Raw genomic sequence first — 60,948 nt, forward strand, 5'->3', positions numbered from 1 at the left:
GAAAGTTACGCAAAATTTACCGTAATGCTTCTAAATTGTCACGAGTATATAATGGAATGTTACTTTTTCGTTACGGTGTTTTAATCTACACCATGAAAACTGATTTGTTCAAAGTGCATAGTTTTCCTTTCCTCTTCGTCTACTCGGTTTTGACCTTTTTTAGCAACTCGGCGGGTGTTTCTAAAAAAAACAGAGGACGCTTACCCTTACGGTGCACCTTGTCCATGCTCCCATGTTTTAGTGGAGTCCAAGTAGCTCATAAACTTTTGTTGCTTTGTACACACTGTTTTTGTTATTTTATGTTCTTTGTTGTGTGTGGCTGTGTTTCATGTCTGGTCTTTGTCTCTGTTACGAATGATTTCCGCAAGTATCTTGATTACTCTTTCATCTAAGCTTATTCGTATGAGTAAGATATCAGTATTCATATTTAATGCAAGGGAATCAAGAGAACCAGGATTCAAACAGTAATCAAAAAGATCATAATCCGATAATGACTTATCAAGGAAAATAGGCACACAAACAAATAAAATGAAATACTTATAGAAAGTAAAATAATATGCACATAGAAACAAAAGTAAATTAGTTCATCGACCAGGTGCACTGAGAGGGTAAGCGTCCCTTTCTTTTACGTGAGTTGCTAGTAACTATATATATGCACAAAGTGCTCGTAATAACTACTAGCTTTCCATTAAGTAACCATTTAAATACGACCAAATGAAATCGTTAACATCACCTAACCACTCTTTATAATTTGTGTACATGATTTTTGGACGTAGTAAACGGGATGATATTCATGAGAACTCGTAAGAGAAATCCATCTGTGTGAATTGAGTATAATGCTTTACAGATAGGCATTGGCTCATTGTGTGCGTCCATATCTTCTGACTAAGTCATGTTCAATGTCCCGAATGATATTGTCTTCTTCGATCTTCATCGTGGTATTACTTTGTTATCATAAAGAAGAGAGTGACGGTTATCGTGTCCATGTTTCGCTTTTCACATCTTAGTCTTTGTTATTATTTATTTTGCCCGTTTTATATATCTGTCGTATACTCATTGATATCATCTAAGGTATTGTTTCAAATTTATATATATATAACGTTTATATCTTTTATTTTTATATCTATCCTCTTTTTCGTATAATGCAATATTGTGTTGAGTTTTTAATCCTTATTTCAAACACTTGTTATGTGGTTTTCGGTTTCATCGTCAGGAAAAGTGACTTACTTTCACCTGACGTGGTTGTCATCGCTGCAGTAGTATATCCCGGTTGTCATCTTGTCTTAAGTAAAAATTGCTAATGAATCTAATTTATATGATAATTTAAGTGATATAACAAAACACTACAGAGTTTCAGGGTTAATTTAAAAACAGTCTATTTTTATGATGGATGAGGTGATACATGTATAGCATTCCTCGGATTCGATTTATATCAAATGTGTGTCAAGTAAACGTATCGTTTGCTAATGGTAAGAACAGCCGTGATTCTTGTATTATTTTACGAACAACTTACGGAGTCTCTGCCAAGTGGAAAGAAATAAGAGTGATTGTTTTTTATATATGAATTTTTTTTGTCGTGTTATTATTTGTGTATTTATAAAATTGGTGTTTGTTGACTATGGACTTGGAATATACCATTCTCTATTTCATATATTTTATACCGTAACGTAACACTATATCTAATTGTTGCGGTGATCTCCATTTGGATCATATATAGCCTTTAATATGCAGTAGGTCACAAGGTCAAAACATGAACACAAATTGATTTAATCTTTTCAAACTAAGTGTATTCGCCATTAGTATGTAATAAATTTTGTTTTCTCATAAAAAAAAGTTTTGAGCTTTTTTACTCACACTTACTAACTGCGTTGCTCTTGAAAAGAAGAAAGCTAACTAATTTATTATTAATTTCCTTAAATCCACATGAATTTAACCTGTCATAATATAAATGATTAGCATGCATAAGTACCAGTGCACATAGCCTATATTTCTAGTCATGTCATTTGGTTTTCTGAATGTTTTTTTTTTAAATATTGTGATGTTTCTTGTTTTGTTTTGTTTATTTTTTGGGGGAAAGGGGGTGTCGTAGTTTGAACAATAGACATCGCTTGACCTGTGAAGCACTTAGTTACACTTAAATAATTCCATATTATGAAATATTTACAAGGATACGTTCAACAAAAAGTGAAACGTTTGGACCCTTGTTCATTCTCAAATTTAATTCATTGTAAAATCCTATACTGCATTTCAGAAATGGGTTGTTGGGATGTGGGATTACGTCATATGTGTTAACATTGTAACCTTCTTATTTGAATGTTTTACCCGTCATCTTATTTCATTTTATTTTGAAGAACACGAATAGCTGACAAAAAAATATATCACACTATCGCTAATGAATTTACAGTTGGGATTCACTATAGGCTAAATAGAATTATGCTAAAGACATAACTTTTAAACAAAATATTCTTGTTTTGACTTTTCTTCTTTTTTTTCTTTTTTTTTCTTTTTTCTTTTTCTTTTTCTTTTTTTTTTTTTTTTTTTTTTCTTTTTTTTTCTTCTTTTTTTTGGTACTCAGAGTTTTTCTATCGTGAATAGTAACAATGCCATTTTATTTTTATTCCATTGTAGCATATATACAAGTCCACATATCTTAAGTGAACTTCAAGTTTTCAGTGAATAATAATTAACTAACCGTTTCCACTTTGAAAAAAAATCCCATGATGTCTATTATCAGCTGGCTTAACTTTACTTCTCCCTCAGGCCACAAGTTCTATTTATATTCTTAATTAATCAGAGTAAAAGAGGCTTTCGGAATAAAAATCAAGGTGATTCTTCGAGCCCGTTCAAACGTAAATGTTTAGAAATGTCAATCTAGGTTAACCAACGCTTTTTACAAAACTTTAGGGTTATTTTTTTTCTCAGATCAAAACCTGTGCTCACATATTCGTTCTGGTCATTAAACTTTTTTTCTAAAAAATACCCCCAAGAAAGAATAAACCGACATTTTTTGTTTACAAGTAGCTAATTATGTAGTGTGAACTTATCGACGACCTATGTCCAGGAATGGATGACAGGATTTTAATCAAGTAAATCAATTATATAGTATTTTTTCTAAATACGGACTCGGGGTAATACGTCGGTGTGGATGCCATATCTAACCACTTTCGTTTAAAAACTCAACTAAATCTTTTGAAACATTTCTGTTAATTCAAAGCAACAGTTATCATTCCAATTTGAAGCTTTTTTATTTGTTATTTATAGTGTATAATACGAAAACTTCCTTGAAGCAGCTTAACCGCTTGAATTACAAGAATTTTTTTTCAGATTTATATGTAAATGTGATGCACTAATCTTAAGACAAACTCAATATCGCCTTTGTAATACAATTCTAATAGGCTAAAGGGTATTTACCAGCCTAAAAGTACTATGAACTTTTGATATAATCAGACATTACACTTACTAATAAAATGCTTACCTTGTTTATTGACTTAAATCCTCGACATATTAGTTAAGGAAAATTAAAATAATAAAAAAAAGATTGGTACGATTGACATGCAAGTCCAATAAAGGTAATAATAAACATTACCGACCACATAATCATAAAACAGGAAGGGACGTGAACAGTGCATAATCTCCAAAATCAAGAATAAACTGACTATATGAAATTCTCTGCTTTTTTCCTGACTTGATACAGGCATCTATAAGTGAAATTGAGGATTAAACCGTTCATTGTCCTTTAACATGAAATAAGTTTAATATTGCAATGCCTTAAACACATTAGGATTTAACTTTTCGATTGACTGTGAAATATATATTTATTCAAACTATGGTTTTCGTCACATATCTGTAATTCACACCATATCGGATGAATCTACAAATGTATACGTTGCTTACCCTACCGGTGCAACTGGTCCATGCCACAAGACTTAGAGGAGTTCATGCTGCTCAATACTTTTTTCCTATATGAGTGTTATATTGTTTTTCTATGTTCTTTGTTGTGTGTGTCTATTTGTCTATTCGTTATCCCTGGATGATGTTTTTGAACCCTATTCGAATCCTGGTTCCCTTGATTTTCCTTTTTCTGACACAATTCATTGTCTATCCCAAGGCGATATTCTCACGACACAGATTTAATCTGTCTTCGCTAAAATATCGAAATTTAAAAAAACGTTTATTTTTTATTTATTTTTTTTCATGAGAAAAGCCATCATATGTTGTGATAGTGTCACATTACATTTTCAAAACTATTTATGTAGTGCGTGTAGTAGGTGATATAATTCATTTCAAAATGAAGAAGCAGTACCAGATGCTGTTGCTTCCTCAATTATAAATCCTCTTTACAGCGTATGATAAATAAACTGTTCTTGAATTTTCTTCAGAAAAAGACAGCAACTGCCAAACAAGATCAAAGAAAATCAAATATGTATAAATGTCTGATATTTACCAGTACAATGTATAATTGGAACATGTATTAATTTTACATACGTGATCCTGAAAATGTCTTATGCTAATTACGATTTTGTGGAGGATTGCTTTTTACTTCATTTACATCATTTGATCAAAGACATCAAGTGTTTGAATATCGTACGAGCTTGGTATAATTTACCTGTATGACGAATTCACAATTTCTTTATGTATATCAATATCATTTATTGTCAATGTGTAAATGCTTTGATCGTACTTTCTGATTTGTACATAGTGTGCGTTTTAAAGAAACGCATTTCAAATAACCAAAAAAAAATGTTTTCTTTTTGCGCTCGTTGCAGTTTTAATAACTGCCTTAAAATTGATGTTGATAGCATACTTTTGAGTCTTGATTAAAAACAAAATAGCCACAGAACTTGCTTTCGAGATAATAAAAACGAACATTTGTGGGAAAGGTAAGCACGCATACGTCTCGGAAAAAAAGAAAATTTAACCAGGACCAAAATATTAACAGTATGTTATCAACATTGTGCGCAATAAAAAAAGTTCTTTTCAGATAAATTAATTGCAATATAATTTAAAATAATAATTTAATTGACGTTATTGGAAAAGTCGTGGATATTAGTAGTATTTCCAAAAAGAAAGAATTTTTAGATATGAATTATTTGCAAGGTTTCTTGGATATGATTTGATATGTTTTATATTCCCCGAGCCAAAATAAACTACGCAGCTCGTTTTGCATTCTACCACTACCAAACAAATCAAACAAATATTTGAAAGAAAGTTTAATCATTCAAATTAATGTGTTATTTTTGTAAGTGATAAGAAGACAAAGAAGTGGCTCTAACATATGACCCCTTAAATATACATACAACGTAAATACAATGTTTCACAAATCTATTTAATTCTCTTCGTCTCCGGTGAGACATAAGGCTGCAATTGTTTCCCCCCACCTGGGTCTGATGTTTCACAAATAGGTACATAGAACTTAGAACAACAAACATTTAAAACAAAGTTCAATAGCATATATCGGGAAGTGGAAGGGATTGGATGGATATGAATAATTGCTTATTTCCAATCAGTATAAAACATACTGATCTCCGATAAGATACAAGGTTATTTTAAAAATAACAAAGTAGAAGTAAATATATTTTCTTTATGTTATTGTTGTCAATATAAAACGTCAATGCTCGTTTGTGATCACGCATCTTTATTATAATGAGCTGTTCTAGAAAAGCCAGGGAAAAACAATGTAAGTGTAAGTAAAATCAGAAGAAGCTGAAAACCCACTGATCTGACAATATTATTTTATCCAAAGATGTTTTCTCAATTTGAAAAGACCATTATTTGATCTCTCCATCACTGGATTTGCTCAGAAATTTTGCAGTAAATGTTAATGTTTTTGACAGAGATCTTCCGTTGATTATTTATTGGTAAAATTATAACTCAATTTAACAAAGTGATATGGACAATTTTGTCTTTTAGCCTTGATTCTGAGGGTGCAAATATTCAAATTACACTTTCAAAATGATGGGTTTTAAATAAAATGTTTCACCCACTATCTGATTCTCACAAAGACTGATACTTAATTATATGAAATATGTAGGAAGGTGGGACATCATATGTAGATTGGCATGAAGAAATATGGTTACTGTTGGAGGATTCCAAAGTGAGATGATCCAAATTAAGAGTTTTACATGATAAAACCTTCTAAGAAAACCTTCTAAGAACAACTCCTCCTGAACCGCTCAAGGGATTTTGATGATATTTTATAGGAAGGTTTGGTATCAAATGCAGATGTGCATGAAGGATTTTGATTATTGTCGATAAATCCAAAGGCTGACAATACAAATTAATGGTTTTAAATTATAGGTATCATATATCGATGTGCTTGAACTCGTATAATTATTCTTGAATGCCGCCAAAGGGAGATAATCCAACAATCGTCTCACATTTCAGTCCATTTGAAGCGGGGATATTCTCTTTGTGAGCTTGTTCAAAGTATTTCTAGTTTTTCTTTGTTTCATTTAGTTATGAATTTTCAATTGTAAATTGTACCAACATTCTTACATTTGTAAATATATGTTTATTGCAATACTTTGTAATATAATGTTTTTTCCATACCATTGTTATTTGCTTTGAGAGAATTAAAAAATGAATTGTATTGAATTGAACAAATACCAAAAAGAAGCAATCAGGGGGCACCAATAAGCTTACAAATCACAATTTTAGTGATAAACAATCTCAAATTTTGACCAATCAGATTGCTTAAAATTGAATACTTGAGAACACTATGAAGGATTAAGGAAACTTTCAATTTAAGGTTTCTTATGAAACCACAATAAAGAACTAACAGGTAGTAACACCTACTATAGTAGCATGTTAAACAATATTGATACACGATTTCAATGCGAGAATCTCTGCACACAATTTAGGACCGTTACATTTATTTTCGTTTCAGATTGCTAGCTTTTAAATATATTTCTACAATAACCATATTGTTTTAAAGAATGGTGAAGCAGATTAAAATATGTTAGCAAAGTATTGGATACAACAAAAATTCATTTAAAAGCATAAGCTATTGATTTATCACTTTTATTCTCCTTAATGAATAACATAAAATGGGTTTTAATCTATTCAAAGTAAATCTAGCTCTGTGTTTCTTAGTACGGTATCAAATTGAATAAAATTACCTTCATTACAGACCAAAATAGTTTGCAATTATATGATATTCTTATGTGGTCGTTTCTTGATTAATAAGTTAATACGAGGCAAGTCGAAAATTTCAAAAGCAACAACGTAAATTAAGTTTACTCATGAATACCTGTCTTGTTTCCATGGAAATAAGAAAGTCGTTCAGCGAATACAGCTGACATTCAAACTTGCTAATATTTTATGAATAAGAAGTGTATTTTCAGTTCGTGATTATTACATTTTGATGGTTCTTTTTGTATTTCAGTGAATAGTATAGTTAACCTTAGGCAATCGAGATGGCATTTTCATGATTAAATGCCCATTGCCTGTAATGGAATGTCTTTTGTAGTGTAGGACAATCCACAACAAATGTAACTTTAATTTTAAATCCATTTCAAATTCATCAGGTAATTAAAGCAGGACCAACTCTATCTATTGAGGTTAACTGTATTACTCGCTGTAACCGATTTCTGTTTTCATTTACTTCTAGAACAGAGTTTTGTTGCTATAAGATTGAGGTCTTCACTACAGAAGTTTAATATTTTTGGATCGTAACGGTGTATCCGTATGTACCATGAAAACTGATTGGTTTAAGGTGTCATAGTTTCCCTTTCCCCTTTTCGCCTACACCGAACTTGTCTTTTTATGAGCAGAAACATAGCTAGAAAAAAACAGAGGTCGCTTATCCTACCGGTGCAACTTGTCTATGCTCCCAGGTTTTGTTGCTTTGTACGCATTATTTTGTGTTATTTTGTCCTTTGTTGTGTGTGTCTGTTTTGCATGTCCGGTCTTTGTCCCTGGATTTCATCCATTTGATTTTTGCCAGAATCTTGGTTCCCTTTATTACTCTTCCGTGAAATTCCCCCGATCTTGTATAGCAACCAAAGGTTTACAAAAAGGGCAAGCAGAAAAAATGAGATTCTCAGGAAGTTTAAATGTAAGTTATTACATGTCGTTTCAGTTCTTACAGCTGATGACATATTCTGTATGCTCGAACTTACCCCGATTGTCCATAAACGCTATAGATATACATGTATGTCAAACATTATTTTTATTTCTACATAGTGAAACTTGCCTTTGGCGAACTAATATAACTATATTATAGTATAGAAGGAAACTAGATTGTGACATGTTTAAATAAATGAATATAATAAATTGCCATATTCATTTAATTTACAATTTTTAGCAGATTTTCTTTCCCTTTGAAAAAAAGGGGCGTACGCCGATTACGCCCTAACCAGGACCCGCCCCTTGTTTGAGAAAGGATTTCGTATTATTCAGGATTCGATTTAGATATGTTTTACTATGCATAGTGTAATATAAAATGTTTTAGCGGTTTCGTTTATCATGCTGCCTTCGTTTTACGTTTCAACAAACGTTCCAGCTATAAGCAATGATTGGAATTTAGTGCACAAAATGTGCCCATGAGTAGGGGTGGTGGTCTTATTTTTTTTATAGCCAAGGGAAAAACTTAAGTATGAATGTCCATATGGCGGGTCTGTTGTATATTGAATCTGTGGTCATTTGAAACGAGATGCTACCAATTGAAATATTTACGGATTTATCACAATTCTCTCCCTAATTTGTTTTGATTTTAAACGTTACAAAGTTATACTTCGAGGCAAGACCAAATAAAATAGAGTCATCAAGGATATGCCAGAGGTTATCATAATTAAGTCACACAGGACACGTGTTTCGGACCTAAAGTCTCATCAGCAACGTTTATCAAAGGTATAGTCAAATCAGTTAAACACAGTCGCAATCGAGGAGAATTAAAATTTCAACAAAAATACGCTGACTTGGGGAAAATCAAATTTCATATCTGAAACATATTAAAAATAGAAATAACTCTAAATTGTCCATCACCGACCATATAAATTATATTTATAGTGGAAGTGTACCCCCACCCCCAAACCCTAACTAACTATTCAAAAAAGGTTAAGACTATGTACATGTACATACATGTAAATTTTAATTTTTTATGTGCATATGCGCCAGTACGCCCACCGCTAACAATGAAAGGGATAATCCCAATTGCATCGTCAAATCGTTTGTTCGTTTGGGGTGGGGGGGGTTGAACTAAGACTGTCCATGCTAGGGGAGTAATTTGACTTCGTGTGTTTAATCTTGTTTAATAGTAAAATGAAGTCATCAAGCTGAAGGATATCGAGGTTAACACAATTTAGTCACGTAGGACACGTGTTTCGAACCTAAAGTTCGCAGCAGTAAATTGCTATTGAAATTTGTGGACAGCTGTGTTCGACTGTTGGAATTGAGAAACAATCATTAAAAAACTGTATACTTTCAACGGTGAAAGAAAATCTAGTGCATATTGTCCTATTGTCCTTAGTTCATTCATATGCGTTTTTTGCTATCTATAGGATGTCATTTTTGATAAATTCAAATGGAATAAAATCTTGACTTTCAGAGATATTGGTGGTATTAAGAGAAAACTCTCCCTTGTGGTTAAAGAAGCATCCGTGGTTAAGGTATTCCGTCTCTCAAGATGTCCGGGTGCCTCGGTAGGGTAAGCGTCCTCTGCTTTTCTAGAAACATCCACCGAGTTGCTCATAAAAAGTCAAGTCCAGGGTAGACGAAAGGGGAAAGGAAAACTATGTTACATTGAACAAATCAGTTTTCATGGCGCAGATGGATATACCGTAACGATACACGAGTTCATGATGGCGACCATAAAACTTTCGTAGTGATGACGTCAATCTTGTAGCAACATAACCCTCCTCCAGAAGTCTATTTGTTAGAATTCTAGCGCGTTACAAAAAGTCTGCGTAGTCTCGGCAAGCTCTGGCATAACGTATGAGTTGGATATGAACACTCCAGACGCAGGTGCTGAAGGGGTGTTGCCACAGATGAAAGGAAAATTGACAATTTTGAATAAAAAGTCATTATGTTTGTCGTAAAGTTTGGTCAATAGTTTTCCTTTACCATCGATTTCTAAGTGTAGATCAAGATATGAGGCTGACCTCACAGTGTCTGTAGTATCCTTTATTTCAAGTTCTTTGGGGTAGATGCGATGTATCAAATCCCCAAAACTAGGATTGTTTAAAGATAATACGCTATCTATATAGCGGAAACTCATATTAAAGGATTTAGCTAAACGATATTCTTTCTTTCGGATCAGATCAGCTATAAAGTCAGTCTCATAAGAGTGAAGGAAAAGGTCAGCAAGTAAGTAGAGGAGTACAATGTATTCCCATTGGAATGACGACCGTTTGTTGAAAAACGCGTCCCTTACACTGGACAAATATGTTGTCGATTAAATATTCCACCATTTTGTAAACATCTTCTTCTGTTTATTTGGAAGATGATTTGGAATTATTTCGTACAAAGTATGAGGAATGACGTTTTTTGACTTCCTTTTTCGATAGTCTAGGTTTTGAGTACTTCTTGTATGCGTTTAGTTTTTGGATTAAGATCTTTCTATGCATTTGATTCTAATGCGGCTGATTGGAGGTTAATCTTTGAAACATGCGTACAAGATATCCAAATTTGCATTATTAATATGATTGTTATTTTAAATTTGTTTTTGCAATGTGAAGGGTGCCGCTGGTGGAGCAAGACATGCTTACCCTTCCAGAACATTTGATTATTTACCTGTTTTTTATGGTAGTTTAGATTACAAGTATTTTAGGTTCTTTGTGTGTTTTGGCTTATTTTCCTTTAGATATCTAAAGTTTTTATATGTATTATGTTCTCTACTTTAAATATAGAGATACGTCTTCGATAAAAGTTCAACGAATTAAGTATTTCTGCCATTATTGTTTTATTGTTTGTGTAAAATCTAGCAAGTTATATGACCCGTTCTATGTCATCAACATGTAGGGTGTAAAAATAAGCAAGAAATAATTTCGTTTTAACATCTCTAGTTGTGTCTGGTCATGATGGAATCCAACTACAAAAAATGAACACGTTAAAGCCTCTGTTTTATTAAATATGTTCAACAACAATTTATATTGATATTATAGTGTTATTATTTCCAGTCTTAATTGTCTCGCAGAACAATAGGTGAGAACAACAGCTCTTTATCCTATCTTGTCACAATGAAAATTTCTGTATAAACTCCGCTAAAATTCTATTGATTCTATATCCTCGCGCGTGTGACGTCATATTTGTCGTCTGGTGCGAATTACATGCGGCCATATTACCTGATACAGGTGAAAAGTTTGACGACACTATTCTGGAAGGTGCGCTTTTGCCCTGATGTTTTCTATATTGCTTAATATGTGCAGCTGAGCAGACGACTTGAAGTGAACGTTATTTCAAGACGTTCAGCTCAATAATTATAACGAGGTAAGCAGTAATTGATATTTCTAAGCAAATATCTCAAGCAAAATCAATCACGATTAATGTAATGAGATTTTCCTGGATAGTCACTGTTTATTGGTAAATATTTGTACGCTTGATACCTCGTTAGTTTTCTTTGGATTTGTACGTATGATGTCACTAGAACAGTTCTGAAAGTGTTATCTGGTAAATATCTGATACTTAGTCTAATCGCTTGTTTAAATTGAGCTTTTTATTGAAATTTGACTCAATAAAAATCGATTACCTAATTCTCAGAGAATTTAAATAAATGTTTTCAATCTCAGAGCTTTCTTCGAGCACACTACTTAGTAGATGTCGGATATTCTTTGTTTACGTCAAAAACAGGTAAATATTCAATATTTCAGGGGAAACTTTATAATTTTCATAAATGCTTTTTTATCTTTTAAGTTTCGTTAAAAAACTATACAAGTCCCTAATACATTTTAAACCGTTTAATTTAAAATTTTAAGATTTGGTTTTTTATTTGTGGGAAGGGGGGCTTGAATAAATAAAAGTTATATTTTGATTACTTTAATTTGTCTTGAAATGCACTAATGACAGGTTATTTTGAGTTCTCTCCATTTTGAAATTATTTTTTTAAGTGCAGTAGTTGTTTCTATAAAACTCGCCGCTATCACTGGCCTACAGTTAGGTCTAGTCCAATGGGATTTATTTTATGATTTTGTGGGTGTTTTCCGTTTTCTGCTCTGCTGTTATTGTTTGAACTCGCGTTGTGTTAAATTTATGTTCATTACATTTATATTCAATTTTCACTTTATTTTATTATTATTTTTTTTTATTATTTTTTTAATGTGAGGGTTACCACGTCATTCACTGAAGACCTGTGGGTGACATTGAGCTGACATTTTTCATCCCGGCTGGGTTGTTGTCTCTTTTACATATTCACTATATCAAATCTTCTTATATCATTATTATGATTTTTATTATTATCATTATTTTTTTTTATTAATTGTTGTATTTTGTTTTACCTTTTTGTTTGTCTTGTTTTGTGTTTAATTTTGCAATTTCTTTTTGCTATTTTTGTATGATTTTCGAAAACATGATTTCATTTCAATTTAATTGCACTGAAACATATGTAAACCATACTGGTCCAAAACGTATGTTTTAAAACATATGAAAATATATAATGTTTTTCATGTGCAAGTCATACATTTTGAAACTATCAAACTCGAAATGCCGAGCACATGTTAAAAAAGTAAATATATTTAAGGTCAATTGAATTGTTCTTTCAAAATCAATGATGAATATCTCACCAAGTTGTCTGCTGATAAACGCGTTAAAACTTCATGTGATAATTTTATATATTATATTACAAGCGTCATTGGTATACAGTTTCATGTTTTTAATTGATATGTTTCAAAACAAATACGACTTCAAATAAATGAAAAACGGTAATAAAAACCCAATAAGGTTAATATAATAACCAACAAGAACAATGGCAGTGCAAAAATCTGACTGTATCGTAATCGTGTTCTTCCTTGGCTTGTTGTTAATAAGAATGATTTCTGTTTAGTTTACTGTTATATTCTGCCATTTGAGGAGTTGTTGATGTACAACTTAAATATAATCATCAACTTTTGTTTCAGATGAAATATAATGTCTACAAGAAACTCATGTGCAAAACACTGCATACAAAATCATTTTGAGCCTTCTAGACCATATTCCATACCAAAACGTTCGGACATATCGTACTGTGTAACCAGTCAGGAGGATACAGTTACATCAAAACCAACACCGGAAGAACGTAGAGTCGACTTTGCAACAAAGCGATCTAAATCTTTCAAAAGTTTATTTCTGAACAACAAAAACTCAGATCCAAACAGCAACAACATTGAAAAACCGTCGCAACCAAGCACAAAGTCTAAATTTAGTAGTTTAGTAACCAAACATATTTTGCCTATCAAGTTTCTGAGCTCTTTAAAACAGGATCCAAAGAAAAACTTTCCTCCAAACGTTTCATGTCCAGACCTTAACAGGCCATACACCCCTGTCGATTCATCAGTTCGACCGAAAAGTGCCAATTATCTTTCGGAGATCAAATTACAAAACAAAGTTCCAAGACCTTCGGAACAATCATCGAGTCAAGTATCTCCTAATCTTCTCAGCCCGGCACCAAAATCACCAAAAAACGAATTTCTGTTCACTACTTCGTTCACACATTCCTTGCCAAAGGAAAAATGTAAGAGTGTGCAGGAACTAGAAAACAATCTGACTGTGTTTAAACAAGCATTAAAGAGGAGTTACTCCGACCAACCAAACATAGGAAAATCACATTCTCCATCTCTTCCACTTCGAGCTGAGAGACCAAGAAGTAGCAATCTATCTCTACATAATAGACCTAGAAGTAACCTTTCTCTACATATTTCAGCGTGTTTACAGTCTAAAATGTACAGAAACGAGTTCGTTTCTCAGTTGTTGGACTATTTGTACATTGGTAGTGTGGAATCGGCCTATAATGAACCGTTGCTCTGCAAGTTGAAAATAGACTCGCTCGTTGACATGAGTAATATGTCTGCCTCGCAAGTACCTTCGGGTAAAAAGCTTCATTGTCCTTGTCTCTGTGGAAATGAAGCCCGTCACTTCCGGTCCAGATTGGTTATTCGTATTGACGATAAAGAAACAGAGGATATTGAACAATATTTTGATGAAATTAATAAATTTATTGATAGTTCAAAGCGTTGTGGAAGGCGTGTTCTGATATTCAGTTATCACGGAAACTCGCGTGCACCGGTCGCTGCCATCCAATATATGATGAGCCAGGAAGAATTTCTTCTCAGGCAAGCGTATAATCTGGTAAAAAATCAGAGGCCATCAGTCGAAATAAATCAAGGATTTCAGAATACTCTGGAAGCACTAGAGCAAAGAGTTTTTCCGGACGCTAAGCCGTCTGTTTCCTTTGGAAATGACTATTTAAACATCGCTGATCCACAAGCTATCAAATGTGCTTGGATTGATTGTGATACATGACCTAGAAAGATGTTTGTATTATCGTCCGTATAGTGTTTACCTTTTATAAAACAAGAACATTTTTCAACAGAGAAATCAAATTGTTGATATTTTGAGAATTATAGGTATTCGATCGTATAACAGAGCTTCGATAATTATTAAATATTGAAGACTGTAGATAGTAATGATTTAAAGATAGACTGCTATCAACACATTTTGTTTTAGATGAATACTTAACAATGTTTCTATATGTAACTTGTTTAATATCTATATACACTGTACGTTTTATCTGAACGAAGAGTGTGTCGTACAGACGTCGGACACCAACCTGAGAGATTTGTCAGAGATTATGAAGGCGCTATAGTGACTAAAAATCATTGAAATGTAATATTGTATTTGTATACTACTTCATATTATCTATTTCCTATTAAATATTTTCCTACGTAAGATTTCAAAATTGTTAAAGATATTTCAATATACACATATATCAGAAAATCCGACATGATTTGATAGTGCTATCTTGTCATTATGACACGTTTTAAAGTAAGAATCAAATCATGCACATATCTATACCGGATATTCTGCAGATTGTTACCATCCTTAACACCTTTTCAGCAAAGGCAAAGTTTACTTTTAAAAGGTTCTTCAATCAGATAAGTCTTTACTTTACTAGTTTTTTTATCTACTGTTTCATATTGCGCGACAAAGCATTTTTGTGATGCTTTTAGTGGTTTCTTTTTTTTCATTAAATATAATTATATAAGGAAAACCATCTGTAGAGTATTTGCGTTTTGTGCTAAATGCGTTTATTCAAAGTTTAACACTTTGTAGCAAGTAATGTGCAAGTGGGATAGAAAGGGAATATACATGTATATAGTGAAACGCAACTAATGCATCATTATAAGAATCTTCATAAAAATAGTAATACTTAAAAAGATATGTAGCAAAGATTTCTAGAGATAGGGGTATTATCATAATTCATGGTTGAAATTTTCAAACAATTGGTCCTCAAAATTTTTATTTGTTCCCGTAGATACTAAGGTTGGATGGATATTCATGGTTTTATGTGCATTATAGTGTTCGTGTATCGTGACAATTTTTATTGATTTTCTATTGCTTTTATCTTAAACAGGAAGTACATGTTTGACCATGTTTGAGATTCATGTTATAATGTTCAACGGATATTCGTGTTGTCATTTACAACGTAGTTAATTAGCACGACAACATAACGATGATATTGCAATTAATCGTTGCTGTTGAATTACTATCATCATACAAATATATACGTCTTTTTACAGTGTAGAAAGCCTAACTCTGTAATTATAAGTGTGATCGATACCATTAGCAAATTCTAACGATTATCGCTTACTTTAGTGATTTGCTCGTTCTCATATTTCTTTCTCGAGTGGTCTTTAGGTTTACGAGGCATTTGTGATCATTTGACAGAAAGGTAGACCTAAATTTAGTGTTTTTTAGTGTTTTTAACAGTTTGTTTTGATTTTGCGGAAGAACCTCAATATATGCTTTTAAAATGTCATTTTTGAAGTTTGAGGCATAAATAAGGAAGTTGTCACTCAGTGCCCAGTCCTCCATTGCTAATTATAGGTCATACATGTATGTAAGTTACTATAAAATTGTTCATGGCGAGTCATTTAGGAAATTGGAATAAGTAGGTGCACAAACACCAATTGCTTGACAATTGCGATTAAAGTGTTATGAAAAGGAATTTCACCAATACATATTAACAATACTTTCATTAGAGGTTATTAACAGCTATACGTGTTTACAAAAACAAAGTCTAGCATGGAAAATATTACCAAATGTTGAATTTAAATCAGAAAGTTTAACCTAGGTAAGTGTGCGACTTCAAAAACAAACATAACTATGGTTCAATGATGTAAATTTTCAACTGAAATTTTAACTCCGACTGCTGCTCAAAAAGAAAACAAAAATGCTCTCAACAAAAAAATCCTAAGCCTCTGGAGAAGAAAATGGTCTGTGCCTAAGAAAATTGCATGTAGTATTGCTGTTAGAAATAGCCAAATGCTAAATTTTATTTCATGTCTTAGTCAGTTTTTCGCAGACAAAATGGAGCGAGTAAACATGTCTGGATTCTATTTGATATGTAGGCGTTTTTGTTTGATGATATAATAATATGGCTGACTATAGTCACGATCTAGTTGTGTAATGTTCAGAACTGTTAAGTGCTTTGTACTTGATTAAAAATAAAAAATGGCTTCACATGTATAGCAATATCCAATTTCAAGAGGGAGGACGACTTGGTCAGGAAAAAAGAAAGAGTACAGTAAAATGGCATCTTGACACCATCGAAAAACCAGATGCACTGGTAGGGTTTACGAGAAAGGTGACAATTTTAAAACGACTCTCTCAACAGAAATGCATTCGAAAACTAGTATTTAGTAAGTTGAAAGCCGATATTATAAATGGCAACATCAAAACCGGAAAGTTGGAAACAACAACAATGATCCTGTTTTGATACAAGTCAATTTACTATAGGAAAATGATGACTGTGGCATGTATTGTCAAGCTTCATGGCACCTGCGAAATTTCTTGTGTTACTAATTTGACCTGGTTCAACTTTTAACTTAAATTTAATTTTAAACCTACTTCGAACATAATTGTTCACTCAATAAACATATCAATCTATGAAATATACCACTACAAATCGGACATGTTAGAACAAAAAGATGCAAATGATCCTTACATGGTATTCTATACCTAGTAATATTACTAACTACTTAGACAGGTTTAGAAGAAATCTTAGAGGAAAGATCAATAGAATCAAATACCATATTGTGACCAAATACGATATATAAAAAGACCAAAACTAATAGAATTTTAATATGTTTTTATACCACAGTCGGTATAGTTCCGCTTTTTACCCTTTGACCTTAAGGACGCTCCTTTATGGAAACAGAAGTCACCTAATCACAATTCTGTTTCCAAACTGGCCAAATACTGTTAACTTAGTTGCGTTCGAAAAAAACTGTATCGAAAATTTCAAATTGCGTCCGAAAAAAAACTATCGAAAATTTGAAATGGCGTGTCGTGTTATTTTCTTGAAAGAAATGTAGCAACTTAAAGTAAAAAGATTTTTTTAAAGATAGAACTTGTTATTTTATAATATACATAGGTTGGAATTTGTGATAAGATGTCATCATTAAATACATATTAGTCAAGTATCAAACTTAAAAGAGTAATCAAGGGAACCAATGTTATAGCCGTAATCAAAAGAATGTAATCCAGGGACAAAGACCAGACATGGAAAACAGACATACACAACAAAGAACATAAAGTAACTAAAATCATACATACAAAGTAACAAAAGCAAATGAGCAACTCGGACTCCACTAAAAACTGGGAGCATGGACCAGGTGCACCGGTAGGGTAAGCGTCAAATCATATTACAGTGAAACCAATCTAAAGAAATTATCTTTGGTCTAAAAGCGTTATTTAGTTTAGGAAGCTGTTCGATTTACACAGGATCAGTATGTTGAGTAAATTGATATGAATGGACTTTGGACATTGGTTTGGACAAGGCTGTTCGATTAACACAAGATCAGTATGTTAAATACAACTGATATGAATGGACTTTGGACATCTGGTTTGGACAGGTCGTCAGTTTATCCAGGGTTCGGTTCAGACATGTTTCACTGTATTTATACCATTACATTAATATCAATTATTTTAGTCTAAATGAAAATCTAGCTATTTGTTCAAATTTTGCGTAGAAATAAGTTTGTGTGACAAAAAAAATTGAACTCCCGTGCTGAACAAATTGTCCTATCTATCCCATACATATAAGATGAACATGCAGATGAACATGCGGTCAAAGACGCTTTCTGTTATCCCATTATGTGATTAAATGTTTCTTCAATATGTAGGAAATCACATTTGCTCTTGGTTACCTCAAAGAAAATCAAGTACGTTAGGATATTTTCGTTGTTCTTTGATAACGATAATGACTTTGTCTTCGATCTTGATGATGATATTAGCTTCTCATTCATTGTTTCTCGCCAGTAGTGATTTTTGTCTCTCATGTATCGAAATGTCCATCTTTTATTCGAATTCCAAAAACAACCTACATCTTTAAACATAAATAATGACTTAGTTCGAGGCCAGCAAAACAATGGCAACTGCTTCAGCTTTGACTTAATATATCAATGTCAAATCGTTTTAATATTTTCAGTAAACACATGTATTAGACATCAAATGCCACATCCATGTCATATCATATGTAAGGAAGCTGTATTACCAATGGTAACTTGCACTGCATACGATGTACGACTCATATAGAATACTGTAGGATTGAATTTTTTTCCCCAGAATTGATATCGATGCGTAAAATCGGAGCATTCACTGGCAAAACAAGCCTAAAGGACTTTTATGTCAGGTTTGGTAGTGAATGGCCCGATTTTACACATTCAAAAATTCGGGAGGATCAGTGTTTAATCCTTGCATGGACAGTAATAGTATAAAAAATACATGGATGAAGCTTAGCATCGGGAGTAAAACGTGAGATTCAGTGCCGAGCATTCATTTTTTCTTTTTTTAGCCGAATTCGTAGATCGTCTTTATTTCTAGTCAATATACAGTAATAATTTTCAACGACATTTATTACATTTCTACCCCACTGCACTAGTGGCACCTGATAGGGACGCTACGACAAACGGATAAGGAAAGAAGGCAGGCCTAAAGTTTTGTATTATTACACTGCGTATTTTTTAGTTTCCATTTAAACATGACGCATATTCTGTAATAATGCACGCTTACCACACGTGATATTGCACGGCTGATGTCAGCTTTTTATTTTCACAGTAAAATTATTTTCTGTGACAAAATTATCAGAATCAGAGTCAATATCAATTGGTTAAATATATATTTGTATGTATTTGCTTAAATTTTCTCACTTTAAAGAAAAGACATCCTAAAACCAATGCATATAAAAAAAAATGGCTATACGTACTTTACTCGATCACTTAAATGTATGCCAATATATTTGTTTTAAAAGTTGGTAATCGTCAATTATTCTATGCCACTGATTTTGGCTTACTTTCAACATCCGAAATGACACTAATGCAGTTTGCTTTAAAATCGGGTGACTTCCGCTAAAATCTTGGTTCTCTTAATATGATTACTCTTTCGTAACTGTGATGACCCGAACGTTTTCAATCAAAGCACCTGCTTACTAGGAACCAGATTAAACAACTTGCAATATAGTCCATTGTAACGAGTTCCTGTTTCTGAATCGGAAACAGGGTAATGTTCAATGCTAACCGATCATTTCATCTTTTAATATAAACTTCACGTTCCCATACAAGCAAAAAAAATGCGTAGAACACATGTGTATGATATTTCAGAGGTATATTTTGATCTCGTATGAAGCTAGAACTTCGAAGCTAGGATGGTATTAACATGGCAACGATCGGCAGCTCAGTATGGAGTAGTAATACATGTATATAATTACGCAGCCATATATCATATGCGAATGTAAAGTACTGAAATTGCGAGTGCAGCTATAGTTAACTTTTAGATATATCGGATTTTTAAAAGAATAATATTTAAGTGGCACTCCACATAGAAACCATGCAAAATGTGATTCATGATTGGAAAGCACACATATTTTTTATTTTTAATATTTTGTTTAAAATGTCACAGTAAACAGAAAATAACGTGGTTTTTCATATAACCCATGCTCTTATGAATTATATAGAATGTACTGTAGAATTCAAAATCAAGGGATATACCTCTGTAAATGACATTAAATACAATAGAAACTATTGGATTTTCCATGTGGATTACCTCCTAAGAGCAGATGGATCGGAATGAATAATGATACATTTACAAATGCAGTTTGTTAATGGAGAACAGAGAATGTTAAGGATCGTGAACCACTAATTATGTATTTTCTAGTTTGCTGTTGCTTTTTTAACAACAGAATCAAAACTACAACTTTTACAATACAACCAATAGTGTCTGTCAAAATCATTACTATTTACAAAGAATATGGAATAGTATGTCACTGATTTTGGTGAGTAGTTTGTCAGAAAATGCAAGAGGCAACAAAGCAACACTTTGTCTAGCGGCATTTTATCTTGGATATGAAAGTATTTTATCAAGATTTCTATCATTAGGCATAAAAATGTACAATTGTCAATGTATATCTGATTGAGGATTAACATTTTAAAAGATGTTGTATCTCATATAATTTATTTTTTATTTTGTAACGATGTAAACCATTCCCATATAAATCAAATGAACAAAAATAATAGCAACAAAAAACGACCGGATAATACGCTCCCGAAGGGTGCGTTTATGGTTGCATTATCAACTTGGTTCTGTATACTTATGCCAAGAAAAGGCATCAATATCCGGTTTGTACTTTCATTTTCAGGAGCTGAAAAACAGCATAATGGCAGCTTCATTTGCGTATACTTGTATATATGTGAATGAGAGCCAAACCAGTCTCGGTAAATATTAGCTAGTTTCGATAATTAAATACAAATCGAATCATAGCTATTCCAAGTCATAGGGTTGGCCATAATATTCTGAAGTATGGCGTCCAGATGTTTATGAAAATTACGTAATCAATATTACCCATAATTCTCGGGTCATAAATACTGTGAAACGAAAACGAAAACGAAACGAAACGAAAATAATCGATAAAAGAAAGAATCAAAACGATACAATTCTGTCAAATGAATCAGGTAGTAATAAAAACATAATTAAACGATACAAATCGAAACAGAATGAATTGAAACTAAATTGAATAAACGAAATCTTATAAGACGTTTCTCAAATTATAAGAACCATAATGTTTGCCAGTGCCGGACAATTCGTACAGTCCACGACAACCAATAATTCTGTGTGATTGCCGGACATTTCGGCCAATACACATATCAGACCATGACAATCAATATAATGCTTTAGAACATATATCATTACAAAATTTATCATATTTGAAGGTTATAAGTATAATATATCAAATCAGAGCTGACAAAAATTATCAAAGTTGTTTTTAATTAATGATTCTTCGGGAGCATTAAAAGGTTTCACCTTCGTCATATTACCTACAATTTACGTGAAGCAGGTGGTTAAGATTTTTTTTTCAATTGTGAGCCGTTTACGTAACTAAGCATGTAACTACAGAAGACAAGACAATATTATACATATGTTACATGTTATACATTACACATATGTTACATGTTATATATTATACATATGTTACATGCTATATATTATACATATGTACATTAGCAGTCGACATAATTCAACACTGATAAACATGTAATGAAAAAAAGAAAACAAAAAAGAATCTTTAAAAAAATACAAAAGCTCATCTAATTTAAGATTTTAGAACGATAATAGCTGATAAAAGAAAATAATAAATAAATCTAAGTTCCCGTTTCTAGGGAATTGTTAAAATTGTTTGTGACTTGGATCTTTTAATTCCTGTAGCTTCAAAATTAAAACGATCCATTGTATTCTGTATTTCTTTTAAAATATGCCGTCTGGTAATTGGTTAGATTTTTTTTATAGCGTTACTTTAATATTCTCTGATATAAGTTGGGCCAAAAAGTCTACACGATGTCCTCAACATTTCCTTCGGTCATTTTATATTTTCTTTCGACTCTCTTATTATTTTTAACAACTATCAACCACTTTAAAGTACAGTAATGACAATTCAAATATTGAGTTACATGTAATACTTACTCTCACGCTATTATGACATATAGTCAATGTCCGTATCGTGAGATTGACTATATAATAGTAGCAAGGTTATGAGCAACATGGTCCACTGTTGCATCATCAGTAAATAGTCTAAACTAACATGCATCAGATAAAAAATTTACAAAATTAGAAATAAAAGAGGACTTAAAACAGAATGCAGCTTTTGTAACCGGTGTTCAAGGAGGTAGACCTTAGGTAATGGACGCAACTCCTACATATCATTGGAATGTTTGTGTTCAGCATTTTTATCAATCTCATGTAAACATTAAAATAACTTGGATTGATTACATTCTGTTTCAAATGAAAGCTTGAAAGATTTTGGTGAAGTTGAATAAGTATGATACAATAAACATATCACTGATTCTAGGAGTTAAGTCCCTTAACTTGTGTCTACCTCATTAAATACACTAGAAATGAAATGTCCTCGTTTACCTGTTGATTTCTCTATTTCAGAATGTTCTTAAACCAAAAATGAAGTTTGCTTTTGATATCTTTGAAATATAAGAATCAGACGTATCAAATTTTCAAAGAAAATACTAGAAGGTACTCTCAAAGTCCAAACCTCGACATTTCAACAGGGGTTTAAAAAGGCTTCAGTGTCGGTGTATGCCTGTGGAAGTAGATCGGATGTATTGTCGCCAAAACAAAACACATACAATTTCGAAAAAATAAACTCTGCATGTCAGGATGGCACTTAGTTGCAACAACAATATTCGGGTTGGGAAAAAAGAAACCTTTATAGATATTCAACAAATCCTGTATTCAGGTGAAATATATGGCAAGCTAAAGTGGACAAAAATCAATATTTTGTAATATTAGAAAATGATTTTTTTAATATTACAAAGTCATTTTTTTCATATTAGAAGATTTTTTAATATAAAAAATTCATTTTCTAATATTACAAATTCCTGATTTTGTGATATTATAAAATATCACACATTTTGTAATATTACAAATTGAATTTGTAATATTACAAATTGAATTTGTAATATTACAAATTGAATTTGTAATATTGGAAAATGAATTTGTAATATTAGAAAATCAGTCACATTTTTTTAATATTACAAAATGATTTTCTAATATTAAAAAATCGCAACTGAATACCGCAAATCCATTTTCTAATATTAGAAAATCAATTTGTTATATTAAAAAACTCTTTTTTTTAATATTTGAAATTCAATTGAATTTTTAATATTAAAAAGTATTTTGTGATATTAGAAATCTAATTTGTAATATTAGAAAATGAATTTGTAATATTAAAAAATCATTTTTTTAATATTAAAAAATCATTTTTTAATATTAGAAAACACTTATTTTCTAATATTACAAATTCATTTTCTAATATTACAAAATTTATTTCCTAATATTATGAATTCATTTTCTAATATTAAAACTTCATTTTCTAATATTACAAATTCCTGATTTAGTAATATCATAAAATATCACACATATTGTAATATTACAAATTGAATTTGTAATATTAGAAACGAATTTGTAATATTAAACAATGAATTTGTAATATTAGAAAATCAGTCACATTTTATAATATTACTAAATGATTTTCTAATATTAATGAATATGACAAATCCATTTTCTAATATTAGAAAATCAATTTCTAATATTCAAAAATAGTTTTTTAATATTAAAAAAGTGGGGTTTTTTTATATAAGAAATCTAATTTGTAATATTAGAAAATGAATTTGTAATATTAGAAAATGAATTTGTAATATCAAAAAATCATTTTTTTAATATTAGAAAATGTCCACTTTGGCTTGCCATAGAAATAGTCCATGATCTGCAATTATCTTCGCATCCTCATATTTTAATTATTTATTAAATAGAAGTTATATTATTAACATTTGGAACTTGTATCTGAAATATAAGAGTCATGAATAAATACATACAGAGCCAATAACCAAAATAATGTTTATTAATATTTCGTTCAAATCTTATGATTTATGTCATTTGTTTATAATACGTTGTTTGGGTATTGGAACATATGGGTACCATTTTGTGAAAACTGCGATTTCACACATTGGCTATCACTGAGAAGTATGCTCTAAAAGGCATTATTTTGACAGACATTTTTCTACTTTTCAACAATATAGGTTAACTTATAAACCAATATTAGTAAAGTATTAATGACATCCCGTGTGATCTTTTGATAAATATTGTTGACGGTCCTTTATGTCGTCTGCTCACCATTAAAGTGCAATACTTGAATTTACTACATTAGATATGTTCACGATCATTTCTCTCGCTTGACAGTGTGACGAAGTGCACATGACTTGAATTCACTTCTCAAAATATTTTTTCTACCAATATACAACAGAGCATGACATTAACATTGTCAACTTGATCCATTAATGCTTTCATTTTAAAAATGTGGACAATCATGACCATTTATGCTGTAATTTTCTGAATGTTTCCTCTTGCTGCTGAATGTTAATTTCTCCAACTGTATTATTTTTATGCTTTGAGCAGTTTGTGAACATTTCTAGAACTGATTATGAATCCAATACATGAAGAACCACTCTTTTACGGCATGTGTAACTCGAATAGTACATATGTTGTAACAGTCCGTTAATTGTTCATTGGTTATTATGATCACGTTATGCAAAGGATATTCCACGTACATGAGGCCTTGTTACTTTTTTTAAATATATTGAGTGAGTGAGGGTTTTTTTAACATTCTTGACTACCCTGTCGGGTCTCGCACGGACGGTTAAATATATTTCGGTTGGTGTTTTTTTACGGTCTTGACTATCCTTGTGGATCTCGCAGGACCGCCTTTGTAGGGATTGTGTAAGTAGATGTCTGTTAGTAGTTGGAGGTGGCGGTGTCCAGCTTTCGTGATACTTGACCGAAGAACTCAGAGTATGTCCTACTAGCGGCTGGGCTGCTCTCTTGACGCTCTGGACTATTCCCAGACCCCACGTGAGTCCGAGAGCGTTTACACACTGTTTGGGAGTACGTCAATGTGAAGAGTGTTAAATATATAGACGCTATATTTCTATTTCATTCGGAACACCTCAGTCTTTCTAGTTACACAAAAGAAAAACCTCGGAGGCACTAGGTGGATGGATCTGTCCAGAATTTGACCGATCCGATTCTAAAATTATAGTTAAACTGGTTGATTTTTTTACCATTACTTTTATCTTAGCTCCTTGCTTCGCGCCAAAATCCTTGAAAAGTTGTTGTTCTTTGTTTCTAGTGCTTATGAGGCTGACTTTATAGCTGATCTGATCAGAAAGAAAGAATATCGTTTGGCTAGATCCTTCAATCTCAGTTTCCGCTATATAGATGACGTATTATCTTTAAACAATCCTAATTTCGGAGATTTGATACATCGCATCTACCCAAAAGAACTTGAGATAAAGGATACTACAAACACTGTGAAGTCAGTCTCATATCTTGACGTACACTTGAAATCGATGGTAAAGGAAAACTGTTGACCAAACTTTACGACAAACGTGATGACTTTTCATTCAGAATTGTCAACTTTCCTTTCATCTGTGGCAACATCCCTTCGGCTCCTGCATATGGAGTGTTCATATCACAACTCATACGTTATGCCAGAGCTTGCCGAAACTACGCAGACTTTTTGTATCGCGCTAGAACTCTAATAAATAGGCTTCTGTAACAAGGTTATGTTGCTATAAGATTGAAGTCATCATTACAGAAGTTTTATGGTCGTTATCATGAACTCGTGGATCGTTATGGTGTATCCATCAGCACCATGAGAACTGATTTATTCAACGGGTCATAGTTTTCCTTCCCTCGTTTGTCTACCCCGGACTTGACTTTTTATGAGCAACTCGGCGGGTGTTTCTAGAAAAGCAGAGGACGCTTACCCTACCGGTGCCCCTGGTCCATGCTCCCAGTTTTTAGTGGAGTCCGAGTTGCTCATTTACTTTTGTTACTTTGTATGTATGATTTTAGTTACTTTATGTTCTTTGTTGTGTATATCTGTTTTCCATGTCTGGTCTTTGTCCCTGGATTACATTCTTTTGATTACCGCTATAACCTTGGTTCCCTTGATTACTCGATCCAACTAAAATTTTTAGCGCCACCTGGTGGATAGAACTAGTTTGATTCGCGTATGAGTACAAATTCCGGCGATTTTTTCAAGAAGTTCTCCTTTCTGCATCCGAGGTTATTTTTTAATGTAGAGGAAATGGCCGAGAAATACGTAGTTCCGATTGATTCAATTTATATGTATATTAACATTATACGTCTAAATTTAGATCCGGATATAAACCGTTCCGCAATTACTCTCAGCCAATCATGTCGAAAGCACCGCAAACGAAGCTGAAGAAAAAAGAAAATACGTTATCTACATATGTAATACATAAATTAAGGACTTACTTCGTCCTCGGTTTATAAAATCTAAACACGTCCATGTATAACGTATTTGTTAAAAGTCCTTAATTGATAATATAAATAATTATGGTCTATACATACACGATATCGGTGAATCCGGGCTCAGACATTAATGACTTGGTTGAAAGCTAAAGTTTACCGTTAAGTCTTAATATGATTCAAAACATTTTTTTCATATTTTCTAATTGAAACCTATACATGTTTATTCTTTATAGTTTGTTTTAATTAAATATGCCTATGTAATAAAATGTTGACCTTGCTCCACCCATTACATTTTACCGTTATCTTTATAGAATTTCATCAATGTTTAAGTCTATAATGTTACCCGCTGTTGTATCGGCAATGAAACCATGTTATGCCAGTTTTTTTTATTTTGTTTTTGTTTTTGTGTTTTGTTTGTTTTGTTTTTTGTTCTTGTTCTTGTTTTTGTTTTTTGATTTTTGTTTTTGTTTTTGTTTTTGTTTTTGTTTTTGTTTTTGTTTTTGTTTTTTGGAGGGGTGGGGGTGCTGATAGAACTGGTATCTGAGTTAATTTAAAAAAAACACATAGTATTAATATGTATAATATTTTAATCAACTCCACGAATCAGACGGAAGTAATGGTTCCGGAGAAAGGATGGGTGGTCGAAAGCATACGTTCCCCAAGTGCATGTGTTTATTTATTTATTCATTTTTAGTAGAGAATTAACATTAAAAAAAGCACGGCAGTTTACAGCAGAGATGAACAATCAACGTGTCATCAAAAAGTATACATGATGACGACTCTAAAGCTTTTAAATGAAGACTTATGTTCTTCATACACACAATTGTCAGGTGCGTAGCTGAGGCCAAATTGAAGTGTAGGCAAAATTACGGCAGGGGGTCTGGGGGCGAAGCCCTGGTAGGGGGTCCATGGGGGCGAACCCCCCCCCCCCGAAGCTCCGCGGAGATAGCGTTTTAGAGCATCATTTATGCCTCTCCTGGATGTATTTTATCTATAAAAAAAATTTAAAAATTGGCAAAATTAAGTGCAGGCAAAAGCTTTTTTGCCTAACGACAGCTACGCCCCTTATTGTAAATGTATATTTATTTATTTTTCATATTGTCTGTCATTGATCGCTAACGCAGTGGAAAAGGTCACGTGAGGGGCATTTGGGGCGGATCCCGACACCTTGAAATGGAGGTTGCCAGCCGGAATTCCTCAGAAAAAGGTGGGGCTAGGATATCATTTGCATTTTTTTGGGTCAATTTTACACATAAAAATGATAAATTTTCCAATAAAAATGGGGGCCAACCCCCTGCATCTCCTCTGAATCTGCCACTGCACAACATTGGCCCAAACAGACCGAATAGAATGGTCAATTAATATTTCAGTCGTATTAACTGTTAAGCTATAGCTAATTAACGTAATTAATGTAATTTTCCTCTTTCGTAAAAATAGTAATCTTGGATTAATAATTAAATGTAAACCAACAAATCTTTCAACGTGATGATATGTAACTATATATTTGAAAACAGAGAATAAATGACGGAAAATTGGAAAAAAAATACGTCAACAATAAGCTCACTGAAAAAAATATGTAACACTAAACCATGACTTCCATATATAAGCTGATATTTAGAACGAGTTAATGTTATAAATATTGCCATATCATGTTCAGAAAATGACAGCAAATTGACCCAATATCTAACGCGGTTACATGTATTCAATGAGTCAGTGCAATATCGTACAAAAGAATTGAGCACAGTCAAACTTTTTTAAGTCGAATACAAATTAAATCTGGAATATTTGTATTCTGTTAGTTAAATAATTTACCAAACCTTACTTTTTACCAAATAAAAACATTTTAATACTCTTCATTTCAGAGTAGTTGGGTGACTGGGTGTGATAGTTATTAGTTTCAATTGGCCTTGCTATTTCACGATAAATTATACATATATGACACGCGAAATTAACTCAAACCCCGTTATCTATCGGTTAACACCGTTACCTATGAGGTAACACTGTTATCTACGGAATAAGCCCGTTATTTAGGCTAAAAACCACTAATTCCACTTCCCATAGGCTTCTATGCTAATTTCACAATATTCAATGGCTTCTCTGGACTTTACCTTAACTTTAACCTGCAGAGGACTATATATCAGCATGATTCTACATATGTCAGCTCACAATCCTCAGAATGGCATGTGGGGTTAGCAGACTTGCAGTGCAGTACTGGTCACCGGAAGTGAAGTGTCTATAAATAGCATGGGAAATCCCAGTGTTTTCACAAGATAGGGGTATATTTAGAAATCATTATGGAGATTAGGCTTCACATCACAAGAAGCAAACTGCACCTATAAAATGTACAGAAATGTTTTTCCTTTCAGAAACTGTTTAAATTTTTAAAATAAGATGAGAACTTTTTTCACAGCACTATGAGGAACAGGGGTAATTTCTGTTTAGGACTATTTCTGCATACGTTCCAAATGCTCTTTGGTTGAATTGGTGGTCTGTAACCTAAAGAGTCACTTTCTGTCTTAGAAAAAATATATAGCTAAACAAGTATCTTCCTTTACACATACTGAATGCATTTGCAAAGTTTCAGTGAAATGTGACAAGCACTTTTTTAAATATTTGATTTTTAAATATAGGGTAACCAAGTTGTGCGAGCAAAAAAGTGACAATATTCTACCATACTTAAATGCATTAAATATTTGCAAAGAACTTTTTCTGACTTTTCAAATAAAAAGTATCAATCACAACTTGTTTTTTTAACAATATTAATAAAGAGATAGCCTTTAAAAGTAGTCATTTTCTGAAAAATTGGTCTATTTTTAAAAATTTATGTCTGACATGCCTCCCCCTTTTTCTTGATCACATGTCAAAAACCCTAAATCTTTAAATTTTCGCAAAAGGTGATATCTTTGGCTTTAAATTTGTAAATACAGTGTTTTCACAATAAAACATGACAAGTAAAGGGCACCTAAAGCAAAAAAAGTACTCAAAAATGCATTTTCCATGTTGCCATAGGGAAATGCTTACATGTCCTTAACCGCAGTAATGAAAGTGAGTTTTTCCTCATTTCTAATCAAATTTTTGCTCAAATTTACACAAAACTTGATTTCAAGTGCTGATTACCACCATATTTAAGTAAATATAGCCCTCAAAGTTAAATATTTGATATTTTTACTAAGTTTTCTACACTTTTCACAAGATAGGACATAAAATTCAGCCAAAAAGACCAATTTCCCATAATTTGGACCTATAACTTAAAAAAATGCATATTTTGAAGGATTTTTGTAGTGTATTCCTCTCATAGCAAAGTTTACAAGATCTTCAAGTAGTTTAAAGCTATTCCAAGAAACTTATCATTTTGCCATGGCCTCAGCTTAAGGCTAAAAACCACTAATTCCACTTCCCATAGGCTTCTATGCTAATTTCACAATATTCAATGGCTTCTCTGGACTTTACCTTAACTTTAACCTGCAGAGGACTATATATCAGCATGATTCTACATATGTCAGCTCACAATCCTCAGAATGGCATGTGGGGTTAGCAGACTTGCAGTGCAGTACTGGTCACCGGAAGTGAAGTGTCTATAAATAGCATGGGAAATCCCAGTGTTTTCACAAGATAGGGGTATATTTAGAAATCATTATGGAGATTAGGCTTCACATCACAAGAAGCAAACTGCACCTATAAAATGTACAGAAATGTTTTTCCTTTCAGAAACTGTTTAAATTTTTTAAATGAGAAGAGAACTTTTTTCACAGCACTATGAGGAACAGGGGTAATTTCTGCGTAGGACTATTTTTGCGTACGTTCCAAATGCTCTTTGGTTGAATTGGTGGTCTGTAACCTTTACGGGATAACCCCGTTATCTATGGGTTCACAGAAAATCCTACCAAAACAAATCAAATACAGAAAAAAAACGTGAAAAGCACGAACTAAAACAAAGTTTTATGAAAAAAATGCAGCAAAATTTCTTAATCATAAATTTATTTGATTCATTTTAACAAAAATAAAAACAATTACAAAATGTAACATGTTCGCCTTTTAATTAGCAAAGCTTAACATGGATACATTAAGTGTATACACATAGTACTGGGAAACATTGTAGAAATATCTGATATTTACTGATGAAGCACTTCTGACACTGAACATAGTTATAAGTTTTAGAATGTTTAATCTGATACAATAATACATAACAAACATTTGTGATAGTTGAAAAGTAGAAGAAAAAAAATCTTTTAATCAGCTGTCCCCCAACTAAAGAAAATAATTACCTCATATTTTTTAATTCATAACATATATACATGTATTACAAAGCAAAACCACATGTATTAATAATAGAAGAAACATATTATTGCAAGGACATAATCTTATTTAGACCTACAGTGATTAAGTATTTATGTATATATTCATTATTTCTGCAGATTTGGCACCTGTGGGTCTACAATGGTGTAGGCATAACCTATTTCAAAAGTGATAATTTTATTTAACAAAACTAGCTATTTTTGTTAAAGAGTAATCAAGAAAAACAAGATTCTAGCAAAAATCAAAAGAATGTAATCTGGGAACAAAGACCAGACATGGAAAACCGACAAACACAACAAAGAAAATGAAGTAATTAAAATAATACATACAAAACCACAAAAGTAAATGAGCAAGTCAGACTCCACTAAAAAGCTAGAGTTTTAACTATATTCAATTTGTCCTTAGTGAGCAAGAGCCATCTAAAACATTCCAATATGAAAATGTAATTGTACTACATTAAGTCCTTAACAAATATATAGATTGGTAACATTTTATTGCCATGTTTAGAAATTAATACTAGTAGAGGGACCAAAAAAACAAGACTAAGTGTACATTCTCCTTTAGTTTCTTTCTTAATCAATGAATCATACTAATGGTCCAGAATATGCTCTCCCTTTATCTTGGGGAAATAAAGGAATAGAAAATGCTATTGCCTGTGACTGTAGTAATCTAATAAATATAAACAATTTGGTATCCATCTAAGAATATTGAAGAACCTCTAAAACAGAAAAAAAAATACAAAAAAGTTACATTTGAAGTCCCATCATCCAATACTGCATGGTATAGATTAAATATAAACACATTTAAGTATTAGGTAGTTATTGTGATGGGCACTTGCCAGACATTTATTTTTGCTGATTTCAAGAGCAAGAAAAAACTGCGAATATAAATAACCCCAAATACATCCCTTCATTCTGAAATACATGATAAACTGAGATAAATAGTAGCACTATCAAATTAATAGCCTGCAATTCAAAAATGAGTATCCATGAAAATACAGTTTATAGTATACCCATAAAAACAAACCTCTTTAATGATCATTTCAATGTTGGAATCAACTGAGTAAAATAATGAAAACATTGTCAATAAGTATTTGCGAAAATTGATGTTAACAGTTTGGAGTAACTGCACTGCAAAGAAGCATTACGGAAGCAGAGAACTTAGTCAAAAAGCAGTCTTTCTTTTTATTCTACTGAACAATTTTAAAAGTTGAACATGGTGGTTTTCTCCACACCCAGGACCAGCATGAGTGAAAAATTATCGTCAGACAAGTGGGTTTTCAGCATACATGTTAGTTGCCTCCAAGTTAAGGCAAACAATTTAACATCCAGTTATACAGCATTTTATATGTGATGAAAAACTAAGACATGGAAATGACTATGAATTAACTGCCAATTTCATTACCATGCTTGTAACACAACATTTACTGTCATATGCGATTCATATTGAATGTGAATATAGAATTAAATCTATTGAAACTATGGTCCAAATATTCTAAGTTCTAATATTGCTCACTTTTATGGGCTTGGTGCCATCCTCTTACCCACCTACCACATTGATTTCTTTCAGTATTTCTGCTACTCTAAACAACCTTAATACTGTTTCATAGAAATACTATGAGTAAACACAAGTGCTGTAATGAATTCAAAACAAATATTTATACAGGTATGGTTCATATACTCTTCAATTTGTAATTAACAGAAAATCCTTGTAATACATTGTATTTGATTTTTAAAAATTACTGCCATTTGATGTGTCAGTCACAAATTTACCTAGAAGAAAATCCTATTGGCATTTGTTAAAGCCAACTTAATATAAATCACTTTACTTTCCACCACCAAAGCAAAATTGGTTGGTGGGAAATTTGTTTTAATATTCTGTAGGGAAATCACTAATTATCCTTAAAACTATTCTACTACTGAATTTTCTCATTTGATAGATATATTATACAATGTCACTTTGCATTGTATTTCAGTGTAAGTATATTCTAATAACTGCCCAAAAACTGGTCTTATGTAATGAAATCAGTGGATCATGTGTTTGGCTACAAAAAAAATACAGTAATTCAAGTTTGGTTGCCAATAGATAAAATTTGAAAATTGTAATTTAAATAAAAAATGGGCCAGTTCTATTATAGCGTATATTCTTATACAGTACCATTAAGTAAAGAACTTATTTCAAAAATGCTCTTACAACTATATATGTTATAAAAGTGAAGAATTTACATAATTTTTATTTCATTAGTACATCTTATTGATTTGAATATAACGAATGTATACAAATGATCATATTTTGTAATATTTTAAAAAATGGACTTTTTACAGTGAAGCACAGGTTCACCAGTTGAATCAAATGAATAAAAGTAAAGGTGATAAGCCAAAATTTTTGTCAACATTTTTAAATTATCTAAAATCTTTCAGAAAGTCACATTTATGTGAAAAAACCTTCAGAGTTTTATGTCAGGTTGGGAAAGAAATAAAATTATTCAAAAGAGATAAGAAATTTATTTCCTGCCAAATTTTTCACTAAAGATCACTATACAACCTGTCAACAATGTATTCTCTACCAATCTGTTTCAGGACTTTGAATAGTCTTTAAATCAGAAGTTGGACATACAAGAGAAAGAAGTTGCTTTGGTAAGGACAAAATTTGGCCTCTAAAACAAAAAGAAAATTTTATGTTCTTTCTGCAGCTCTTTAATGTGTTTTATAGCTGATTTGACTGGTTTATAATAATAATTTTGAAAATATATGGTTATATACAGCAAACTTGGCTGAGATTGGGAAAATCTGTTAAAAAGGCTGAAAACATCAAATTTTGTGCAGTTTTTCACTCTTTTAACAGTGGCCACATGTGTTGACATTCGTGCTTCAAATATTTTGTGTATAATTGTAAGTTATAACTTGTGTAAAAATATCTTGAGTCAACAAATGTGAGGCCATTCCCATTCCATACAAAAACATTTTTAAAAGTTGCAGATATGTTAAAAGTTATAGGATTTTGTAAAAAATGACATAATGCATACTGTTATTTTTGAAATAATGTCATAAATCTCGTCAAAAACATCTTATACTCAGTGTTAGCAACCATTTTACTACACTACTACTACTACTACCAAGGAATCAGTTTTAATCAGATTTTCAAAATACCCAAACTACAGGGCCAAAAGGGGTCCTTACTGAACTTTCTCCTTTAAATTAAGATGATTTTAGGCATTGCCTAAGAGGGACAAAGCTATTTGTACCCAATTAAAGACCTTGTTATGGGTGATGTCTTTACCAAAAGGAATACACAAGACTCCCATGGTACATGCTATGAGTGTGTTTGAAATTTAAACAATCCCTTCTTATATACATGTACATACATCATTCCTTTAAGATGTAAATATGGACAAAAAGATTTTGAACCATTTATTTTGTAGAACATTAACATATACAGGATGTCACTGATATAAAAGAAGACAAAAATATCAACTTAACACCTTTTACACAATTTTCAGTAGAACCATCACTTCAGTAATAAGTTGAGCAAATAATAACAACAAATGAAAATCACAACAAAGAATGCTTTGCATTCTGGCACTAACATAAAGATTTGCATAGAAAAAATCATAATGGCCACCTTTTGAGTAAAATTACAGAGTTGAAAGAAACAATAACCACAAAAACAATATAGGAATGATTTTTAGGTTACAACTGGTGATGGTTTACTTACATTTCAAATTTACTATTGAAATACTACATGATCTACATACAAAAAGATTGTATATTATGGATGTGTGACAGCAATGTGGTTAGACAACCTATAATTAAGCAAAGTCATAAACTAGGATTTTTCTTAAGAGTCCAATCCATATATCCATTAAATAAATATACATGTAGTTCATTGCATCTCTATATGGCATATAATGCCACATCAAAGAAAGTGATGAAAAACAAATTAAGTGAGTGTGAAATCAATGTCATACTCCTAATAATAACATCTAAGAAGATAACATCTCATATCACAAAAGTTGGAAATGGTAGCCTGCACGCCAGCCTGAGACTGGCTATTTTATGGCAGGGCTGGCTAATTATAACAAAAATTTATGTAACTATAGAGTAAATATATTGAAAAATGGTATTTAGGACTGGCTAGAATTTGAGTGAGTTTCCTACCCTGATATCACTTTAATTTTCTACCGTTCTAGGAGATTAAATAGCTGATGTAAATTGAAAATAGGTATAGAAGTTCAAGCAAAATTACTTGCAAACAATTTCTTACCTTAAAGCTTGCCACTAAGGCCAAAGTAAATAAATTGTGTGTTTCCTATTTTATAGGGAAAAAAATAGGTAGGGTTAGTAGATAAAACATATTTGTAGAGAATGATCATTCAATAAATAATTTGTGGAGGAGGTAGATTTGTACTCATTTTAACATGGGTACTGCATTTATATTTGATTATTTAACACATACTTTAAATCATTATAAAGTTGCCCCAGATCTGAATGGAAATTTTGAGATCGATGAGAAAAAATTCTGAATTTTTCATTTTTTTTCCTTTCCTTAATTTTTAAGGTCAGAAACAGAAACTGAACAAACAATTTATTATTTTAGCCTAATGGAGAAAAGAAGGAAACGGTTAATAATCAGAAATGAGAAGTAAAAACCTTAGAAAAAGACACTTTTAAGTTAATGTCTGCTAATATAGCTAAACACAATGCATGTCTAGTGTACCACAGTTTGTATCACAAACAAAACTGTACAATCTTTAAAATCTATCAAAGCCTCTAATAACCTCCAACATTAAACAGTGGAATTAGCTATACATGTACATGAACAACTTAAAGAAATGACAACATAAACAAATAACGCAAGTTTATAGATAAATATCTTTTGTACAATTTTAGAGTTGTACAATTTTCCAGATAATATTCTTAAACTGACAGAAATGTGAAAAAATACAAGAAACAAATCTAAAATAAAAATCAATATGCATAAATGATATGAACTTTGACCTTTCTCTATACAAGAAGACAGACAACTCTATACAAAACATTAATACTTCATGATCATTAATTACTGTGAAAGTACTTTTATTCATAGGTACTAATTTTCTTGGTTTAGAGAAAAATTGTTAGTTTATAGTTTCTTGAGGTAGTGGATTTGATAAACCTTAAAAATGAATGGGAAATTTCCAGTATGCTGGGAACCTGTTTCCATGGTTTACAAAACCCACAATAATCAAGAAAATGTATACCCCACTAACAATGGTATGCTCACAGTATGTTGAAAAGTCTGTGTAGTTATTCTACTAGAAAACAGAAATATTTTTGTAAGATTATGGTCAGACATTTTTAAAATTTAATGGTATAATACCATAAAATTTCCATATTTACAACAATTTATACTTTTTTTCATCAACTACTTTCTATATATCATTTAAACCTGTACATGTGAAACCTATACATGACCTACTTTTAAGCAAAACATATAATTCACCCAAAAACATGTATATTTGTTTCCTGGACATTTTTATTTATGAAAAAAAAATATCCCACTGATTAAAAACAACAAATGGGAAGCTTAGCACATACAATATTTACACAGCACTTGTCAGTGAGAAAGTATTATGCAAAATAAATCACAGATTGTATGCACAAGCCACAGAGCAGCTTCATAACAGGTGGTGATGATAAACAAGTTGTAATTATACAAAACTCCACCTTCCAACTCACAAAGAAAAATAGATTTTCATATGGCATTTTAAAAGGTAGTTACAGTAAAATAGTTACACCTTGATAAACAAATCAAGTATTCAAAAACATATCTACTTCCCTTCAACTCAATTTTCAAAAATATATGCATCCCTTAAAAAAAATGCTTTGTTTAATCAAAATATTTTAATTGGCACTTAAGGAAAGAGCACTTTAACATATGACACACTTACATGGTTCCATCAATATGAATATATTTCAGTATAATTATGATTTTATACAAAATCTTAGTCAATAACAGTTCATACTGAATAATGTATCTGTTAAGTACTTCTCCTTCTAAGAATCGGGCAAAATGTATATAAGGTGTGGCACATGAAGGAAAAAATGGGTTTTTTTGCATTAACCAATTCATTATACCTGGTAATGGTAACCACCAGAAATAACCACCAGAGTGTTTGAAAAATTTGTCTTTTTAAGATATTGATAGGTCAAATTTAGTTAAAATGTACTAAGGAAAAATGGCGAGAAAAATTTCCTGTACTCTTTCCCTATATCAGCAGTCAAAAAATATCAACATCATAGATGCTTCAGGATAAACTTAAATAGCTTTTATGTTGTTTTCTAGATGTACTGAATATATTTTAGGCAAAAATGACTAAATTGGGGGAAATGATGTGCCACTCATCGCCTGATTCTTACACAGAATGGTACCTAAAAGTTTAATATTTGTATATTCAAATACTTCCAAGAATAAATTAAAAAGATAAAAAAGGCTGTAAACATTGTATAGAAATAATTACAACAGAGACAGTGTAAAGAAATACCACAACATTAACAAAATTGTATGTGTATACGCTGAGATTTTTACAATAAAAATAGAGCACTAGTGGAACATTAAAAGATAACCCAATATATATCAGAGAAAAAATGGGTATGGCAAAATGTTCTAAATTGCCTAACTTGAAAACTGCACTTTGGATTTTGAAGAAAATTAAAATTAACTTGTAGTTCATGGACTAGAAAACTTTGCAAAGTTTCATAAATATTCATTAAACCATTCTCAAGTTATCATCTGGAAACCATCAAGGGATGGACAGACAATACAAGGATAGACATGCAACTTTTCGGAGGGTATCACACAATATCATGCACTCCATATGGGGTATTAATATGATTGGCATACCTTCTCATCTTACCTTTCCAGCAGCATTAAACACTAATTAACAATGATACAAAAATCAATACATGTAATTAAATATTAAGTCTATTTCCACTTGAAATAAGACTCAGTGTTTTTTTATTCAAATCCAAAAAAGTTTTTCAGTTTAATCTTTATGTTAATACTTTTTTCCTATTATGGCACAACATAAGCTAACAACACATTTCAATATGACCCCTTTTGGAAAATTTTCCATACAATGTAATTTGTTTACATTTTCACGTGTTGGAAATCTAATATAATTTACTGTACAACACTGTCTACATCTATAGTTTCTAATACAGTTGGAATGATTCAGTGGGATGTTACCAATGGGATAAAAATTCCATCCTGTTTCAAAGATGAAAGCCCTAATCTAAGGAACACATTCTATTAGAGATCATAGATAGAGTCACATGGTGTGGTGTGGAGATCCATGGGCTCTTTAGTCTATATCAAAGTCAGTTTCGTCTGATTCCAAGACAGAATCCTGAAATATAGACGTAATTTCTGCGTGAGAATTGTTAGCTAAAGGTTAACTGTACACTAAAATGTAAATAGCATAAAAATCAGGAAGAAGGTGATTCATGCATGTCGAAACCCATAAGATTCCCTTATATTTCTAATTCAGAAACAGATACAGACCACATAACCAGTCTTAGTTTGTCATTGGGTTGTTGCACTTTTGAGATCGAAGTATGAAATTGGCGCCTTGCAAGAGTTATGGTTCTTGATTTTGTTTGATTTGATTGGTATAAGTGGGAGGTTAATATAGGTTTTTTTTTTTCAAAAATACAGATCTGAATGCAAAAAAGGACTTTTGTTAAACAAAAATGTAGCCAATAAGTTTTCCAAACTATGAATCACATCTACCATAGACAGTGTCTGAATTTCAGATGGACTGGTACTTAATTTGCACTGGATCTTAAAAATGACAATACAATTAACTAACATTAAAATTGGCAATAAAAATCCTGAATTTGACTAAATCATTGTACTTGGTTTGTAAAATTTGGAAGAAAATATATGAAAAGTCTTAGATTTATGGGTTTTTTCTAAACCAAAAAATACCTGTTGATGCTTCAATGACTTTCGGAGCCAAGAGGTTTCAGTTCAATCAATTAATAAACAATTTTGCTATAAAACATGAAATAAAGACCCCCTGTGTTAAAGTTTTGTTATCTGAAAACAAATCATAAGAAAAAAAGCCTAAAAGGCTGCTTTTTAACATTTAAGACAATCTTTGTACACTAAGATAATTAGCATCCTTCAAATTTTTTTTTTTAATGTCAAGAATACATTTATAGATGGAAGGATGCATAGACAATGATTACCATAATGTCAAATGAAAAATGTATTAAAATGACATAAAATGAATAAAACTAGAGACACTTGTAAACCTAAGTAACTTACCCATCCTCCCTGATTAAGTATCCAGTTAGCAAAGTGATCCTCTACATACTGCAAACAATTTTCCTTTAGCTGTGCTGCCACAGCTCCACCTGCCCCAGCTAACTGGGTAGCTTTCTTAGTCACATAGAATAGCATTGCTAACTGTTGCCACCCAACACTGTCTCCAACAACCTCACCAACTGTATCCTTGAACTTGCTGTAGGTCACTTGTTTTGCAATGTTGACAGCTGCCTCTTTTGGTTCCACTGACATAGTGAGCTATTTATAAAAAATAAAATTACCGGTAACATAATTTCCATTCCATATTTTGTATAGGAGTTTGCCAATCTCATTAAAGATGTCATATTCGATAATTGCATATCATTAAGTGTCAAACTGGTTGACAAATAAACAACTAAATACACAATTGACAATTTCATGATTAGAATCCCAATTTTAAAAAAAAACTTTATAACTTTGTTATTTTACATCCAATTTTGGTTCTGTAAAATATTTCCTTTAGATAAAATAATTCATATATTGTTTGGGAATTTGTAACTCTTTTAATTGAAAAATAAATTTGAAATGATATTTATATGTAAACCTCTATTTTCATATAAAATTATTTTTAAAATTTTATACTCATATAGTCTGAATACTGAATATTCATTTAAAAATTTAATGGATAAAAAGAGTTTTATTGTCAGTGTAGCCTACACTGTAGGGAACCAAATGAATTTTTCTGTTATCTTAAAGAATGAAAAAGTTATGATGATTTAAAGTTGATGCCCCATACCACTAAATGCATTTTTTGCCAACCAAAACCAAATCACAGGTAAGTGATGACATCACCAAGAACTCTCCTATTTCAAAGTTGCCCAATAATAAACATATTCAATAAAGAAGACAGTTTAAAACCAAAATATTTATATCTCATACTCTCAATCAGGACACTAAAACATATCAGGATCCCAAAGACTAAAACTGTATTAAAATAGGATCCCAAAGACTAAAAACTGTATTAAAATAGGATCCCAAAGATTAAAATTGTATTAAAATAGGATCCCAAAGACTAAAACTGTATTAAAATAAAGATATGTAAATTCACTCAGAATATCAAAAGGCCTACAATATAATATGCTCCGAATATCTAAACACTATACTTATATAACACCACTATAAAGGATCTATGCATAAATCTATTATTTATGTAATATAGAAGTATATGGCTTTTTTATATTCGTCTTTATAGTTTAGTCACAATATATGTGCTGCTATTGTCTCAAGATTGAAATATACCAGGATGACCTGGTTTGGTCGTGTGACAGGCGAAAGTTTTTTTCATGCACCAAATTTGACATCTGTACTATATTTGACATCTGTACTATATTTTACAGCTCACCAGCTAATTATAGTTCATTAACAAGTGATTTAGCCAGTGCTCATCATTTTTGCCATTGACAAATGACTTGCAGAAATGGTGAAACTTTTTACAATGAATCATTAAGGATGGTTATATAAGTTGACTAAGGGCATAAACAAAACAAAAATATTTTATCAAAATAAAGAAGAATATAACCTGAAATGAATTAAGGACACACAGTATACAATGTAGTGTTGAGGTCAACAATGTAATAATTCATTAAGTTTTTCTTTAAAGACCCAGAGAACATTCTTTATAAGAAGATTTTTTTCTAAATCAATGTACAGACACAAGGACTAGAAAGATTGATTTAGGAGGAATTCCTCGGTTAAAATATATTGTGATCATTCAAAATTTAAAATATTGCCATTGAAATACACAAACCTTGTGATTGATTGAGTCTCCAAAGTCCCTGAAACAATCTCGTAACTTCCTTTCTAATTCTGTTAATCCCTCACCTACAAACATTTTATAATGTCTGAAATAACTGAGTTGCAAAAATCTCTAGATAAAGTAAAATATCTTATATAAATATAAAATGCTATGCAGGGCACAGCTTGATACAACTGCATTGGTTGAACCCTGAACAACTGGGGTAAGTATGGACACCATTAAAACTTCACATGGCTTTGAATTTTGATTATGATTATGATCCTTTTGACACAGGATGAAAATTTGAAAAAAAACAGGAGTGGTCAATTTTCAGGGTACCTATAAAATGCAAAATGAAATCTAAATGAAATGAAACAATCTGAAACGAAACAAAATCATTCAAAATGAAATGAAACGAAACAAAATCTATAAATTGCAAAACGAAACAAAACTGTACAATGCAAAACATAAAAAAAAAAACGAAGAAAATAAATATACGTAAATTGTAGCTATATACACACTTGTATGTACTTGAAATAAATCTTAAGATGTATACAGCGATAACTACTCAAAAAGAATAAACCAAGATCAACGTATATATATATATATATAGATATATGTATGTATGTATGTATGTAAGGATGTACTATTCTTATTCATGTCCATAGCAGAGTGAATGTCGTCTTCTTGTAAATTCAATGTAGCACTCGAGACATAGCTAAAAGCCTCATATTTACTTCAAAATCAAATTATTTACAGGTTAAAAACATGGCCTCTTGCTGTTTATGTCTGGTGAGAAGCAGCTATGGTGATGGTTAGCTGCCCCTTGAATGCCTCGATGGTACTGGCATGTTTGGCACTGTCTGGAAGGCTGTTCCAGTCCTTGATGGTGTTGGAAAAAACAAAAATTTGTAGGGGTCTCGGTTGGTGTGCAAAAGTCTATAGTTGCTGTTCCCCTGAGTTCTGGCATCACCTCAGTGTTGTTAAGTATATGCAGCTGGTATATCTATCATGTCATGGTTGATTTTATACATCATGACTAGCATGGATCTTAGACGGCGTTCTTCTAGGTTTTCCATTGTAGCTCCTTTACCATTGATGTAACACAGCCAGGAGTTCTGTCAGAGTAATTGCCCTTGACAAATCTTGCTGCATTTTGTTGTACATTCTCTAGTGACTGTATGCGAAACTGTTAATAGGGATCCCAAACTGTGGCTGCACATTCAAGTGTGGGTCTAACCATGGTTCTGTAAGTAGAAGCTTTGATGTCTGGTTCACATCCACATATATTGCCGTGTAGGAACCCTAGCCCAAATGTCATCCATAATTCTGGATGTTACATGTAAATACCCAAGATCAATGATAAACAATCGACTGAGTATTCCTAGTGATGATCTCTTTTTCAGTTTAAACTTTCCATTCGGATCTCTCAAGACTACTACCTTGGAATTTGGATAGTGACTGAATTAAATATTGGAGCATCATTGAATTAACCTAGCATTAAGGCTTCAAAAAAACCACCTGGAAATTGTAATTTCCAGCTGTTGATATCTTAAGATATTATATGGTCTTATATTATGCCGACGGCCTTTAGATTTTCCCAGATCAAATGGAGTTTATTTCATTTGAAATTGTTTTTTTTACACAAGGAACCCCCCCTTACAGTTCACACCTAGCAATATAACAAGATAAAAACTTCAAAGATAATTTCTCTGAGATCGTCATTAGATATCTTTTGAAGTTTTTTTTAATGAATGAAATTATATTTATGGCTATCACAGTATTTTATTTTAGTAGCTGCCCGTATTGAATAGTTATCGCTGTATACATCTGAAAGATTTATTTCAAGTACATATATGTGTATATAGCTACAATTCACATACATTTATTTTCTCTGTTTCATTTCGTTTTGTTTCGCATTGCACAGTTTCGTTTCACACTTTACAGTTTTCCGTTTCACAATTTATAGATTTCGTTTCGATTCGTTTCATTTCGAATGTTATTGTTTTGTTTCAAATTGTTTCTTTTCGTTTTGTTTTATTTAGTTTTGATTTCGGTTTGCATTTTATAGGTACCCCACTTTTCAGCTTTATTTCTTACTTCGCTACAGTCAAAACCTGCAAAATCAATCAAAACTGCCTGTGGAGATATGGCACCTTGTGGTACAATTTCAAAGTGATAAATTCCCTTTCACTCAAGTAATCATCCAAAAATCAGATCTGGTCCCTTTGTGGCCCCTTATACTTACTTGGCTCAAGTCACATCTCACAAATCAATTCCATTCCAACTTTTGTGGTATGGCACCTTATAAAATTTATACCAGATCTATTCACTTCAACTCAAGTTGTTATTATTCAGGCATAAGGTAAATGCTTGTTTCAGGCCCCCTATTGGCCCCAATTCCTGTAAGATTCAAATTTTATCCCATTAAATCAATCACAGTTTTCCTTTGGTAATTTGGAACCTAGTAATACAATTTCGAAGAGATTCATTCACAGATAGTCAAGTCATTGTTTGGACATCAGTAAAATGCAAGTTTCTGGCACCCTTTATGGCCCCTAATTTCTGAAAATTTCAAGTCTTTATCCCCAAAATTAATCCAAGTCTGCCAACTGTGGTACAGAATGTTGTGGAACAATATCATAGACCAGTGATTTTGTTCCTTGTTTAAAAGCAGCCCTAACCCTTTGTTTTTGACAAATTTTTGGCGTATTATCAACACATTGGAAAAATATGGTACAGGGGTACAATAATGCGTCATATCCAGATCCAGAACTGAAAACCAATACAGAACTGATAAATATGTACTCCCATTAGGTTAGGACTTGCTGAAAAACATTCCCCAAAGTACAGGGCAGAGAAATCACGTCTCAAGGAACATTTCACTGGTTTCTTTACCTGGTTTTCAAAAAGTTATGCCAGACAATTGGGAATTTTCCTCCCTTTGGAAAAAATTTTTTCAATATTATTAGAAAAGTCTTCAGGGGAAACAGCTGACATTCCACTGAAATAAAAGGGTGACAAAATCAAAGTAGGCATTCCAATGCTTTTTCTGGAGCTAAATTCTACAAAATGCTTGTTTTAGGTTACTTTTTGGCCCATTTTTCTAAAGTGGTTTTGGCCATAACCCTCAAACTCATTATCAACCTTCATATTGTGGTTTGAAACCTTGCTATAAAATTTTATTAAGACCAACCAATTATTACTCAAAATTATTTCACAAAAACCATGACAACAGCACAATACCAATATACCACCATAAATATTTTGCAGTGGTAAAAAAATCATAACATGTATCTATAGCTTTTCTCATTCTTTTCTAAGCAGATATTCACACTATAATGCAATAAAATAGACCGCTTTTTGTGTATGTATAATTGACATGTTCTTTCAAAAGAATCTATTGAGACACACAATGTTTGATATTTGTCAGAAAATACTGGTAATTTTTCACCACCTTTTGAATTATAAGGATTTTTTTTTATCAGATATTTGATGAATGAGAAGAAATTTTTAAGATATTTTAATAAAATCTGAATATGCTTTTTTTTTTCTCTGATTTCATGAACCTGACAAAATCATTCTTACTTCTGCCAGAATTCAACATAAAGTTTCATGAGTAGCAAAGATTCAAGTAGCACTCTAGCTAAGAATCATGCAAAATGTGATTTATGGGTAAAAAGCCTACATATTTTTATTTTTGATATTTTGTTTGAATTGCCATAGTAAACAAAAAATAATATACAGTTTTTCATATATCCCATGCTCTTAGGAGATAAAAATTATATAGAATGCACTGTTAATTTCAAAATTAAGGGAGATAACTCTGTAAATGACACTCAAATATAATAGAATCTATTAAATTTTCAATGTTGATTATCTCCTAAGAGTAGGCAGATTTGAATGAATAATTACACATTTCGTAGTATAGACCCATAAAACAACTTAATTACAAAAATAAAAATATGTAGTCTTTTTTGGGGTGTATCACATTTTTACAGATTTTGTATGATTCTTACAAAGACTGCTACCTAAATATTGACCAAACTTGACACTGGAATAATAATTATATACTTTAATAAAGGAAAAAAAGTTAATGTTAAATGATTGTCCATACCATCCCTTTCATCTGAATTACTGACAGGAGATCCAACTACACTAGATTCATTTGTATGCATATATGAATCTCCCATTTCTGCTATTCTTTGGGCCATACGTGAAATTCTTAAGTCATCAATTTCATCATCAAGGTCAGATTCTTGAGGAGTTGTCCTTGGTCGTGGTGATCTACCACCTGCCATTAAAGATGCTCCTATATTGACGATATAAAATGAAACACAATTATTTTTCAAAAGTAATTCTGGTATTAGAATTAATTTATTTATTTAAATACTTGTGTCATCTTTGATACCCTTATTTTTTTCCCCATGTCTATATGTAGTAGGTAGTCTTTTGACTTTTAACATGAAATCTTGGGAATAAATGAAAAATTAAGTAATGGTCCATAAAAAATGTTTATTTTCTATTTAAATCCATGGGACAAATATGAAATTTAAACAGGGAGAATGTTCCAAAATTTTGTAGGGTGTTTACTTTGGTATCAAGTGTACATTTTGCAATAATAATGTAAAGTACCGGTAGTAATCCAGCTAAAATGAAATTGTAATTGAACACATACATGTTCAAATATTACTAATATTCCATAATACATAAAATGTGGTGAAATCATTAACATCTGAACTAGCTATTTCAAATCAATTATAGCGGTTTAACGTCTTTCCTATGTAACCTCATTTGGTTAACGTCTTTCCTATGTAACCTCATTTGGTTAACGTCTTTCCTATGTAACTCATTTCGGTGCAATAAAAGTTTGATTCTTTGTAATGAAAAACAAGTCTGAGCGTGTGCATCATATGTCATCAAGGTCAGGTCAACAGGTGTCTACTAACATATTCAAATCATATATGGTATAATATTCTTTTTATAAGTTCGCCACTGTGATTTACTGTACTCCCTAAGATTCATTGTATGCATTCAAAATAAAATTCATGTTTTAAATAAACAGAATTGATTAATGGTCTGCTGTATAGGAGACATTCCTCACTAAAATTAAAATCAGATGATATTTAAATGCACGACCAAGAATATCACCTCTGCACCAGAACCTGGTTAAACAAAAACAATGATGATGACCATTGACCCTTGTCATTCATTAAATCCTTAACATGCTTAAGTAGGTCAGCATTTACAAAAATAATAATTTTCTTTGACATTTCAAGATGAATATCTAGGCTATGTGTATACAAACAAAACATGTCCATCAATTGTTGCTTTTGAATTTTTATTGTTGGCTTAATATTTTGACCACAAGAATGGAATTTACCCAGTACATCCACATCATACAGAATGTTACTTTTTCTAGAAAGCATTTGGATTAAACACCTTCCATCAATCAGCCATCCTTAATAACACAATAAACACAGAGTTGCTGTGATTTGGCCTGTTGCTAAGGTAAACTATAGCAGTTAGCATAGCATTGGAATGACTTATCTCATTTTCTTGCTATTTACCTCAGTTTTTTTCTCATCATTAAGAACTATGTTTTCTTACCACACTAGATACTGATGTGTCATCCTACACATGATTGTTAACCGGACAGCTATTTAAACAAGAAACACTATAATGCGGCTACAAATAAGCATATCTCACCTGCACCATCTATTTCTAGGTCACTTGGAGGACGACGTGACCTATGTATGTTTGTTTCTTTGACAACTTCTCCATCATTAGTCCTGATTATCCTCTCCTTCTCATCAATGCTGTAGTCAATCTGAAATGACTTATTTTCTGGAATCTTAACATTATTATTTCCTGAAACTTGTCTGAAATGAAATCCATGTGGTATGGTATGTCCTGTAGTGTCGTGGCAATTAGTGACCATTGGTGGGGTGGGTTGGACTGGCTCAGACCTGGATTTTTCATGGACTGGTCCCATCCTAGGAAGACCTTGTTCATGACCTCTACCATTTGCTCTAGGTGATGTTATGGTAGATGTAGTTTGTCTGTATTTGCCTCCCCCAGTTTGTAATGTTGTTTCTGACTTATGCAGGTTCAGATCAGGGGAACCACTTGGTAAAGATAGGACTCTGTCATAACTTATAGAACTCTTCCCACTATTATCTTGAGTGTATGCTGACTGTGATGCTACAAAATAAACAAGAAATAAAAGACAAAACACAGGGGTAAGTATATGTCAATTGTAATTTTTTTCTGCATGCTGATACAGGAAGCTTTTTGGCATTATAGGTCTTACCACTGAAATTACAAGGTTTCCAGTAACCCCTTTTTTCTTACCTTTCAATGATGATTTATGTGATTTGTTTTTCCCTTTTCTTGATGTTATTCTCTTCAAAGCTCCAAGAATGCCCTTCTCCGATGACCCACTAATATCTGTGCTCTCTTTCACTTTCCTGTGAGTGTCAATATGTTTACTCTGGGATTTTTCAAAGTCTGTTATATCGGTGGACTCCCAAGTTTCATCAGTTCTTAATAGAATGTCCTTGTTCTCGCTATCATGATGTTGTTCTATATGTCCCTCCTTATGTGTATGTCTTTCCTTCAGAATTTCAGAACCACTGTGTTTATCAGTACGTTTCTTAGACCTCGCTTTCCTTTTTTTAATCTTTTTCTTTGCATCATCGGGTGAACCTCGTCCACCATCTAAATCCATCTTTTCCCTATCTCTACTGACGGCCCTTGCAAATCTTTCCTGTAGTCTTTTAAATACTGTTTTCTTTTTACGATTAGGGGATACAATTGCACCACTGTCTGTGTCAGAGGAGGATACTGACCCTGATCGAAATCGTCTGCGAACTTTTTGAGGTTCTGGAGGATAGTCTTCTGCTGACTTAGGAACTGATCCAGGACCTTCAGCTACAAAACTTGGGGATTTTGAATGACTGCTTAATGAAGGTGAATCAAGCTTTGCAGAGCTTCTTTTCCTTGGACTGACAGGTTTATCTCCTTTTAACAGAGACTGGGGGCTCAGTGAATAAGATTTCGGGAGGCCTTGATCAGATTTTACAGAGAATTGTATGGCACCAGGTAAACTTCTTGAACGACCATCATTACTAATTCCCTCTTCCACTCCATCCATAAAAGGAATGTCATCTATGGCATCTACAGAAGCATAACTTTCAGTAACAGGAATTTCATCACCAGAGAAGTTTTCCCCTTTCATTATCACTTCATCATCTAAATGCTGAGTCTGTTCATACTCATCCTCCACGACCACCTGTTGATACTTATGACTCAGTAAAGGAGAATTTCTTAAATCTTTTTTTAACTGTCTTTTTAAGAATTCATTCAAGATTTTTTCAGCCTCTTTTCTGACATCTAAGGGGCTCATTTCAGTAGATTGCCCACTGTACTTTTTCAACAATTTTTGCCTCTTAACGTGTCTACTTAAGAGTTCTTGAGCCTCTCTGTATGAAGGACTCTTTTTCAGGCTGCAACCAGGCATTGCCATGTTATTATATGGTTCTTGAGGAGATTCAGCCATGTTGCATGCCCTAACTAACCATCTGAAGTGACTTTATTCCTGAAAAATAAATACTTACAATTGTATTTTAATAAATTCCTATATTTTTAAAAATATTATTACACAATCATTCATCAATTAGTACAATATTGAAATCTACAATATATACAAGTTTATAATTTGGCTTCATTTTTTCAGCCCTCACATTTAGGACCTTCGTTCAAAAATAACAATCACCGTTTAAAGAAGTTGTCACCAACTCTTATTTCATTGCTTGCTCATTTCCTTTTCATAATATTATAAATATCTTGCTCTGATATGTCATGTTATAGAAGGTTCATCATAGGAATTTAAAAGTTTAGATGTCCTAATAGTGGAATTACTATACCAATAAGTTTCAAAATTTCATTTTTTATTGGAAAAGTATTTGTGATTAAATAACAAACTGTTAGTGAGCATGCATAAATACGACACACGATTCACATATGAACTAATCAAGTCTGTACATGGATCTCAATTAAGAAATAATTCTTGGAGGGGGTAGATTTGTACTCATTTTAACATGGGTACAGCATTTATATTCAATTATTTAACACCGAGCGACAGCAAGGTGTTAAATGAGAATACAAATGCCAAACCCATGTTAAAATTTCAATTAGATAACCACTCAGCCATTAAATCATCGTGCACACATTGTTAAATGAGTGTTTTGTCTCGAAGTGACAGCGAAGAAAAGAGACAATGCGCAGGTGCTAAAGGTGGGGTTGTACCGACATATACTATTTGACGATATGAAGACGTCATGTTAGAATGAAAATTAACCAACACTTTAACAAAATTTGAATGAAGTCTAAAACAACGAAGTAACAACATCATAAATGTAAATACACATAAAAACTGTATCACTCTCCAATAACAAAATCTATGATATTTAGTCTAAGCCCACTTCCAAAAACTAGACCATTCCCGTGGACCTATAAAATCTAAGCTCTTATGATACCAAGAATTTTAACCAGGTTGAACAAAAATTGGCTAAGTGAGAGGAGACATAATTCACCAAAGTTAATAGAGATTTGTTATTATCATAGTGCTGAGTTCAGAAAAAGAAAAACATTTTTTCATTAATAAATATTAATAAAAAATGACAAATACCTAGTTTTACATGATAAAAATATTATCAACAAAAGCATAAAAAAAGATTTTGCATTGTAATGCAGTGTTTTAAAATCCCTAAGTAAACAACCTAATGTGGATAGGTCTGCAGATTTAAATACGTTGTACATTGGAAATTCCTGAAAGAAAAATGGAACTAGAATGAGACTTACATCCTTATACATGTATCATGGCAAGTGTTGGAGGCATTTTAAGCCCAAAAATCGGAAATTGCTCCATCTATATATGAATAAGTCCAACAACTCAGAAATATACTGTACTAATTATACAATTTAAGATAGGTTCATGAAATGTTCAAGTTAAACATGCAAGCACAGGGGCTTGCTCCCACTATCAAATATGCAGCCTGAGTAGTATAATAAACATGAAAAGGGTGATCCATGATTTGGGGTGCCATGCTTCAACTGCATTGTTTTTCAAATAAAAACTTAATATATTACAATTTACTACTCAGCAATCACTTGACAAGTGATGAATCTAATAAATAAATACAACTATCACCATCAAATAATTCTATTCAAATTAAAACAAGAATTTGTACATCTTAACTCAATATTTCTCCAATCCCTTGGACAGAAAGTTTAACTACTGCAATCTTTGACATAGCTTGGCAATGTTGTTTGCTATAACACTAGAAACACAAATTTTCCTGCACTTTCTAGCATTGTTGTAGTCAGTAGACCACAAGGTAAATGCTCAGCAAACCTGGTTTGTCTACCGATGTTAAAGGTATATCTGATAGTAGGACCAAGCCCCTGTGATGTAAGTATTAGACATCCCCTTTTTATGAACCATAAGTTGAAAACAGTAAATCAGAAATTTTAAACAATTGAAATGGTGCTTATATCAACAAAATCAAACTATTTTCCAGTTTCGTGAAAATGGTGCAAGCATTAAAATTTAATTTAATTTGCTTTCATATTACAAGTCATTGCTTCGTCAATATTATTCTGGGTACTATATATTATACATTCTGAACAGTACACATATGTATGTAGTCTATAGAAAAAAACAATGAAATTGCCAATACACTGTTTCCATATACATGTACCGTTAATGCTATATTTATTTATAATTATATTTTTGGAAACTAATTGATCTCTCTGTCAAAATCATTGCCTCATGGAATGGAGTGTGTCATCGATACTACTTGTAAGTATTAGTAATGTGCAAATCGTTACTCACAACACTGATAAAAGTTGTCAAAGGCATCTATTCTAACCTCAATTGTTTCAGTAATATTTGATTGCCAAATACGTTTAACTTGAATTGTCGCCCCTTTATATGAGCTTCTTTCATTTTTTTCAGTCCGAAAACCTAACTTACATTGACATAAAATAAAATACATAGCGCGGTCAAAACCTTGTTTTTATTTAACATTTTGAAGTGCAATAAATTTAACACATTTCAAAGCTAAAACGTTTCAGTTACGAAGTGGTAAAGTTTATAACTTAAAGTTCGTCTTCTTAGAAATATGTAAAATGGTTTAACCGTGGAAGGTGTTTTCCAACTTTGACCTACTTTCGGTTTGTCTGATAAATATAGAAGATTATGGCACAAGTAACTAAGAAAATATCTATTGTTGGCAGGTAAGCAAACCCACAAAAGGTTAAACGAAATAATCTGGTATTTTTCATAGTTTAAAATAAATCTTACTTAATGAGCTGTTTAAAGTGTTTTTCATCTAACTTCAAACATTAATATTACATTTTAGTTTTTACAAGTACTGAAGTAGGGGTAGGCATTGTCTCAAAATTCTACAGGTTATTAAATAGAGCTTTTGTTCTCGATTTAAATGGGCCTGATGTAGTTTTTGAAAATCGTACTTATCAAAGTAAAAAACGGTAAAGTGTTCTGTTCTGCCCTGTAAAAAATGGCCTTGCTAACATTTTGTTTTCTTTTGGCGGAGATAGCCAGATTTTAACTACCAGAAAGTTCAATTCAGTGAACATGCATAGTTAGTAATTAATGGATACATGCACACTGGGGGCTCACTGTATCACAGTACTTACTGTTTTCAAACACTGAGGAAAACCAGGCCTTTAAAATTTGGATTTTTAATTTGTCTTAAGGAGATAGACCTAGGGTAAGAGACACAACTCTTAAAAATCATTGGAACATTTGTATGCAGCATTTTACATCAATCTTATGTAAGCATCTTATTAACTTGGATTCACTTTATTCTGCTTTAAACGAAAGCTTGAGAGGCTTTGGTGAAATTAAATATGATACAAACATATCACTGATTTCATGAGTTATGTCCCTTACCCTAGGTCTACCTCCCTAAGTTGGTACAAAATCTAATCTTTCATTGCATTAAACCTATTTTTCTGATGCAGCATCTTTAACACTCAGCCATTGCTTGCAAAAAAGTAATTTCTGTGCCTAAAAAATGTTCCCATTATATCACTGTATTGAAAAGAACATTCTTTAGAATCATTTCTATCAAAAACCTTGCAATGGTAATTTGTGGGAATGCACTTCAACATCTTATGGATCATGAGCCCTGTGCAGGTCTGGGTGTCAAAAGAATTGGCCTGCAGCAGCGCTAAGCTTGTCGTAAAAGGCGACTAAATAGTGCTCAGAACCCTAGCCAGGGGATAGGGCATTCTGCCTACAGAGCAACTCAGTTGTGTGCCCCAGGTGGTGGAATGGGGTACCCCAGGTGTGTTTGGGGTTGTCAGGCTATAATACGAAAACCTGACCGCAAACCATAGTGGTGCACCGTGTTGGGAAAGATGCCACATTCCTCATATGTTAAAGAACTCTGTTGTGGTATTTGATAGGTGTAGGAACCTTTGCACTCAGCCACAGGGGAGCTAAATTGCACGACCCTACCCATCCCTCCCTTTTTGTAGTAGCAATCAATTTGTCGACCCTATTATCCTTGTGTCCCATCCCTTTTTTCATTTCATTTCATGTTCATCACCTGAATATAGCTGAAATATTGCTGCTCGGGCGTTAAACCCCAATAATCAATCAATCAACTAATCAATTCAATGGATCATGATAAATTATAAATCTTTATTTAATCTTCATTAAATTCGACAGCAATTTTCCAAAAATGGCCATCAAAATTTTGAAAATGGATGAAAATCGCATAAAAATTTTGAGTTAGTCGTTAATTTCTCTGTCTTAGAGAAAACTTGACAAATATATGGTTTCAGAGTTTACACTTAGTCCCTAGGTCAAGCACAACAAACATTGAAAATAAACGTCCTTCCGTTGTTCTTGATCTAGCCATACCACAATACAGTGGAACCCATGATATAATGGGAACAGAGTATATACTGCTACTTAAAAAGTCATCCAGTATAGTCTAGTATACCTTAATGGGCAGCATACAGAATGCTACAATGTTTTATTTGTGAATCTATTATTTCAAAGTTTCTAATTAATGAGTGGCTCATTTCTGAAATAATATGTGATATATCCCAGATTCATTTTGAATTTTGTTGGAATTAAGGTTATGATATAGTTTTCTGCTAATTTAGGGTTTGGGAAGTGAAGTATGTAAAGTGGCTTATTTATTCATTCTATACATAAAGCAGACACACATCCATTAATTGCTGTGATTGTCTGCCCAAAAATTAAAATTATGACATTGTAAATGTTTATTAGACAACTTAATTACATTGTCAAAAATAACTAAAGTAATATAACAATACTCTCTTCATCCTCCCAAGTCAAGGTTTTGAGTCCACCCTGCTCACTCAAACCTCTGACATCACTCATTCATATTTAGCGGGTATTGTCCAGCGCCATCTAGTGAGTTACTTCAATTTAACCCGGATCCAAAATCCAATCAAATCACTAGTAATAGAAACTCTTTGATATAACTTACAAAGTGGCTACACATAACATCATTTTTTTAGTAAAGACTCTAAACAGAATCTACAGTTATCATTTTTGCTCATATTGCATCATTTGTGACATCATACAACTTTCAGTTACTATATCGGATCGTCAATTACCTCGTATTATTGTTTACCTTTCCACAGACATTTTATGTTAAATGGATTTTCATTGGTGCTTCTCACCCAGAGAAGCAATTAATCAGAATTGGCTGGATGAAACTCACTAAATATGAATGAGTGATGTCAGGGGATTGAGGGAGCGAGAGTGGACTCAAAACCCTGACTTGGGAGGATGTACTTTCTTATACAATTCAATATAATGCACCAACTATAAATTTCAAACTGTTCTGTATGTTAACCCATAAAAAAAATTGTTTATAACGACATATAGACAGTAAATGAGCAAATGTTAGTTGTACCTCCTTTTTCAATATTTTGATCAGAACACAAGGCCCAAAAGGCTGTTGTCATCACTTGGCATCCATTGTCAGTTTCAATTTTTCGTTACTTTTCTCCTCTGACAATACTTGTCTATATTAATGTTCCTTGGGGTGTTCTGCATAGAATTAATGCGGGTTTGATTCATCTAAAAGCATGGCCGCCATTACTAAAAATATAACATAGGTGTCAGGCAGAAGTTTTTCACATTTCTTCATAATAGTTAGATTTAGCAAAATTCTGTCAGTGTAAAAGTATAAAGTATGATGAGTATATCAGTGGACGAATTTTGTGTTAATCTGTTAAACCATGTTGGAGTTATTGCTGTTTGTTGAGAAATTTTTGCTATTTTTAATGTTATTTCTTTCAAAAATCTTCTCTTCTGCAAGGCCAGACCAATTGGAACCAAACTTGGTATGAATGTTCCTTAGGGTGTTCTGCATAAAACTGGTTTTGGGATTTTTTTTATCCTTTTGAAAACATGCTCGCCATAACTAAAAACAGAATAAAAGGGTCAGACAAATTTGTGTTGTATATATATATGTATCTCCAAAATTGTTGCAAAAAATCAGAATGATGAGATCTATATGTGGTCAAATTTTTGTATTAATCTGTCAAGTCATTTTTGAGTATGTCCCTTTTCCATGTTTTTAGCTATTTTTAATGTTATTTCTTTCAAAAATTTTCTCCTCAGAAACTACTGGACAGAATTTAATGAAAATTGATCTGATTGTTCCTTGGGTATGAGTATGAGGAATTTTTATCTAAGAAGAAACGTGCCTTCTCTTACCATTTTTCACCTAGAAAAGTATGATATTCAAAACTACATTGATTTGTATTTCGATTGACATATGTTATAGCCATATAACCTCTAGGCCCATTAAAGTTCTATAAATCCTCAGCCATCTGCTTCACTAATATTGGACATCCTCATATTGGTGAGGAGACGTAATTCATAGCACCCCATAAGTTGGCGTTCATAGTCATTGTCATCATCTTTAACAATTTCCATCTTCTCTGAAACTACTGATGGATTTGGATGAAACTTAGCATGACTGTTCCTTAGGGTATCGTGCACAAAGTTTATTTTTGATCCGTCAAAAAACCTGGCCACCGTTACTAAAATAGAATATAGGGGTCAAACAACAGTTTTTTGCTGATATCTCAAAAACCATTTGGCTAATTTTGGCAGGGTAAAAGTGTTTAGCATGATGAGAGCTACCTGTGTGCAGATTTTTGTGAAAATCTTCAACTGATGTTTGAGTTATTGCCCTTTTTGACATTTAGGTTATTTTTTATGTTTTTACTGTATTCAAAAATCTTCTTCCCTGAAACTACTAATCAGAATCAAATGAAACTTAGTAAGATTGTTCCTTAGTGTATTTTGCACAAACTGATTGTTTAAAATTTTTTAAACGTTGAAAAACATGGCGGCTGTTACAAAAAATAGAACATAGGGGTCAAAATACAGTTTTTTTGCAAATAACTCAAAAATCGTTGAAATTAGGAATATTCTGATAGAAATAATATTGTTGACGGACCTTTGTTGAAATTTCTAAAATGATTTGTCCCCTGATGTAGGAGTTATGGCCCATGAAACAACTTTGAAAATCTTCACTGAAACCATGCGACAAAATTTAATGAAAGTTGGCATATCTTTTTTAGGGTACCCTAAAAAAACATAGCTGTCATTACTAAAAATAGAACATAAGGGCTAAATTTTTTTTTGCTCTTTTTTCTACAACTAAAGAAGAATAATGAAGGTAAAGCTACTCATAAGGTAAACATGATATTCTGTGTTGACTGGCAGTATTGAAATTTTTAATAAGTGGCCATTTTCAAAATGGCTGCCATTTTGGGCCCATTTTCACCAGTTACTCAGATTCCTATTATTATTTTTTTTTTTCTTTTTTAAGAATTATGGTATTCTAAGTTGAATGGTGATGAGGAAAGTTTGTTTTTGGCCTTTTTCAAAATGTATACTGGGCTAATGCCCCCTCAGACCCTTTGGAATAACAGGACATAGGGAATCCCTGCCCGAATTTTTTCCAGAGGTTCTAAAAACACTTTGAATGCATTTCCAACATTTTACAGTGCCTTAGGTTATCAGCAATCATCAATATATGCTCTTTTTCAGCAATTTTTTATCAACCATGGTAACAAAGCATGATACCTTTACTTACTTAGTTAATATAGTATGGTTTGAGAGGTGTGCGTTTCAGGCTCTTTGAGAGCCTCTTTTTCCACGAGTAATGCATCTTATATTTCAATAAACCCTTTTTCAGTAAATGTCATTTCTCAGTTTGACGGTTATGATAATGTCTCCCGACTAAGATGAGGTGGCTTACTGGAATTTTTATGCCCTATCTTTAAGTCTGTCTGACTCCTCCTAAACCTATGAGTTCTGTACATCACCTGTGAATATTATTGTTTTTTGATTAAACTTCACACATTCAGTTAGTATGGGATACTTTCATAAATTTCATTATTTGTGTGGCAGAAAAAGACAAAGTCTCTGTTAATAAGAACATTTTGTTTCAAGTTTCCATATGTGATGATATGTGACGTACTGAACAAATCAGTTTTCATGGTGTAGATGGATACACTGTAAGAATCCACAAGTTCATGATGACAACCATAAAACTTTTGTAGTGATGACTTCAACCTTGTACCAACATAACCCTGTTCCAGTAGCCTATTGTAAGAGTTAAACTGCAGTACAAAAAGTCTGCGTAGTTACGGCAAGCTCTGGCATAACGTTGTGATATGAAAACTCCATACGCAGGTGCTGAAGGGATGTTGCCACAGATGAAAAGAAAGTTGACAATACAGAATAAAAAGTCTTTTTTTTTTAAATCTTGACTTTAAAACTGTTGTTATTATGTATAGATTGGGGAAATTACATTGAGTTTTAAGTTACAACTATTGGTTATTACATTGAATTTTAAGCAGCAAATATGTGTTCAATATTGATAAATAATGGAAGGTATACAAAGCACAACGTATCACTTCTTGAAAAAATGAGTACTGTGGAAGTACCAATTTTCGTGGTTTTTGTGGTTAGGCCAAACCACAAAATTTGGTTCCCAATAAAAAAGGAGAATCCCATTGATATGTGTACTGAAAACTTAAAAAAACATGAATTCAAGAATCCACGAACTCATGTTTCTTCCCTAATCCACGAAAATTGGTATCCATGGATTAAAGTACTTTCATAGTATGCAGTTGGTTTTTGTTTGTTATTTCAGTGGCCTTATTGGTGAGAACTGGGCAATGATATTTGCTGGCGCTGGTCATCAAGTATGCCTGTTTGATGTAGATCAGTGTCAGATAGAGAGAGCCAAGTCCAATATCAGCACAACCCTACAGGGTTATGAAAAAGGAGGATTAATTAGAGGGACTGGATCTGCAGTAGAACAAGCCAGTAGAGTGTCATTTTCCACATCCCTTGAGGAGTGCTTGAAGGATGCCTTCTATGTCCAGGTTTGTTATTTCTTGTTCAATGAAATGTTATACCGGTACATTTAATTGATTTTTGGAATAGAAATATACATCTTATAATATGTGTTTTTGCTATCTTGACAAGTTTCATGTTTTTTAAGTCAAAATATAACATATTTGATACTATGAAGGAAGGAATTCATGGGTGTTAATTTCAATTTTTGTGGCTTGTCAAAATTTCTATAAAGTATATATGAAGTATGTATTTTTGGAATACACAACCTATATTTTCAATAAAAAATTTTAATTACTCTTGATTTGACTTAGAAAGAAAATACAACTAAAATGAAAAATAACTTCCACAGTACAAGCATTAACTTTAAGTTTTATTCCATTTTAGGAATGTGTACCAGAAAATCTTGAATTGAAGACCAAAGTATTTTCCCAGATAGACAGTGTTATTGGAGATAATACAATAGCAGCCAGTTCCAGCAGCTGTCTTGTAGCATCATCCTTTACCGAGAACTGTAAACATAGAAACAACATGCTAGTGGCCCACCCTGTACTTATTTACTTGTTAATATGTCTGCTTCAAAAAATTTGTTTTAACATACAAAAGATTATCATTAATGCTAGACTAACACACATATAAAATTAGCAATTATTGACTTAACCATTTATCTTGTTTTTATACCCCTTGCAAACAAAGTTTTTGGGGGGTTTCTAGGAATCCCCCTGTCTATTCATTTTTATTCGTCTGTCCGCATGTCTTGTGCAACTCTTCCATTACCACTCAATGAATTTCAATGAAAGAAGGTTAGACTTCATATGTAGATCAGCAAGGAGGAATATCATTATTATCAGATCTTCTGAAAGGGGATATTCCTTTTTAAGAATTTTAAATGGTTAAACCTTGTATAGAATTTGGTTGATATTATAACATTTTATAGGAAGGTAAGGCATCATTTGTAGATGTGATAGAAGATAATTATCGTCTGTTGCCAATAAAGGGAGATAATCATGATTAAGGTCCTCTTGGATTGAGGGGGTTATTCTTTCTGAGAGCTTACTCTCACTGCATTTCTAATTTATGATTAAAGCTATTATTTGTTTGAAGTAGTTAATATTCATAATTCAAAGTTTAGAAAATGTTTATGAATATTGTTTGATTTGAATAAATTTAGTTTGTTTTCTGTTGTATTATTTATCACAAATTAAATGTTCATTTATTGGTACCTTTTAAGATAAATCCACCATACTTCATACCATTGGTTGAAATAGTCCCATCACCATGGACACGACCTGAGGTTGTTTCCACAACAAGGTCATTGATGGAAGAAGTAGGTCAATCACCTGTGTCACTAAACAGAGAAAGTCCAGGATTTGCCCTGAATAGATTACAATATGCCTGTATAAATGAAGCTTGGAATATGTATCAGGTTTGTGTTTTGTTGCTCTGTAGGATACTGTTCTTGTGACAGATTGTCAGTAACACTGCTACCTCAATATTTATTTCATTAAATATAAAAATAGGTTATTTAAAGTATAATATGATCTTTTTCACCTACTGACTTTAAACCCAAACATTCTATTGCTAGTTGACTGGTCTAAAAAGTGTTTTATTCCATTGCCATAACTAGTCATAAGGTTATATTGATTTTGTTAATTCTGTTTAATGTTTTGTTTTGAAATGTTGTTTAAATGTTTTTCAGAGTGGTCTGTTGAGTGCAGAAGATATAGATAAAGTATGTTATGATGGGTTAGGACCAAGATATGCCTTTATAGGACCATTAGAGACTATGCATTTAAATGCAAATGGTATGTTCTAGATAGTGTTAAACATTGTCGTTTTTTAAGGTTGTTGATTGAATCAATAAACCAGAGACTCTTCAGCCTTATATGAGTGGTACTTTGCTGTGGATGGGATAATGACTCACATTTTCTGTTCAATGGTAAATCCATGTCAACAGCCAGTTTTTGAAACATTATTCCTATCTGCTGGTTAGAGTCCGGTAGTTTTGACATTATGAGTTGTATATCATTAATGTAATGACAGTTTTTTAAAACTTTTTCCTTAATTTTTTTTAAAATATTTTTTCTCCCATGGGGTTTTCTCACTTATGAAATAGTATTGTATTCTCATTAAATAGTGAATTGAAAAAAAAATTATTGTGAATGAAAATGTATATAATGAATAAGCTAACTAATTAGTTAGACATTGATACCTTAATTAAGATCAGTTGTGCTAAGAATCCTTGTGATAAAACTCCTGCTAAATTTAAGTTATATTTTGATACTTAGTCTCTCCAATATAACTTTACTATAAATTAAAAAGACCAGTTTGTTTTATTGCATTTCATTCTAATCTGTCTAGGTATAGTAGATTATTGTCAGAGATATGCAGAAGGTGCTGTTAATGTACAGGATAAGACATTCAAACAGGTTCCTGTTCTATACGATGTACCTACGGCAGAGAAGATACAAGCTGAATACAATAATACAATGCCATTGGATAAAATTCAGGAGAAGAGAAAATGGAGAGATGACAGACTAGCAGCTCTAGCTAAATTAAAGAAAGAAATTGACAAAAATGATTAGTATGATCAAAATTTGTAGATTGCAGGGCATTTTAATGAAGGAGTATACTTGCATATTTATTATTCAAGAATGATTATGAGTATGAGAATGAGTAATAATTGATAAGTCAGGGACATCAGAGTGTAGTTTCATAACACTGAGGAATTAGGTGTTCAATGTTTGGCTGTTTCTGGATGATAACTTTAGAAGATGTTGAAGGATCGTTTTTCAAATTTTTTATAATTATTTAGGATCATTAAACACAGATAAAGTTCCAATTTCAAATTTGATCAGATTATTTACACAAAAGTTATGGCCATTTGAAATTGTTTTTAATACCAAAAATAGTTTTGCAACATGGCAGGGTATTGTTTAATGTCCCATTAGATGCCCTATTTTTCTACATGGGGAAACATTCAGACTTTTTAATGCAAAAAAATTATCAATCATGATATCTACTTTCAAAGAACTATTTTTCGTTTGGTACCTATTTATGTGGTTTTATTAGTCAAACCGCTAATTTAAGTTCTCATTAAATTAAAAAATGTCAGATGAAAACATTGGTGATTATGTATGAAATACACAAATTTATTACTCAACACAGTACAGTAAAACCTGTCTAAACTGACCTTCATATTGGACTTAAAAATTGGTTCTGTTTAGACAGGTGTTCAGTTTAGATAGGTGTTCTGTTTAAACAGGTGTTCAGTTTAGACAGGCATTCAGTTTAGACAGGCATTCTGTTTAGACAGGTGTTCAGTTTCGACAGGTGTTCAGGTTGGACAGGTGTTCTGTTCAGAAGGCATTCAGTTTAGACAGGTGTTCAGGTTAGACAGGTGTTCTGTTCAGAAGGCATTCAGTTTAGACAGGTGTTCTGTTTAGACAGGTGTTCAGTTTAGACAGGCATTCAGTTTAGACAGGCATTCTGTTTAGACAGGTGTTCAGGTTAGACAGGTGTTCTGTTCAGAAGGCATTTAGTTTAGACAGGTGTTCAGATAGACAGGTGTTAAGTTTAG

At 32.2% G+C, this 60,948-nt stretch overlaps 3 protein-coding genes across 4 annotated transcripts; 2 read left to right on the forward strand and 1 right to left on the reverse strand.

Moving 5' to 3' along the window:
* The first annotated feature begins 11,267 nt into the window (after positions 1–11,267).
* Positions 11,268–14,858, forward strand: LOC148614851 (uncharacterized). Its single transcript, XM_088589277.1, has 2 exons — positions 11,268–11,427; positions 13,050–14,858. Exon 2 carries the CDS (start codon positions 13,060–13,062, stop codon positions 14,428–14,430), a length of 1,371 nt encoding a protein of 456 aa, XP_088445403.1. The 5' UTR covers positions 11,268–11,427; positions 13,050–13,059; the 3' UTR covers positions 14,431–14,858.
* A 19,363-nt stretch (positions 14,859–34,221) lies between these two features.
* LOC148614852 (uncharacterized) lies at positions 34,222–50,903 on the reverse strand. Of its 2 annotated transcripts, none has more exons than XM_088589278.1 (7): positions 50,805–50,903; positions 47,261–48,506; positions 46,616–47,110; positions 45,024–45,218; positions 40,919–40,992; positions 39,133–39,390; positions 34,222–38,209 (listed from the first exon to the last, which is right to left on the reverse strand). In XM_088589278.1, exons 2-7 carry the CDS (start codon positions 48,465–48,467, stop codon positions 38,165–38,167), a joined length of 2,274 nt encoding a protein of 757 aa, XP_088445404.1. In that variant the 5' UTR covers positions 48,468–48,506; positions 50,805–50,903; the 3' UTR covers positions 34,222–38,164. The 2 variants fall into 2 exon arrangements, with proteins under 2 accessions (XP_088445404.1, XP_088445405.1); XM_088589279.1 differs by having other exon boundaries at positions 50,842–50,894.
* A 200-nt stretch (positions 50,904–51,103) lies between these two features.
* On the forward strand, positions 51,104–60,010 carry LOC148614853 (lambda-crystallin-like). The gene is made up of 6 exons (XM_088589280.1): positions 51,104–51,208; positions 57,163–57,397; positions 57,756–57,917; positions 58,600–58,794; positions 59,068–59,173; positions 59,730–60,010. The coding sequence occupies exons 1-6, from the start codon at positions 51,171–51,173 to the stop codon at positions 59,951–59,953; spliced, it is 960 nt and encodes a 319-aa protein (XP_088445406.1). The 5' UTR covers positions 51,104–51,170; the 3' UTR covers positions 59,954–60,010.
* The last annotated feature ends 938 nt before the right edge of the window (positions 60,011–60,948 follow it).

Source organism: Perna viridis, chromosome 6, assembly GCF_037379345.1.
Source record: "Perna viridis isolate PV_CMFRI_1.1 ecotype Kerala chromosome 6, ASM3737934v1, whole genome shotgun sequence".
Taxonomy (NCBI): domain Eukaryota; kingdom Metazoa; phylum Mollusca; class Bivalvia; order Mytilida; family Mytilidae; genus Perna; species Perna viridis.

Coding starts and splice junctions, on each gene's coding strand:
- LOC148614853 (XM_088589280.1), top strand. CDS start 51,171: ATGGCACAAGTAACTAAGAAAATATCTATTGTTGGCAG. Junction 51,209..57,162: donor AAAATATCTATTGTTGGCAG/GTAAGCAAACCC, acceptor TTGTTATTTCAG/TGGCCTTATTGGTGAGAACT. Junction 58,795..59,067: donor AAGCTTGGAATATGTATCAG/GTTTGTGTTTTG, acceptor AATGTTTTTCAG/AGTGGTCTGTTGAGTGCAGA.
- LOC148614851 (XM_088589277.1), top strand. CDS start 13,060: ATGTCTACAAGAAACTCATGTGCAAAACACTGCATACAAAATCATTTT.
- LOC148614852 (XM_088589278.1), bottom strand. CDS start 48,467: ATGGCTGAATCTCCTCAAGAACCATATAATAACATGGCAATGCCTGGT. Junction 40,993..45,023: donor TAATTCAGATGAAAGGGATG/GTATGGACAATC, acceptor AAATGTTTGTAG/GTGAGGGATTAACAGAATTA. Junction 38,210..39,132: donor TACTTAATCAGGGAGGATGG/GTAAGTTACTTA, acceptor TCTATATTTCAG/GATTCTGTCTTGGAATCAGA.